This window comes from Rana temporaria, chromosome 11 (assembly GCF_905171775.1).
Source record: "Rana temporaria chromosome 11, aRanTem1.1, whole genome shotgun sequence".
In the NCBI taxonomy this organism is placed as follows: domain Eukaryota; kingdom Metazoa; phylum Chordata; class Amphibia; order Anura; family Ranidae; genus Rana; species Rana temporaria.
In genome coordinates this window covers 54,886,641-54,947,588 of record NC_053499.1, presented here as the reverse complement: position 1 = coordinate 54,947,588, position 60,948 = coordinate 54,886,641, and the positions used below count along the sequence as shown (strand labels likewise).

The 60,948-nt window shown below is 43.8% G+C and overlaps 1 protein-coding gene across 4 annotated transcripts; it reads right to left on the bottom strand.

Moving 5' to 3' along the window:
• Positions 1–2,242: 2,242 nt before the first annotated feature.
• On the bottom strand, positions 2,243–49,366 carry SYVN1 (synoviolin 1). 4 transcript variants are annotated; one of them, XM_040328542.1, is made up of 17 exons: positions 49,178–49,254; positions 45,622–45,774; positions 26,743–26,897; positions 24,456–24,548; positions 21,337–21,489; positions 18,747–18,795; positions 17,653–17,756; positions 15,102–15,228; positions 13,622–13,721; positions 8,938–9,003; positions 8,728–8,844; positions 6,625–6,797; positions 6,358–6,492; positions 5,117–5,239; positions 4,834–5,020; positions 2,937–3,070; positions 2,243–2,854 (listed from the first exon to the last, which is right to left on the bottom strand). In XM_040328542.1, exons 3-17 carry the CDS (start codon positions 26,884–26,886, stop codon positions 2,724–2,726), a joined length of 1,836 nt encoding a protein of 611 aa, XP_040184476.1. In that variant the 5' UTR covers positions 26,887–26,897; positions 45,622–45,774; positions 49,178–49,254; the 3' UTR covers positions 2,243–2,723. The 4 variants fall into 4 exon arrangements, with proteins under 4 accessions (XP_040184476.1, XP_040184477.1, XP_040184474.1 ...); XM_040328543.1 differs by lacking the exons at positions 45,622–45,774; positions 49,178–49,254 and adding an exon at positions 49,348–49,366; XM_040328540.1 differs by lacking the exon at positions 45,622–45,774 and having other exon boundaries at positions 49,178–49,278.
• Between the last annotated feature and the right edge of the window lie 11,582 nt (positions 49,367–60,948).

Genomic DNA, 60,948 nt, shown 5'->3' with positions numbered 1-60,948 from the left:
GCGGATATGAAGGCAGATATATAGCAGTCTGTCAATGCTGCACATGGATTTGCATGACCAGTCTTCCCCACACAGACATCGTTTAAAACACCTCTGCCACACAATGGAATGATGCTCAGTCTGTGATATAGATAGCTGCATACACTAAGTGGAGATAGGGGTGTCACTTAAATGACTAGGCTTGGCATCCTTACACTTTCAGAGTTCATTAGCCAAACTTTGGCCAACATGAGTAGAAAAGGCCCAGGCGTCAGTGCAAGAGAACAAGTGTGCCAGGCTTGGAGGTCAGTGGAAGAAAAAAAAAAAAAATTATTACCTCACATTATCATAATTACCTACCTGGTCAGCGGGAGCAGGAATATTGCCAAGTTTTTGGCATCAGTGGAAGGAAAAGTGCCCAAGCCAAGAGCTACATCCATCCTTTGTGCCACCAAGCAGCACCACAGTTTGGAGACCACCAGGCCAAGTAGTATGGTTGGGGTGTGTGTGTGAAACCAAACATCAGCTGAACAAAATGACCAATACTTTAACAGGCAAGGTATTCAACTGGGTATTTAGATCTGAACTTCGTTTGACTTAAATCTCACCTCAAGAATACTGCACTATTAAAACTGTAATGGCCTTATTCAATGAAAAGCACCAACTCATAAATCCATTTTTGATTCTGATGAGTCGATATGTCAGCAGAATAAATTGTCATTCATTACCCCTGAAGAAATTCCCAAGAGGGAAACGGCTGCCTTGACCCTACAACAATTAAAAAATTCCAAACGCAATATTCCACATACACATGTTCCTGAAAACAGCCGTTTAATAATGCTGAGGTGCTGTAATGACCACAGGCTGGAAACCGTAGACAATTGGAGTGAAGAAATGTCATCAGCACACCAAGGTCCAAAGCTGAACATATAGCAATATTTTGCAGCCATGCAGGGCCCCTTGGTCAGTCACTTGCCTGATGGAGGGGCCCTGCGTGGCTCCGAAACTTTGCCGTATGTGGACTTTCTGACCGTGAAAATAAAGCTTTGGACCCTTTTGTGGAATTCTTGGTGTGCTGATGACATTTCTTCACTCTCAGGCCCCGTACACACGGCCGAGGAACTCGACGTGCCAAACACGTCGAGTTCAGGGATGAAGCCGCCGAGGAGCTCGGCGGGCCGCCTTCTCCCATAGAACAACGAGAAAATAGAGAACATGTTCTCTATTTTCTCGGCGGCTCCATCGGGCCAAAAGTGTACAGACGACAGAGTTTCTCGGCAGAATTCGGGTTTGACCGAGTTTCTCGGTGAATTCTGCCGAGAAACTCTGTCGTGTGTACAAGGCCTCACTGCCACAATTAAAAGGTATCTGTACTGACAGACTAGCATTGCTAGTTGCCACAATGTCATTCCAGTACAGTGACATCAACACTTTTGAGGCACTAACCTTAAAACAACTATGACAATTATAAATTCCGACGTCACTCCTAATCTGTAAACTTCTTCTGGGTCAGTGCCTTAAAGTATCAGTGACAGCCAGGCAATGATTATGGTCAGTCCCTGCACTTTTCTCAATATAGGCTTTTATTCAAAGCAGCACCAAGAGCTCTAAAATAAATACTTAGCCGTTAACTGAAAAAGGCTCTTTATGGGTCTCACAGTGCACTGTGTCTAATTCCCTTCAGGGCAGCCAAGGACACGTTTTTTGGGAGGCAGAGGCACCGATTGGGTGCTCAGCATGGCTAGCAATAGGTACCCCTGCTTCAGAGAGAACTTGACTGTCAGCAGGCCCAGAAAAGGCCAGAAGCGGTGAACCTGGATGTACCACTCAGTTAGCAGGTCTTTGTTGGGGCTGGTAGCGCACATTTTAGTCAGTTAACACCAAGGGCGCTGGGAGGAGTAGTAGTACAACCACACCACATGTTTTTCAAGCTTTTTTGGTAAGCTTTAAAGTCAAACTCCAGAAACTAAAATAAATAAAAAATAAATACCCCTTTCAGCTGGAAGCCTTTGCATTAACAGTATTAAATGCTCATCAACCACCTGAGGACTTTGCCAATGGCCCTATCCTCTGCACTGGCTTTTGGTTCTGTAATATACACCTTAATCCTCATTTCCCCAAGTTTAAACAAGCATTTAACCCTTGCTGTACAGGAAGGACTCACTATATTTTTTTTTGCAATTTATGGAGTTAGGTTTTAAAAAATTTGAATCTCTTCATTGAATAAGGTCATATGACCAGGAAACGGTGATTTGCATTCCAATACTTTAGTGCAACGTCACAGATTTATTCTTGAATCTACGATCATTCATGTCACGTATAACTGGCCATCGCCTGTCAACTCAGTCACAAAGATAAATTCTTTCCATGCCAACATATACAACGGTGCTCCTAAAAATACATTCAGGTTGTGTATTTTCATTGTTATTTTTATGAAATGTCAATAGAAATGTGCTCATTGACAAAATAACTCTTGCAATTAAAATTATATTCCATCAACTAAAACAGACCAGTCCAAGGTTTAATTTTGCTGAAACAAGTCCAACGCAATTAATGAGGTCAACAAACTTTCCTCATTCAGCAAGCATTTGCCTGAAGAGCCCCTAACGTGTCCTTAAAAAATATATATATATTTATAGAAGTCCAGCTTAACTTATGTCAGGCTTTTATTTGAGTCCAGTAAAAGCTCCATGTTCCCTATGAACACATAACGGTGTGTGCAGTCCAGGTCAGATGAAGCTTCATTAAGATTCAGGGGAACCAGTTTCTAATTTCTGAAGTCTACGCCGGCGAAGTTCTGCTGCATCTGGTTCTTCTATCGATAAGCCACCTTCAGCGCCATTTGTTATCTCTTCGCTGGCAGATTCAGGGGTTACTGTAAAAAGTACAATTTACCATAAACTTCAAACCATCCCAAATCAAAGTAGTAAATACCTCAAAAAAATATTACTATATACCTGTCTCGTCAGATGGTCCAACATTGGTCACCTCTGATGGTGCATCTGAAGGAGTTTCTTCAGTGTGACTAGAAGAAGCAGTATCTGTAGGTGCTGGTGGAGACTGTGTAGAAGGGACTGGTGGACGAGGGGGGCTGTTCACAAGAAAAAAATAAATAAAAAAATGCCATTACAAAGTATGAATACTGTACTTAACTCCTTCTCTTATGGGAGATCTTAAAAGAAAAAAAAAAAGTTCCCTTTGGCCAACATTGACCAGGGCAGACCTAAACTATTGGCACCAACAATTATGTGGTTCGGATGGCATTGTTTATTGCTCATTGCAGTGATCTATGCGCTATATTTTAGATGCATGGATGGTTTGAACTGAGCCAAAAGGTCGGCCCCCTCCTTCTCCTGTAGTCTTCAGGAACATATCTCAGGTTCAAGAAGACTACAGGACCATTCACTAAGCTCAGCATGGGAATGCGCAGTAGGAAACCGTCAGTAAAGCCAAAAGGCTCAACTTCCTGTTTCCCTTACTTCAGATGCTGGCGCATGCACCTTGAGCCGATTGAAGAATCAGAATAAGTGAGGACATCTATGCATACAGGAGCAGGTAAAAATCATTATACTAAAAGTCAGCATCTACAGCAGGGGTGCCCAACCTTTTGAAGAGCAAGGGCCACAATGAGCAGAGTGGGCGGATGACAGGTCACGGCTACTCTATAGGCCCTCCGATCCGCCCAGATGAAAGGGGACGAATTCCCTTCTGTTTTTCGGATTGGAGGTAGGTGGGCGTAAACAAACATCTGTCGCTCTATAGGAGGTGAATTGAGGGTCCAATTTGGTCGGGCTGATCGTGTGAAAAGGGCCTAAGACTGCTGTGACACGGATGTGCTGCAGTTAACCCACACCGCGGGTGCAGCGTAGTGCACCCGTGTCTATCCTGCGGGTTAGCTGAACTTTGCCATAGACTCCACCTGTGGCAAAATCCAACGCTGTAGAGGAAGCATCGGCTTATGGGGCTGTGCTCCACAGCTGCTTTATTCCTCTACCACCAGCTTCATTCACAACACTGATGCTGTGGTATGGTGGGTCGGCAACCTGCGATCTGGGCTTGCCAACCCACCATTCGAGAGCAGGAGGTCACCCGCCACATCAGAGGGCTCCACGGGCCACTGGTTGGCCACCCCTGATCTATATCTATATCTATATGTAGCTGCAGACTTAATTTTGTGCTAGCTACACCACTGCCTGCAGATTACAATAAGTTTACTTCTAGAACACTTTTCATGGCAAACTTTGCCCTGCTTTTTTGCATTACCTGAAGGGCTAAATTACATTTTTTTTTTTTCCCCTTTACCACATTTAGGTATTCAGATTGGAGAAAATCTGCTGCCTAGTTCCACTAGAAGCTGGTGAGAAGGGTGAAATATAAAATCACAACTCCACACTTCATGTGATTGGATCAGGGATCTTCAAACTACGGCCCTCCAGCTGTTGCAGAGCTACACGTCCCATGAGGCATTGTAAAACTGACATTCACAGACACGACTAGGCATGATGGGAATTGTAGTTCCTGAACAACTGCAGGGCCATAGTTTGGAGACCCCTGGATTAGATGATTGGATGGGGGCTTCTTTTTAAATGGGAATGCCAATGAAGTCATGAGGAGTTGCTCTAGAAACTGCAAACTGAAATTAAATTAAACACTGGAAATTATACACAGAGTTTAGTCGCAGTTTGATCACAAGTGTTATCACAATTAATTCTGTCTACTCATGCCTATATAAATTTAAAAAACAACAGAATAGTAATATGTTCACATCACATGCGGCTATGTAACCTGAGGGGTGCTCTATCTTTACCAATTAGGAATATTTAAAATATAAGACTTTAACTTTCCACTGCTCACCCAATGTTTGCCAACACTGTTAAGTATTGGTTAATCTGTAGCATTGCAGCATCTAGAAGGGTATGGATGTTTTGCAGACACTGCAGTCTGGATTCCAGGTTTTGTCTCTCATGACCCTCCATTGCCCTCAGCTCGTCATCTGTTAAACCTGCAAAGCCTGCAGGAGGCATCGGCATAGGTGGAAGTCCTAAAAAATAAAAAAAAACACAGAAAGCGTCATTTTCAGCCACTGCCCAACTCTACCCTCTACAGCTGCTCAAATAAGCTGGGCACAGCAACTTACCAAATGGAGGGAAAATGGGCATTCCCAAAAACGGAGGAGGAAATGGAAATCCTGGCATAGATGCCCCCGCAGAGGAGTCAGAGCCACCCACAGTTGCACCTTCACTAGGTCTGCTAGCAGATGCTGTGAAGAAGGAAGATAAAAAACATTTGTGTTAAAGAAATAAATAAACAATACAGAGAAAGGTTTAGGGTGGAAATATGAACTCCACTGAGGATGTCAGAAAATACAGACAGGCCATTTAAAAACGTTAATCGATAGTCGTATTAAAAGAAAAAGTTCACCTTTTGAAAAGAAAAGTAAAATGTACATATTTTTGCAAGAAAATGTGCGTTTATTATTGTTTGCCCCAAGGAGCCTGGAAAGCATTGCACCCATGATCAGAGTTGCAATGGCAGACTCCTGAAGACCAGCCCTGAAGCTTTCAGCCCATACCTGCATACCAGCTGACTGTAACAAGCAGCAGGGCTTGTCAATGAACTATGAGGCTGCTCACCAGCGACCTCGCAGTCCATTTAGAGCCATCAGCTATCAGCTGCAAAGCATAAAAGAGCAAGTAAAGCCCCTTTCACATGTACGGATCCCGTGAGGATCCATACATGTCTCATCCGACTGCTGAGCGGGGATCGCTCCGTTGATCCCTGCTGAGCCAGCAGATGACAGGGGCCGCCCTGTCAGATCTCCGCTCTCCCCTATGGGGGGGGGATTGGATGAACTCAGACCATCTGCCCGTGTTAACCCGATCTGATGACAGGGACCGCCTTGTCAGATCTCCGCTCTCCCCTATGGTGGGGGATCGGATGAACACAGATCATATTTCCGTGTTCACCCGATCCGATGACAGATGAAAAAAGAAAAAAAAAAAAAAAAGAAAAAAAATTATAGGATTCTCCTCCATCTGCAGAATCAGAACATAGCGGACACCAATGAGATCGGGTGTCGGCAGATGTTCAGCCGCTGACACCCGCCATCTCATAGGGATACATGCATGTCCCTTTTTCATCTGTAAACGGATGGATGAAAAAAAACGGACATAAGGTCCGCTGGTGTGAAAGGGCCCCAATTCACAGGAAACTGAATGAACGATGCAGCCGTGTGGGGAGAAGAAAGCCAGCATTTCTCAAGTTGCAAGCAGAAAATGTGAGAGGGTCTGAGCTTGAAAGAACTCCTAGCCCTAGAACTTCTTATATACGTTTTTTTCATTGCAGAGAAGAACAAAATAAAAACAAAAAGTAGCTTACCAGTAGAAGTTCCTGCATTGGCTGCTTCTTCAGGGACATTGGCTCCGGGAGCTCCAGGAACTGGTGGAAATGGACCCAGTGGGGGCCAAAGAGGAAACATGCCAGGTGGAAAAGGAGGGAGCATCCCAGGGGGAACTACATGGAAATGGAAATTAGTCCAATTAAAAAAGGAACACAGTGACTAATATAGCAATAGTCAAATACATTGAACATAGTAAAACCTAAAGCAGGAATAGAGATGGTCTAGGGACATGTGGTTTGACTTACAGTTGGGCTGTGGAGGAATAATTGGTGTTTGTTGTGCAGGAGCCGCATGTGCCTGCTGGCCAGGATCAGGCTGGTCGGCAGGTGCTGGTGTCTGTGCAGGGAGGGAGGCTCTGAGAACATCCATGCGGCATGTAGGACACGTCTGCTGCCTCTGGAACCAGGAACGCAAGCAGCTGAAGGAAAAAGCACAGTTATTTAGATTAATAAAGCAGATTACAAAAAAAAAAACCCACACACAAACATTTATATAAAAACACTTCAGAGAAGTATAAAATAAAAATTTACCCTTTACTTGGCTATATTTCAAATGCAGATTTAATTAATTGGTACAACATGCAAGCTTGTTTAACAAAATCATGGTAAAGCGGACCACAGATGGACAGTTTTCTGCATCCACTTAATGCAACTTTTTTTGAAAACTGACAATTTATTAAATTTTCTATTTTTTTGGGGGGGGAAGAATGGCACAGACACACGTTATGTTAGAAGGTATACAGCAGGTGGATTATCAACATACGTCGCACGTGTGTGTCAATAACAAAATAAATAAAAAAAATAAAACATTGACAGTTGACACGGAGCTGGCGCTCCCGGAATGCGAGACTTGGGACCGGGTGGTCGTCCCCTTACCCTCTCCCCCCTCTAATCTCTGTTCTTTCCTGTATCCCCGCTCTCTAGCCTCCGGGTCTTTTGTGTGTGTATGTATGTATGTATGTATGTATGTATGTATGTATGTATGTATGTATGCATGTATATATATACATACACACACAGTACTTGGACACACCTTCTCATTCAAAGAGTTTTCTTTATTTTCATGACTATGAAAATTGTAGATTCACACTGAAGGCATTAAAACTATGAATTAACACATGTGGAATTATACATAACAAAATAGTGTGAAACAACCAAAAATAGATTTCATATTCTAGGTTCCTCAAAGTAGCCACATCTCTAGAACTGTTAAGAGGAGATTGTGTGAATCAGGCCTTCATGGTAGAATATCTGCTAGGAAACCACTGCTAAAGAAAGGCAACAAGCAGAAGAGACTTGTTTGGGCTAAAGAACACAAGGAATGGACATTAGACCAGTGGAAATCTGTGCTTTGGTCTGATGAGTCCAAACTTGGAGATCTTTGGTTCCAACCCCCGTGTCTTTGTGCGACGCAGAAAAGGTGAACGGATGGACTCTACATGCCTGGTTCCCACCGTGAAGCATGGAGGAGGAGGTGTGATGGTGTGGGGGTGCTTTGCTGGTGACACTGTTGGGGATTTAATCAAAATTGAAGGCATACTGAACCAGCATGGCTACCACAGCATCTTGCAGCGGCATGCTATTCCATCCGGTTTGCGTTTAGTCGGACCATCATTTATTTTTCAACAGGACAATGACCCCAAACACACCTCCAGGCTGTGTAAGGGCTATTTGACCAAGAAGGAGAGTGATGGGGTGCTGCACCAGGTGACTACCTCTTGAAGCTCATCAAGAGAATGCCAAGAGTGTGCCAAGCAGTAATCAAAGCAAAAGGTGGCTACTTTGAAGAACCTAGAATATGAAATATATTTTCGGTTGTTTCACACTTTTTTGTTATGTATAATTCAAGAACCTAAACCCTATTGAGCATTTGTGGGACATCGCCAAAACGGAAGATGGAGGAGCTCAAGGTCTCCAACATCCACCAGCTCTGATGTCATCATGGAGGAAACATCTTTTCCTGGGGGCACCTGTGGGATCGCTTCCGAGTCTGCTGCTGGGTCCATTGACAGACAGCTGGATTCGGCCCCCCTCCCCGGATTTGATTAACAGCAGCGGGAGGCAATCACTTCTGCTGCTAGAAATCTGTCCAGTGAGGAGAAAGGCACAGCAGCAGGAGCCTCTGCACATCGCTAGATCGGATAGGCTCAGGTAAAGAAAAAAAAGGGGGGCCTGGGGGGGAAGCAGCACAGAAGATTTTTCACCTTAATGCATAGAATTCTTTAAAGGTGAAAAAAGGCTTTAGAACCACTTTAAGTCCAGTGACAGCAGGGGCAAAACACTACTTTACTATGGAGGGTTTAAACCAAATATGGATTGGTTATTCAAAAATTTTTACACACATCCTACCTGGTGTGAAATATGTGGTTACATGGTAGTCTCTTTGCTCCCGTCAACATCTCCTCTCTGCAGATAATACACACATTATCCATCGCCTGGAGCTCCTCTGGAGTAGCATCAGGATACCTAAATATGACATGCAAGTCAGACAATTCACTTTCCACTAAACTACTAAGTGAATAATGTTTTAATCCTCGTCCCTGTCCTGTTATTACTTACAGTGTGTTCATATTGCGGATTGCTCTTCTTGACATGATGGCATCTGTCACAGCTTTCTTAAATTGCCTATATAGGTATTAAAACAAAAATTTGAAAAGGAACCAGTATACTTAGACTTTATAAAGCAGGCCAGAAAAAAAAAAAAAAAAAAAAACACCCACACACTGATCCAAAAAAATGGTATATACTTTAGACCATGTCCGATCCCATTCACACCTTTTTATTTCCATTTGCTGCTGTGTGTTTTTGATGCATTTTATATGTGATACACTTTCTGAAAACAGCACCAAAATATATATTAAAAAAAAAAAAAAAAAAAAAAACAAACACACACACACACACACACACACACACACACACACACACAAACTATGCTCTAAAGCTGGTAATATGGCACATCTTTTTTAATACCAACATGGACATAAGTCCATATTTGCTGCCTAAGGGCCAGTTCACACCATAGAAATGCAGTCTGGGTGGGTTTCTATGCGGTTTTAATGTAGTTCAGTGCATTTGCCTCCCTTTTCTTAAACTTAAATAAAAAGGAAATGTGTGTTCCAGTACAGGAAAAATGTTCTACTTTTTTTTTCCTGGAACTGCAAGCAGTGGTGTGAACTATGCCATTGAAAACCATATAATCTACTTTCCATGCGTTTGTTTTTTTTCTGCATCAAAAATGCACTGGACCACATGTGGTGTGAAATGGCCCTAAATATGTAAATGGTTGTTTCATAGTAAGTTTATATTAAATTTAATACATGGCAACATATTTCAACAAGTGTTAGCTGAATCAAGAGCACAGCTTGATTATCTTCAGGGTAAATATAAAACAATGAATATTTAAAAAAAAAAAGATAAAAAAAAAAAAAATCAGATTTTTTTGGATTAACCGGTTGCCGACTGCCGCATGTACATGTACGTCCACAGAATGGCACGTACAGGCATATGGGCGTACATGTATGTCCCTGCCTTTCCGCGGGTCGGGGGTCCGATCGGGACCTTACCCCGGGACGAGGGCGCGGCTATTCGTTTCTAGCCGCCCCCTCGCGATCGCTCCCCGGAGCTGAAGAACGGGGAGAGCCGTGTGTAAACACGGCTTCCCCGTGCTTCACTGTGGCGGCTGCATCGATCGAGTCATCCCTTTTATAGGGAGACTCGATCGATGACATCAGACCTACAGCCACACCCCCCTACAGTTGTAAACACACACTAGGTGAAGCCCAACTCCTTCAGCGCCCCCTGTGTTTAACTCCCAAACTGCAACTGTCATTTTCACAATAAAGAATGCAATTTAAATGCATTTTTTGCTGTGAAAATGACAATGGTCCCAAAAATGTGTCAAAATTGTCCGAAGTGTCCGCCATAATGTCGCAGTCACGAAAAAAAAAAAAAAAAAAAAATCGCTGATCTCTGCCAATAGTAGTAAAAAAAAAAAAAAAAAATAATAAAGAAAAAAAAGGCAATAAAACTATCCCCTATTTAGTAAACGCTATAAATTTTGCGCAAACCAATCGATAAACGCTTATTGCGATTTTTTATTACCAAAAATATGTAGAAGAATACGTATCGGACTAAACTGAGGAAAAAAAAAAAAAATTATATATGTTTTTGGGGGATATTTATTATAGCAAAAAGTAAAAAATATTGAATTTTTTTCAAAATTGTCGCTCTATTTTTGTTTATAGCGCAAAAAATAAAAAACCACAGGAGGTGATCAAATACCACCAAAAGAAAGCTCTATTTGTGGGGAAAAAAGGACGCCAATTTTGTTTGGGAGCCACGTCGCAAGACCGCGCAATTGTCTGGTAAAGCGACGCAGTGCCGAATCGCAAAACCTGGCTTGGGCATTTAGCTGCCTAAAGGTCCGGGGCTTAACCGGTTAAAACATATATTTTTTCTTATCATCAAATACAATTTTAATTAAATGCTTTAGGAGTAAACAAATTAAATCTAATCTAAATGATAGTTTTCCATTTAAGATACATTAATAATTTAGTTTATTCAGCACCAAATGGAGCTTAGTTATGTAGCATGAGGCTGTATTTTTTGCAAATAAACATTTTTGGTAAACTCATTCAATGAATCCAAGCTCTGCAAGCTAAGAGATAACATGCGCTGTATTGATGCATTTGCACAATTTCACAGTAACCATGAGATAAAACAAAGTTCAGGAATATTCCTTTATCCTATTGTTTTGAAAATCTATGTACACTTTAAACTGTATGATTGTAGGATTGCATCGGTTCCGTTATCGCAGTTTTACTAACCTGACAGCTTATTTTTCCAAATAGAATCTTTATTTGTAAACAAAATTAAGGTTTCCCAACTACCAGCAAGAATAAGTCCTTACATTTAAAGCACACCTGTCATTTCAGATGCATCACAGCAGTGCCCGTTAGCGGCCCACATCCCTCACCTTGCTGTGTCACTGCCGCATCACCAGCCGTCCCATTAAAGTGAATGGGACTGTCAGTGAATCAACAGCGGTTCAGAGGAGGAGCCACTGTTGGACAGAGATGACAGTTGCCCTTTAAAAATTATGATTCAACAGTTATTGCCAGAGCGTGGCGTCAACCTGTGATGCCCTCTCTGGCTGATTGGGCATGTGAAATGGACAGGATCGAACATATTGAAAGGAGGTTAGCGCGGGATACCGATAAGAGTGAGGACCACACTATTACGTGGACCGTTTGGTTACACTTCCGGTTCTCTGCTGACTTTGAATCTTTTATAGCAGATACAGCTCCTACTGCTTCCCCGATGCCCTCTCTTAGGCTCCATTCACACCTAGGCGTATTTACGCCCGACGCTCGATACGCTGGAGGGGAGAAATACCATTGCCCTCTATGGAGATGGTTCACATCTCTACGCCGAACCGCTGAACGCCTGAAGCTCAAAACAAGTCCCGGACCCTTTTTTCAGGCGGCTTCAGCGTTCGGCATAGGAGATGTGGACCTGGGGGTTAATAGGGGTTAAAATTGCGGCGTTTTGTCACCGCAAATCGCGGTACAAAACGCAGCGATTAGGTGTGAATGCAGCCTTACTTCTCCTCCTCCTCCTCCTCCTGTACCTTTATCAGTTTGTAGTAATCTTACCACTAGATTTCAGGCCACATGTGTTGAGCCTTGTTTTTTTTGGTCGTTTTCTACGCCATTGTTTACAGTGGTCTACTGGTTTGGTTTATTTCACTTATTTCTATGTTCATTAGGGTTATTTACCCGACTATGCATATGTGATACATGTTCTTTTGTGTGTCCTTCCGATCCTAATGTGGACTTGTACACTCATAGACAGATATTATTCCTGACCTTTGTTTAGTCGAAATGTTTTACAATTGCCTGCAACTCAATAAAACAGATTCAACATAAAAATTATGATTTGAATTAAGTTGATTTAAATCAAGCCTTTTTACTAGTGATTTAAAATCAACTTGACTTAAATCAAATCCACCTCGATTATCTCCTTTTCAACTGGAACATGTGGCTGAAATTTCTACTGATAAAAGGAGGAGTCACTAGTCCTATGACTACTTCAGCTTGATCCATTGATCTTTTTAAACATGCTTTTTACAGCAACATGGTTGAAAAACTGTATAGCATGAGAAAAGGAGTCCAGAACTCCTTCTGGTAACTGCATAAATGACTAGAAAAAATAAAAAATGGTAAGTTTTGAAATTGATGGCAGAAACATGTCTCAAAAAAGGTGGGACAGGGCCAAGTTTACAATGGTGTAGCATCCCATTTTTTAATAACATTTTGTAAATGTCTGGGAACTGAGAAGACCAGTTGCTGGAGTGAGTTTGTAAAAGTTGTCCCATTCTTGCCTGATATAGAATTCTGATTGCTCAACAGTCATTGGGTTTTCTGCTAGTGAAATGTCAGAACTGCAGGCAGGCCAGTTAAGCATTCAGACTTCTACTACAAAACTATACCATTGTCAGATGCAGTTTGGTATTGTATTGATGAAAAATGCAAGGCCTTCCCTGAAAAAGATGGGAGCATATGTTCCTCTAAAACCTGGATATGTATCCTTCAGTATTGATGGTGCCTTTCCAGATGTTCAAGTTTCCTTTCCATACACACCAATTCACCCCCCCCCCCCATGCCTTCAGAGATGCAGGCTTTTGAATGAGCACTGATAAGCCAGAAGGTCCCTCTCCTCTTTAGTCCAGAGGACATGGAGCTCATGGTTGCCAACAAATTTTGATTCGTCTTACCACAGAACAATTTTCCACTTTGCAACAGACCATTTTAAATGAGCTTTGGCCCAGAGAAGATGGCTGCATTTCTGGAACATGTTCAGATATGGCTTATTTGCATGACAAAGCTTTAATTTGCATTTCTGGATTGCACAGTGAACGGTGTTCATAGACAGTGATTTTTGGGAGTATTCCTGACCCCATGCAGTGAGGTCCATCACAGAATCATGCCTGTTTTTAATGCAGTGTTGTCTAAGGGCCTGAAGATTCATGGGCCGAATTTCAGCCTTGTCCCTTATGCACAGAGATTTCTCTAGATGCTGTGAATCATTTGATATTAGTGGATCTAAATCTTAGTTCATATATTCTAAAGTGCCTATTATAAGGCCTATGATAACTGGGCAGCTGTGGGTTGCCTCACCTAAAAAGGCATAATTTGGGGTGCAGCCTGAAAGTCCCTTTCAGAAGTTTTCTCCAATATCTTACCTCATTGCAAGATACATTGGGCGAATTGCAAACAAAGGAAACGTGTGGACTTTGACCATGATTGTCATGAAAGCCATGTACAGCAAAACTTTTATAAACCCTGCAATGAAGAAAGAAAAACCATATGATTTTTCTGCAGTTTCACTTGTCATCAATGTTACACAAAGATCATATATTTTTTTCTTACTGGCCTTTTGAAGGTTTTTCCAGTTATCAAGTAGTGATTAGCTTGCACATGCTTAGACTGGGACTTGAACCTGCTTGTGCGAATGCACCAGGAGGCCATCACCTGAACAGGACAGGCCAATCATCTGCAGCACAGGCATCCCGCAGCTTCAGGATGGGGGTTGCCCCAGATGCAGAGGATTGACTCATACAGGCAACATGTTCCTGGCACTTGTAAGAAAGAAGGTAGACATTGCAGTCCTCTGTCTTACATTTTATGAGGTAAAACAAGCTCCTTCTGCAAGAATACAGCAAGTTCTCTCTGTTGGCAACACACTGTGAATTTTGCTTTTCGAACATTTACTTCAGTCAAGTAACTAATTGTAAGGAACCCGCTTTGGTCCTTCCTCCTTTTCACTGAAATGGCTGAATAAAAAGGGCTTGGACCAATTGTACTATCCCACTGGTTATTGAAGGAGCAAAAAAGTTATAGCTGGGACCCCTGGATATCTACGGGACCAAAGACATCTGCCTAAAGACTGCCATACATGGATAGAAATTCAGCCGGTTCGAAAGCTGAATTTTGATCCATGTATTGGAAGGCTGGTTGTACAATCTACTGGTTGACTGTGTACAACAAGCCTGTTGGAAAATTTTCTCTCAACCAGCACCACCGAATATACCCATCTCCCCAGTGTCATAATACAAAGGCTCAGTAGGAGGGCTTCCCCCACCCGCAAAGTGTGTGTGGATGGGGGAAAGCAAGTAATTTTCCTTTCGTTTAACCTGCTAGCTAAATAATAAAAAAAGGCTCATGTATGACCAACCTAAGTCACCTGGTGGATAAACTGGCTCTGAGCACTATGTCCTTGGTTTACTACAGAAGCATGAAGGCTGTAGCGGGGCCCCCCTGGACATCCCCAGGGCCATAAAATCCTGCCTATCTTGCCTTGGGGATATTCCAGCCCTGCTCCAATTCCCGAATCTGTTCCCGTTTTGGTGTTGCTTCACATACTGTTAAAATCTCCCTGACTGAAAAAAAATAATAAAAAACAAGGAATGAAGGGCCCCTCAGAACAGCCACACCAAGTGTGCAAACCTAGGAATTCACGTGCCAATATTTCCACAGACATATATACATTTCTGGTTGAATGGCCCTTAACTGACATCTGTAGTTTAGTGAGGTTACTGCATAGTTAAACACAACTGTAATCTGATGGAATGAAAACAACTTCTCATATAATTCTTACTATACAACTCCATGCTAAAGGAGAATCAACTTTATCCATTGGAAAAGCAGAATGGCGCAACGTACCAGTCAGAAGTTCAGTGTATAACATGTAGACAGCTTTGTTATCCCATGGGTTCTCGCTCTGCAAGTCCACAGAGTGAAGGACATATTTTATGAACACGGTGAGGATCATGGTCATAAGTATGGCATACTGGTGAATAAAGAAGAAGAGGTAAAAAGAGAGCATGACAATTAAAATCACGATTTAGCGCAATATCAGACCTAGTCTGTATGTACATACTGTATATCAGACTCCCATGCACATTAATGTAAGCTTTTTGTACTCTGTGCTATTATATATATGTACAGTACCCAAGGTTATTCACTCTTAATTTTTCCCTTTATAGCATTAAATAGAATTTGTGTATAATTTATTGATATAAAATCGATTTGCACACAGCATTGTTGATACAAATACAAGATATACCGTATATTTTAGGGGCAATCGAGTTCAAGAAAAACGTTTCTGCAGAAAAATGTGATATACAGGCTCAAGTCAAACAATTGTTCAGATTTTGTATTTTTAATAAGGAGGTATTGTTTAGCATTTGGAGCTTCCTACTTATGAACATAAAAACTAGCCAGATAATTATTTTAGGCATACCGTTTGTAATTGTATTCATTGCCATACAAGCCTCAAGTTTGGAACTCCGTTAGACTAGAGCAGAGGCGGCTCTAGGCTTTGTAAAGCCTTAGGCAAAAACTTGACATGGGGCCCCACTCACACCCATGATGGGAAAAATTAAAAGGACAAGGGCCTCTTCCCCACAAATCTGGCTGCGGTTGTGGGGGTCTGCAGGCAGGGGGCTTAACGAAATCTGGAAGCCCCCTTTAACAAGGTGGCCCCAGATCCTGCTCTTTAATAACTAAGGGGCGGGGGCACCTGGTGATGTCACCTGGTGAACCTGCCCCCTTGTGATTGACGTCACAAGGAGTGGTGTCACCAATATTTACTGGTTAGGGACGCTGGTGGCCCCGCTCCTGAGTCAGAGCTCTTAACGCTGCCTGAGCACATCAGCGTTGAGGTCCCCTGTCCCTCAAAACTGTGGTAATGCATTGGGTAAGTTAGGCGACCACCTAATTTGCCCAATTAAAGAGCCGCCTCTGGACTAGAGGAAGGAACTGCACTTCACAGGGCCTTGGTAAGAGTGTGTGGCCTCCTATTTTTGCAAAGGTATGCAACAAAAACCTCAAAACAAATTGTTTAAGCAGTATAGATCGTTTTTTGTTTTTTTTTGCTGGCTAGCTGGTAAGATTTACAGGGAACATTTTTATTTTTTTTGTTCTGTGAACTGTCCTGTCCATGTTCACCTTACTTTAAAATGCTAGTAACACATTGATCAGAGCGGTTGTCATTTTTGTTTTGCTTGCTGGTTTTGATGCAGATACACACTAGGAGGTCTTCAGTTACCATTAAGCTTTGTTATGCTTCCGGTGTGTCCTGCACCTTTAAAAAAGGGATTGTAAAGTCAGAATTCTATGCATTTAGACCCCTTTCACACTGGGCTGGTTTTCAGGAGCTTTTGCGCTGGAAATGGCCTCTGCAAAGCGCCTGAAAACCGACATTACAGTGTGACTTCTCAAATTGAGGCAGTGCGCTTCCAGAACATTCCAATAAGTCCCACAAGCAGCATCCCAAAACGCCCTTCCCATTGGAATGAATGGGCAGTGCTTCCGAAGCTCCTGAAAAGCACTTCAGTGCAGCAACACAGGAATTTTAACCCCTTCTTTGGGGTTAAAAGCACAGCCCTCCCCAGTGGACGGAAAGCGCCACCAAGACGAGCGGCGCTTTAGCGCCAACACGGCTGCGGCCCCAGTGTGAAAGCAGTCGAAGATAAAAAGCCTTCTGTGTGCAACAGCCCCCCTCCGCCTCCCTAATACTTAACTGAGGTCACTCTGTCCAGCGATGCCCACAAGTGTCTCTGCCGTTCAAGATTCTCCCTCCCAATTGGCTGACAGAGCAGCGGCGCCACTGGCTCCCGCTGTTGTCAAATTCAGCTAGCCAATCAGGAGAGATTGGACCAGGTCGGAGCTGTGTTTGAATAGGCACAGTGAGCGGCGACTCAGCTTGTGTGCCCCCATAGCAAGCCGCTTGCTGTGGGGGCACTCAAGAGGGAGGGGCCAAGCTTACAGAAGCTATGTTGGTAGGGTAAGTGCCGGTTCACAGTCAAGTGGCTTCAAAGTGGTGCGACTTTGACAGCCAACATCCTGCATGACTTAATGAAGTCGCAAGCAAGCCGCAATGAACAGAAGTCAATGCAAGTTGGGATGAAGTCACCCCAAAGTAGTGCAGGACCCTTTTTCTGAGTCGCACCAATTAGAAAGGTTTCATTGTCATTATCTGTATGCAAGCATGCGAGGTAGGGACCTTAGATTGTAAGCTCCTTGAGGACAAAATGTAAAGCTCTGCATAAATTGCTTGCGCAATACAAAATACTTGCAATAGATAAAAAAATACATACATGGACATCACCTAAAATTAGCCAGGGCTATGGCTGAAGGATTGGTAAATCCAATCTTTATGTACCTGACCAACCCTACAGGTACCCTAGTCTGGGTATGATTATTTACTTACCTCAAAGCCAAAGACTAGCTGAACAGATGCCCCACGGGTGACCAGACTGTGATAAGCATGAGACACAAAAAGAACATCCAGAACACCCAGCAAAAGCATTAGTGCTGGAAGAGAAAAAGCGTGACAAGCACAGTAAGTACAAATAGTAAAAAAGAAAAATGGTAATGTTAATGATCATACTAATTTCAAACAAATACAAAGAGGAGAAGAGAAACAAGGCTTGTTAATACAATAACACTATTGAATACAGTGGCTGATGCAATACACATGCAAGGAATATTATGGAAAATAGAGCGTAGACACCACAATGGAGACTGGCAGCCTGGGAACAGTTTTGACTTTTAAAAGTTATTTATAGTAAATACAGCTGTATGCAAAACACATAACGGTCACGAAAGAAGAAGCGATACTGAACTGCTCTATCAGAGGTTTATGCCATAAGCGTTTAGGCTGCACTCACACTTCAGTGTTTTGAATCGCAGGCAGATTTGCTGTGAATCTGCCCGCGATTTGAAAGCGCTGACGTGTGAATGACAAATTGCAGGACTCGCATGCGAGATGCCATTCACTTGAATGCTACCTCAAAGCGTGGGGCGGCTCTGCTGCGATAAATCGTGCTGCAATCGCGGCAATACGCATTGCGGGAAGAAGCATGTCACCCAAAAAAAAAAAAAAAAGAGCTAATTTTGGGCGACAGGTTTCCCGCAAATTTATTGCGTGACAATCATTGAAATTTGAGCCGTCATTCATGGAGTCCTCATGTAATAAAGCATCAACTGTTATATGCAGGGCTGTCTTAATGAGAGGGCACACCTGCGCACTGCCCAGCGGCCCTTGCCCTTTCCCCAAAGCAGCTTGTCCTTGAGCCTGGTCTGCCCCTTTACATCGCAGATGTCCCCCTAGCACTCTGACCCCTCTTCACCCTAGATATCCCCTACCTACTTGATTTCTGTTAACCTGCACTGTCCCCATTGTAGGGGCCCCAGAGCATTACTTTGCCCAGGGGCCCATGATGCTATTAGGACGGCCCTGGTTATGTGTATGGAGACATTTAAAATGCATATTTCCACATGTAAATTAAAAATCTCACCTACCAAGAATACGGAAATGAAACAACCAGGAAATGTTTGGACTGCGTTCCATCTGTAATAAAGCAAGAATGCAATTATAAAGCAATCACAAAACCTGTAGCTACCCCACAGTCCCATCTGTTTACATGCACTCTGGCAAAATGTGTTACATGACATGGAACACTACAAATTTCTATACTGTCCTATGGAGGTTTACTCACATCCCCATTACAAATCAAAACATGCCATTTGATAATTGTTTTATGCATAACAGCGTTACTTTTAAAGTTTATTTTTATTAATCACATGGAATGTTCCACTTTGAATGGAAATCACCCAAAGGGATTTGACCCTTGGAGCTGCCCAGTGGAAGTGCAAAACTGCATTGAATTATTTTTTATTGTGCTTATAAAATCATTTCCACCCCAACAGTCATATTCTACAATTATATAACAAACAAAAGATACAACAAACTAAGGTTTTTTATGGGAATGATGGTGATGCGGGAGTAAGAATTACTTTCTGTTCCTACACAGAGAAAAACCCCAACTTTCCAAGCCTATAGCTCAGGGATATGCAATTAGCGGACCTCCAGCTGTTGCAAAACTACAAGTCCCATCATGCCTCTGCCTCTGGGTGTTATGCTTGTGGCTGTCAGAGTCTTGCTATGCCTCATGGGAATCGTAGTTCTGCAACAGCTGGAGGTCCGCTAATTGCATATCCCCGCAGCTGGTATCTCCCTTCTTATCCAATGGTGTGCCAGGGAATCATGCAGTGACTTTTGGAAAAAAAAAAAAACACCCCATTTAAATCTGTTAGGAGAGATATACTGTACAAAAGGCTACCAATTCTGCCACTGGCCTGGTATGCAGAACAGAATGTTGGAGAAAAGCCAAAATTCCTAATATGCATAATTTTTAGCAACTCCAAATATTGTAGTAAGTGGAGTCAGCATCATGGCCAGACAACTAGCACTTTGGAAAAAAAAAAAAAAAAACAGCAAACAAAGGCAGTCTCCTTCCTCCTCCCCCACAGCAGGTTTCCTATAAAAGGAAAGATCAGTACTCAATTGTCTTCTCCAGTCCATTGACATTCTGGGTCATGCACAACAAAAGGCGAATGGTGAACATGAAACCCTCTAATCTCCCAAACCACAATCCAGAATGTGAAATAAAACCAGGACCAAGGTCGACAGCAGGGGAGAATGGTACCTGCCATCAAAATTACTTACAAGGAGGCTTATAGATTACAATTAACACAAGCTCACCACTGTTATTGCAGCTGTAAACTTGCTTCAACCCTTTGACTACCATCACACCATCCTTGCATCACTGACCAGCCTAGCGATGAATGGCCATGATACTGAAGTGGAACTGAATGCATTTTACAACAGACTGAGTAGGCCATTACAGCAGAAGAAAGATGCAGTGTCTCTTCTGTGAGAAAATACACCTCCCTGCATGCAATCTTCTGCGTCACATAAATGGAGTTGTGCATGCACAGCTCAGCTTACATCAGCGCAGTCCCTGAGTGCCGGGATGACAGACTTCTGCGCAGGAGTTACATCATCCTACACTGGCCAATGGAGATGCCTGAAGACTGGCACCCAGACCATTAGAGCGGAGGCAAGTAAAGTGCCTTTAGTTGTGCTAGAAGTCTATATTATTTGGCATTACCGTTAATGCATGGTAGCCAGTCAAATATAATTTTCAGAAAGAAGTGAGCAGCTCAGGTCCCTACATTACTCTCATAACTGATTTCCTAAAAGGCAGCAATTTTATTGATACTTTTTTTTCCCCCATACCAGCAAAACATAACCAAGGAAACCCTTCACCCACCCTTTATCATGTTATGTAGGTCAGTGGTCCTCAAGCACTCCCAGCGGGCCATGTTTTGGGAACTTCCCCAAGACCCCTTTCACACTGGGTCGCTTTGCAGGCGATACAACGCTAAAAAAGCGCCTGCAAAGTGACCTGAAACAGCCGCTGCTGTGTCTCCAGTGTGAACGCCCCCAAGGCTTTCACACTGAAGCGGTGCGTTAGCAGGACGGTAAAAAAAAGTCCTGCTAGCCGCATCTTTGGAGCGGTGTGTATACTGCTCCTGCCCATTGAAATTAATGGGGCACCGCGGCTATACCGCTGGCAGAGGCGCTTTGTGGTGGTTTTAACCCTGTCTCGGCCGCTAGTGGGGGGTAAAAGCTCCCCACTAGTGGCCGAATAGAGCCGCGAAAATGACGATAAAGCTAAAAATAGTGGTGCTTTACCACACCGACGCTCCCGCCCCAGTGTGAAAGGGGCATTAGATAAAATTTCCCTTTTGAATACCATGTCAATGATATTGATTTAAAGCAGCTGTGCAAAGTAAAGGAAAAGCTGAAAACATGGCCTGTTGGGGGTACTTGAGGTCTGAGGTTGAGAACCACCAATGTAGGTCACTTACAATGCCAAAAGGAGTCCAAGAAGCATTCACTAAACATACAACACCATCACTTGATCGCTTTGTCATATTTTACAAAGTTTTTTAAAAAAAAAAGGTAAGCAGAGAGACCAAATGTATTTCATGTTACTGGTATGCAATATTAATAATAATAAAAAAAATAAAAAAACACACTTACAAAATCCACACGATCCTCGGCTAGCCAGTGGAAACATTTGAGGAACAGCAGAAGAGTGAAAAGTGCTACAAAACGAGGGCTGAAATCATCCCGGAACACTGTGAAAGCCAAACATGTTTCTGTAACAGCGTACCAGGAGCGCTCCAGAAGGTGCTGACACCAGAAAAGCACAGCAAAAAAAGAGAACAAAGATATGTTACTACACAGAGAATGTCAGATTGGATACATAAAGAACAAATGTTAACTGTTTTCTACTTGAGAGAATACATAACATTAACTTAATGTTAATAGATCTATGGTATTGTATTATATGCAATTTCTAGATTGCAGATTGGTGGGCAATCTACTGATTCTACCAAAAGTCCAGAATACAATACATATAATAAAATAAAGGCTAACAGTTACAGTCATTGTACAAAGATTTTTTTTTTTGATGATGAAAACGTAAAGCTGGAAATGGCCTTCTATGGAGCATGCAATTCCAAACCAAGGAATACTAGGTTTCCATAGTATACCTTCCCATGGGAGAAATGGGAGACTTTTCTAGAGAAGAATAGCAACACCTAGTTTTAATCAGAATACAGGTTTGACTTATCTGCAGTTTAATCTGCAGGGTGGTGCAGATCACAAGACACTGTAGAGAATTACCAATTGTTTCACAAGGTAATTTTAACCATGCAGCGGTTTGTCTGGAATTCAGTTTTAAAGTGATAGAGGCTTGTTGTTTTTTTTTTTTTGTAAACCAAACATGTTATACTTGCCTCCTCTTTGCAGTTGGGTTTGCACAGAGCTGCCCAGATCCTCCTTTTCTTGGGTCCCCCTTTGCTGCTCCTGCCCCCCCCCCCCTCCTATCAAGTGCCCTCACAGCAAACAGCTTGCTATGGGGCCACCCAAGCCAAGCCGCTGCTCCGTGTGTCTATTAAGACACAGAGCAGCAGCTCAGCCCCACCCCCTCTCTCCTCATTAACTCACTTACTTTCAATGACAGCAGCGAGAGCCAGTGGCGCACTGCTGCTGTCTCAGCCAATCAAGAGGGAGCCCTGGACAGATGAGCCTCATGCAACATCTCTGGATTGAGATGGGGCTCAAGTAAGTACTGCATTTATTGGCATATATAACGCTCACTTTTTTACCCTGAAGATAGAGGGTAAACTGTGCCTGCGTGTTATACGCAGGGGGCTGTGGAAAGTTTTTTCCCTGAAACTCCCCTCTTAAAGTTAGGGTGCGTGTTATACGCCTGTGCGTATTATACGCCGATAAATACAGTAAGTATTAGGTGGGTGCTGAACACATAGAATGCATTAAGATAAAAAACTTCTGCCTTTAGAACCACTTTAGAAATGTTCTCCCACCATGATAAAATATCAAACCAAAATAACCCTACAAATATACAGTGTGGTGCCATAACTTACCGTTCCCCGTCTGCCACCCCAATTCTGCTGCATGTTTAAAGGATAATATCAGTTTTGGAACATGTCACATCTGTATTTAGGGTGTAACATGTTCGGAAGCACCCCCATCTCCATTGCCAAGTCATTCACAAGGATCTGTGAATTAATAAACTACAAGTCCCATCTGCCACTCCGACAGACAGCTTGTTGTTCTTAATGGATGGTGATCAGCGCAATTTTAGTCCACTGACTCTTCCTCCAGCTTTATGGAGGTGCAGACACAAAGCTAGAGGGCATATCTGCAGGAGCCTGACATTGCACCCACAATCTGCTGATCGCAGGTGCAAATGCTTTGCAGGCTCTTGTGGAAAAAAAAAAAAATATATATATATATAAATATATATATATATATTTTTATTATTTATTTATTTTCTTAAAAAAGTGAACCTGGCCGTTAAAAGTTCCAGGCAAGAACAGACCAAACTATTATAGTCAGTACCTGTTCATACTAGACAAACACCTTCACCATGATCTGGTCTTGCAATTAACTGCACAGACACCAAGCACTGCATGGTTGGAAGGTAGGAGGCGTGTCTATTATTCTTCTATTATCAGATGTATCGGCAATTAAAGATGGCTGCAGTGAGTCAGGATAACAGAGGGGAGCAGAAAAGTTGACTACTATAAAAACAGAGACATTAGGGGATTATGGTTTGAACATGGATTTTCTTTACTCTTAGTAAAACTGGCCATACAGGGATCGAAATTTGGCCAGTTCTGCAGGGACTAGCTGGATTTTGGTCCATGTATGGGCAGGGAGGTTGAACAGAAGTCGATCTACTTGCTGTCTAGAGCTGGCAGTGCCGATTAGTGTATTCCGACGGTGAGGAGGAAGTCTCCGCATTGTCAGGATACAATAGCTGAGTAGGGAGCATTCCCCCATTCACATGGTGTGTGGATGGGGGAAGAGAGTCATTTTTTTCTGTTTATCCCACTGGTTGAATGATAAAAAAATACCCATCTATGGGCTGCTTAAAGCGGTAGTTCACCCTCACTGACATGATTTTTCCATCGAGACAGGCATTGTAGCGCGAGCTACAGTATGCCTGTCCCGATTTTTTTACCCCCGTACTCACTGTGTACTCGTACATTAAAGATTTCGGCTCCCGCGGGGAATGGGCGTGCCTATGGAGAGGGAGGATGATTGACGGCCGGCCCTGGCACGTCACTCTCCCCGAAGACAGCCGGAGTAGGTCTCGGCTCTTCACGGCGCCTGCGCACAGGCAATGCGCAGGCGCCGTGAAGAGCCAAGCCTATTTCGGCTATTTCCGGAGAAGCGTGACGCGCCAGAGCCGGCCGTCAATCATCCTCCGTCTCCATAGGCACGCCCATTCCCCGAGGGGAGTCGGTATCTTCGATGTACGAGTACAAGGTGAGTACGGGGATAAAAAAATCGGGACAGGCATACTGTAGCTCGCGCTACAATGCCTGATTTTGTGGTAGAAGAAAGAAACATTTTTTTTTTTGCGTTTATAGGGTGAACCCCCGCTTTAAGTGTTGCACTGGCAATTTCTACAAACCAATTACAGAGAAGATGTTGCCACACTCAAATGTTGGGTAATAACTGAACAACAGAAATCCAGCTTGAAATGATCATAGCCTGGGTCTTATTCAGCATACATACAAATTAGAGAACATACCAGACAACGTGCCAAATTATCAGCTTACCTCCATCTCAGCTGCTCTCAATTGACCAAAGAAAACCTTCCCCATAAACTTTCCTAACAGGAAGACCAGAACAAATGCTTGTATATAGAGAACCTAAAAGCAAAAACAGATTTTTTTGTTAGATGCACACTAGGTTTTAACATTTCCCTTATCAAGTATATATCAGGTATTGTCTGACAGTTCAGTGGCTCCATTCTGAATTTACACAAAAGGTGCTTTGTAGCCCCACCAGTGAGGTTGACTAAACCACCAAGAGAATTATACATTATGTATACAGGTGGTAAGAGAGCGCTCTCATGTGTGTCTCCTTGGAGTCAGTTATGCCTTTTTGTTAAAGGGTCACTCAAGGAAAAAAACATTTTTGCTGAAATGACTGTTTACAGGGTATAGAGACATAAAAGTTAACCGATTCCTTTAAAAAATGATTAAAAATAGATAAAAACCAATCATATAATGTACCTACAGTTTAGTTTTGTTTTTGCTGTTGTTTCCTGGTTCTCTGATGTACAGAGCCAGAGAGCCAATAGAGGGCAGTGAAGGTTTTGCAAAACGAAACTGGATTGGTGCTGACACACAGTAATCGCACCTCCTTGATTAGTCACCACAGTGAGAAATCTCCCAGTACTGTGGTGATCAGGAAACCGACAACCAGGAAGTGTCCAGAACAGAGAGGAATTACAGCAACATCAAAGCAAAAACGAACAATGAGGACATGAAACCAGGACTGCAGTAAGGTAAAGGAAGCTATTTAGCAAAAAAAAAAAAAAAAAATTCCTTTAGTGACCCTTTAATGACTTATTGTAATATCTTTGTTGGTTTTAAAATAAGTGCAGTATATTGATGAGTCTTTACTCCAGCCACTCCTAAGGGCCCTTTCACACGGGGTGGATCGGAGCGGGCTCTGCTTTTCTCAGTGAGGTTTGCTCCGTCGATCCCCGCTGAGCAGGCAGATGACAGGTCTGTCTCTTTACACTGTGCAGGCACTGACCTACCAGATCGACGCTCTCCCTTATGGGGGAATCGGATGACGACGGACCGTAGAGTCCGTTGTCACCCGATCTGCCAGACGGAAGGAAAAGTACAAGTACAAGTCCAAATCGGGGGAAAACTGCTGCGAGGGACGTCTACAAGTGGGGGAGTTTCTGCATGTCTATTCCAGCTGAAAAAAACTTCTTGTGGAGTAACAGCATCAGTGTGCAGACTTTGTGGAATATTCTTAGTGGTAGGCTGAGTGGAGGTGGGCTCTTTAGACCAGCACCGGACGTACCTTTGTCCGATGACAGCAATTAGGTTTGGAGCAGAGTTCTCCTGTTTGGACTTTATCGAACAGTCAGGAGGACAGCATTCACCAAGTATTCATGTGTACTGAACCATTGAGTTCTATATACATTTCTGGAAGCACTGCAAGAATGCGCATGCAAACAAAAGGTCCCCTTTGTAAAAACATATTGGTTATACAGTTAAACCTCGGATTGCGAGTAACGCGGTTAACAAGCTTTCCGCAATACAAGCAATTTAAAGAAAATCCTGACTCGGTTTGCGAGTGTGGTGTCACAAAACGAGCAAGATTCAAGCCTCTGCAGTGTGCAGTACCGCATTTGGCCAGAGGTGTGTGGGCGCTGGAGCCAATCGGAGCCGTTCGGAAAAACTCAGAGTCTTTCCGAATGCAGCTGAACGATCTCCGAGTATTTCCGAGTCTCTCTGGTGCCCCCCCACCTCTGGCTACATGCGGTATTGCATGCCATAGAAGTAAATGCAGAATTTTTTTTAAATTTCCTATTGACTTCTATGGGGAAACTCGCTTTGATAAGCCAGTGCTTTGGATTATAAGCATTCTCCTGGAATGGATTATGCTCATAATCCAAGGTTCCACTGTTCTACCTAAAGAGCATCAGGGTTTTTTTTCCCCCCCTTTCCTTTAACACACAAATGATAACACCTATGTTGTTTGATACCGATTCATGCATCCACACTTCATAGGAACTCAAAGTAAGGTTATGTGGTTTAACTTTTACAAGTTAAGAAGCTGTAGTGATTTTGCACTTCTGTCTTGCATCACTGGACTCCAGTTTATATGGATTGCCTCAGGATTTAAAAATGTTAAATTTTATACTATAAAACCATAGCTTCCCTTTAACAGTTTGATCCCACACGAGAGATCAGGGGCACAACTAGATCTAAAGATTTATGTGCTGCATTAGGAAATGGGACCCACTATAGGGAAAATAACCTCAAAATGTTTTGCATTGCTTTGTCATTCTGACTTTACTGGTCTCATTTTACTCACCGCCATGCTGGGGCTTGATTTGGTGAGGTACACAACTGTTGGGTAGAACTGGTGCTTGAGGTAATAAGCATGTGCCACCACTGCAGCTGTGAGTGCCAGACTGGCACTCGTCATCATTGCCGTCCTCATCATCACACGGAACATGGGGAAGCACCCTGTAGGAATCAGAAAGAGAAATGTTATGTGATCATTCTGAAGAGGACAGGACCTTCCGTAGTGCTTTATATTCTTACTTATTGAAATAAAAAAAAATAAAAACATAAAAACAGCCCATATACTACACTAGAGGAAACGTGAAGCTAAAGCACATTATTCGTTTTGTATGGAGAAGGAACTGTGATAACTTTTGTTAAGTTATTATTGTCGGCTGCATCCCTGTTGGGGGAGATTCACTCATTTGGTGACCATCATCACTGGGACAGATAGTGATGGGAAACCTGAAATTAGATGAGAGGAAATCTTCCAATAAGAAAACTTGCAAGGCCTTGTTCACATGGTCAGAGGGCCATATCTGTTGGTTACCTTTCTGCTGGGTGGGGCAAATCAGATAAGCATCTTCACATCGCTTGCGACACCATAACTATTACTTGTCAGAGATACGTGTAAAATTATCAGACAAAAATAGAATAATCTGCATTTTGCAGATCAAAAAAAAAGAGGGGGGGGGGAATTCATATTCATTTAAAATTAATGATATTAAAGGGGTTGTTAAGGCAGTGCACACAGCCACTGCCAGACCCTCTGCTAGGATTACATGTTTTATATACTAGATGCCATTTTCTAAAATTCCTCTTGCAAATACAGTTTTTCGTATCCCCTATGAGCGGTCATGCGACTGCCCTGGCGTGGTTTCTCTCCGATATTTGTATTACAGAGGGAGGGCCCAGATCTCCCTCTGATGTCTGCTGGGTGGTCACGTGATCTCCCTCTAAAATACAAACATCGGAGGAAGAGCCCACGCGGTCACATGACCCCCTGATCGGGGAGAATAAAAAAAAACTATTTATAAGAAGAAATTTAGAATAAATGGCATATAGAACATGTAATCCTAGCAGAGGAGCTGGCGCTCCAGTGATTGGGAGCAGTAATGTGTGCACTGCTCAGAACTGTGATAGAAAGGGAGGGGGGGCTCACACAAAGAGCTGACAGAGAGGGAGGGGGGAGAGGACACAGGTGAGGAGAGCAGATAGCAGGCTGCAGATGACACGTAAACAGACCACAGTGTCAGGGCTCAGCAGCCCTGATACACCGTGGTCAGTTTATAGAGGGGATGGCAGAAATAACCAGGTATTACAGAGGGCCCAATGACACAGCACAAGCACGGTGCTGTAGAAAAATACTTTAAAACAGGGTCAATATTTAGTTTTTTTGGGTTAAACGCTTTAATTTAAAAAAAGGCGAATACATAAATAAAATAAATAAAAATATGTGTCTATCATTTAAAGCAAATATACATTCATGGTTTATGTTGGAATTTGCAATTTACAAGGGAATAGATGGCAATCACCTGTAGCAAGTTTAAGTGAACTTATTTTGGCATATTTGAGTTTAGTATATGTTTTTGTCAAAGTGTCCAGCCGCAATTTATTTTTTATTTTATTTTTAAAGTCAGCAGCTACAAAAAAATGTAGCTGCTTTTAATAAGCCCACGATGTCTGCCCCCCCCCCCCCCAGTACAATGGATCGGGTTCAGCCGCCACCATTTTAACTAAGGGAACCGGCAATGGAGCCTGCAGGCTTCTCTGACAGTTTCCTAATGTGCGAGTCGCGCAGCGCTTCCCGAATGGCTTCTTCTGGGATACACACATATCCCAGTGGGTGAGCAGTAGGAAATGACACCATGGACCACAGTGATGCTGGGGCGGAAGTACACAAGGTACTTCAATAATATACAAAAAACGAGTGGTGGAGGTGTAGTCTTTGTTTTAAGATCTAGTTGAAAAAAGTGGGTGGAACTCAGCTTTAGCCCTGGTTCACACTGGGTACGATTTGGAACGATTTGAGATGCGATTTGACATGTCAAATCGCATCTCAAATCGGCGGCAATGGCACTGTCCTAATCAGTGCGACGCCGCATCTGCGATTTCAAAAAGTAGTTCCTGTACTACTTTTTGCGATTTCGGGCCACGATTTACATTAAATTGCGGCCGAAATCGCGGCAAAATCGCGGTAAAATCGTGCATTTTACCGCGATTTTGAATTCGCAGCAGTGTGAACCTAGGCTTAAGAGCGCAGCACCAACCCAACTATAGTTGAACTTTTTTACTATTTTCCACTTGGAAAAAGGAGGTGTACAGCAGCTTGCAGCACTCTACTTCGCACATTTCCAGAGGCGCACAGGTTTGTTGTATTATATATAGCAATAGCTACGCTCTCTGTAAATCAGCATCTTCTTGCCGGTTATGCACATATATGCGATCTCTTGGTGGGGGGAGCTTTAATGTGGAGAGGCCGCATATATGTAAACACAACACTGTGCTGAGAGCATGCTCCCAGCAAAGTTCCCAATGCACACTTGCGATGTGACCACTGTGACAGCCAATCACATGACCCCAATGCCTCCCAGCATCCAGAAGTTCTTAAAGGGCCAGGAGGCGGCTGCAAGAAGGGGTTAAAATAATAAATCCACAAGGTGGCATGCACCCCATTGGACTTAATCCCTAGTAATACAGAACATTTTCCAAAGAGGCTGAATTCCTGGCTTTAAGAGTTGACATCACATCTTTAGTCTTTTCAACGGAACTTGGTGGTCTTTAGAGTCTGTGATAGGAATCATAGCCCAACAGGCAGCTTGATCAACAACCAACACCCAAAATAGTCACAGGTATTGATGGTCCTTTAACGTATGAAGATACTTTAATACTTTCTATGTTCATCCTTAGTAGAATTTAAGCAAAACACTATTAAAAATGCATGATATTCATTTTCCTGCTAATTAGAATCCGGCTGCATTTACACCTGAGCGTAGCGCTTTTGAGCATTTTTTTCCAAGCATTGTATGCGTGCGTTTGAGCATTTGTGTACAGCATTTTGCTTTGGCATTTTAAAATTAGCCAATAGAGGAAAGGATAATCCGTTTCATCATATGTCACTATATTTTTCATCTTTTTCCGTGTATGTGTATGTATATATATATATATATATATATATATATATATATATATATATATATATATATATATATATATATATATATATATATATATATATATATTTTTTTACTTTTTTGTAAGGTGTTGGGGGTTTAATTATTTGCTTTATGGTAGGGGTTCATATTAGTATTAGGGTTATGTTTATTTATTTGTATTATTTTAATTTATCATAATTTAATTTTTGCATTTGAGCAGACAAACACTGGGTGACAAAATGCATGAAAACGCTGAGACCAAAGTGTGTCCATGAGTTTCTATATTAAAAAAAAAAAAAGGGGGGGGGGAGCACATGCAACGATCTGCCTGATTTGTGCTACAAAAATAAATAAATCTCCAGAACTTTTGAGTGGAGACGTGAACCAATAATTGATTTTTTTTCTCCTCCAGCTAGAAGTGTGAATGGGGCCTCAGAGCCAAGTCCTTGGTACACATAAAACAGAGATCATGGAATAAAGTGTGCACCAAGAACCATCTCCATAACTGCATAAATAGGGATCTAGGTTAGGTTCACAATTTTGTGTTTTTTAATGTACATTGACGCATGTCAACATTATGCATTTTCGTTTGCGGTCCTGCATATTTCATGTTGGCCAATAACAAACTATTTGGTCTGAAAGCATACATGCATTACCACTGAGTCCAATGGGCCTCCAGCCATTATGAAAAAAATAAAAAAAAAATGTGCTGCATTGCAGTGCACAGACACTTGTGCTTTCCAATGCACACGTGAATGGGAACTTACGGTCATAAGGATACATAAGACCTTCGTAACCATCTGAGGTGAGCGGTACCAATACATGGTTTGCAGCAACCCACAATGGAAAACAGACAACAGTGGCATTGTTCGTGTGAAGTCCTGCAATCCACATAGACATTCTTCGTATAGTTCTAAACAGATACCATGATCACAGGACAGCGGTGCACACCGGCACAACAAAGTAAAAAAGAAGAAGCATAGCAGGTCAGGGACTTTTAGGCCGGGTTCACACTGCGGCGCTCAGCAGGGGTCCGGTGCGTGCTGGTTCAGGTCCAATTTCAGTCCGGACCCGCTGCGGAGGTATGTGAACCGGCTCCATAGAGAGCCACATTCTCCCGCTATGCAAATTCAATGCGGAGAAAACCCGCATTCAATTCGCATAGGTGTGAACCCAGCCTCAAAAAGACAAAACATTGCTTTTTTGTTTGAATAAAAAAAATAAAAAATATGGAGAAGCTGCAGAAAAGCGTGCAGTGCGTTTTTGCCACAATTTGCATTTTCAGTTTTTTTAATCTGCCCAACAACAGACTGGCCCCCCCACCCCACCCCAAAAAAATAAAAAAATAAAAATAAAATCGTGGTAAAATAATGTGTGCAAAAAACGCAAAAGCACTGCAGAAATAGATCAAAAGCATAGGTGTGAACCAAGCCAGAGATTGTTCCCCTAGCCACAGATCTGTACAGAGGTATGGAACTTCAGGAGGCTGGAGGCAGTGAAAACCCATGTACTTAAAAAAAAAAAAAAAAAAAAAAAGTGTGGTGCTCCATTCAGATCAAGCAGACACTCTGCTAGGGTGGAAGATGGGACTTGTAGTCCTTCCATTCACTGATCCCTGTGAATAGATGATGCTGGTGAAGCCACACTAAAATCAAAACAAAAACAGGCTTGTGCATGGAGAAGCATAAAACGACCCACACTATGCAATATAAGTATCTAAACCAGGGGTGGGCAATTATTTTTTCGATGGGGCCACATGAGAAACTAAAAATATTTTGGAGGGCCGGGCCAAAAGGCTAAACTAAATACTGCATAAAATCAATTGTATTTCTTTATAAAAAGCAATAAATATCATTGTTGGACAACTGGTACGAGTACTTGTTATAGTTAAACAATGAAAAAGTGAGGTTGCCTTACAAGAATTTTTTTTTAATTTATTAAACAAAATTTCCCAAAACAATGAACATTTTTCACTATTTGTGACTCATATTAGTGAAAATTTCCAGAGAGGATCAGAGACTGCGGACATGATACCAGAGAGGATCAGAGACTGCGCACATGATACCAGAGAGGATCAGAGACTGCGCACATGATACCAGAGAGGATCAGAGACTGTGCACATGATACCAGAGAGGATCAGAGACTGCAGACATGATACTAGAGAGGATCAGAGACTGCAGACATTGTCCCCATAAAGTCCTGCCAAACGACAATGTATGCCGTGTCATAAATTATGGTTTATGTATGTCTTAGTGATTGATTCACATCACAACTTCATTGATAGCTTTTTTTTTGTATGATTTTTAGTTTTGCTCATTACTGCCACACATGTGCAATGCATGGCTGCATGTGTGTGGCAGTGATGAGCAAAAGCAAAAATCATACAAAAAATAAGGGTATCAATTTCAAATCAATGAAGTTGTGATGTTAATCAATCACTAAGACATACATAAACCAGTGTGCCATCAATTGCTGCCAGTGTGCCATCAATTGCTGTCAGTGTGCCACCAGTGTGCCATCAATTGCTGCCAGTGTGCCATCAATTGCTGCCAGTGTGCCATCAATTGCTGCCAGTGTGCCACCAGTGTGCCATCAATTGCTGCCAGTGTGCCATCAATTGCTGCCAGTGTGCCATCAATTGCTGCCAGTGTGCCATCAATTGCTGCCAGTGTGCCATCAATTGCCACCAGTGTGCCATCAATTGCTGCCAGTGTGCCATCAATTGCTGCCAGTGTGCCATCAATTGCTGCCAGTGTGCCACCAGTGTGCCATCAATTGCTGCCAGTGTGCCATCAATTGGTGCCAGTGTGCCATCAATTGCTGCCAGTGTGCCACCAGTGTGCCATCAATTGCTGCCAGTGTGCCATCAATTGCTGTCAGTGTGCCACCAGTGTGCCATCAATTGCTGCCAGTGTGCCATCAATTGCTGCCAGCATCCCCACAAGCAAGTACCTGATGATGATGATGATGATGAAATCTCTGTCCTGTCAGTGTTTTGCTGCCTGCAGTCCTCGGCCGTCTCAGGTCTCCTACAGCAGCCTGTGCAGTGTGCACAGTGTGAGATGAGGAGTCGGGACCGGGTCATTACTTGGCGGGAATTGGGGGACTTTTTTGAATTCGGGGACACTCACTCCACGTGGTGACGGGCGGCTGGGAATGCCGTCAGCGGGGGGCGGGGAAAGGAAGCGTGGCCAGCTCCAATGGCTTCTTCGGCTGAATCAGCAGGGGGCGGGAAAGGAGGCGCAGCTAACCCCCACGGGTTTCTTCGGCTGCACCAGCGGGGGGGGGGGGGCGGGAAATAGGTGCGGCTAATACCAGCAAATCTTTCGGCTGCAAATTCAGACTTCAAATTCAGATTTCTAGCGATCGGCCCGGGGGCCGGATTAAAAGGTCCGCCGGGCCGTATACGGCCCGCGGGCCGTAGTTTGCCCACCTCTGATCTAAACTATCCAATCATCTTGTATCCAAACAAGCAGGCCCTTGAACTACACAGCTGTTGATAGGCCAAAGCAGATTGTAGACAGGACTAGGGAGATTTACTAAAAAGAGTGCACACAGAATCTGGTGCAGCTGTGTATGATGCCAACCAGCTTCTAAATTCAGGTTGTTCAATTAAGCTTTGACAAGAAAAAAAAAACAAAAATAAAAACTGAAAGTAAATTGGTTTCTAGGCAGAGCTGCACCAGATTTTGTACTCTTCGGTTTTAGTAAATAACCCCACTGTGACAAGTGTTTAGCTTTGCTTCAAATATGCGACAAGACGTTACAAAAGAAAGGTGGGGGAGAATGAAACTACCTACCTGTTCACTATCTTCTTCAGCGCTCTTATCTGATCTGTCCAGCTCAGCATAGAGTACCAGGGCTGGTCCGAGTGCTGCTGTATCTAGTTCATGCGTAGAAGTGATGTCATTTCCTGCCAGCCAATGAAAAGGCCCAAAGACTCAGAAGATGCCGGTGAGGGATTATTGGGTAAGTATTTACCCTTTAGTTATGCTTTAACCAGTCAAAAAAACAACATGTGCCTTTTTTTTTACTGACATTTGTTGTTTACAAGTAAAAAAAAAATATGTATTTGTTGCTAGAAAACACATAATATTATATATCTCCTAGAGAATTAAATAGCGGCCGTTGCAATATTTATATACAAACGCAATTAAAAAAAAAAAAAAAAAAAAAAAAAAAACACACCCCACAATAAAGTTAGCCCAATTTTTTTACATTCTGCAAAAACATTACGTTATGCAGAGTAAATAGATACCAAACATGTCATGCTTTACAACTGCAAACGTTCGTGGAAGGACAACAAACTACGATACTTAAAGCGGTGGTTCACCCTCACTGACATGATTTTTCCATCGAGACAGGCATTGTAGCGCGAGCTACAGTATGCCTGTAGCGATTTTTTTACCCCCATACTCACTGTGTACTCGTACATTAAAGATTTCGGCTCCCGCGGGGAATGGGCGTGCCTATGGAGAGGGAGGATGATTGACGGCCGGCCCTGGCACGTCACTCTCCCCGAAGACAGCCGGAGTAGGTCTCGGCTCTTCACGGCGCCTGCGCACAGGCTATGCGCAGGCGCCGTGAAGAGCCAAGCCTATTTCGGCTATTTCCGGAGAAGCGTGACGCGCCAGAGCCGGCCGTCAATCATCCTCCGTCTCCATAGGCACGCCCATTCCCCGAGGGGAGTCGGTATCTTCGATGTACGAGTACAAGGTGAGTACGGGGATATAAAAAAAAAAAAAAAAAAAAATCGGGACAGGCATACTGTAGCTCGCGCTACAATGCCTGATTTTTATGGTAGAAGAGAAAAAAATTTTTTTTTTTGGGGTTTATAGGGTGAACCCCCGCTTTAAAGAGGAACTGCCTCGGCATTCTGAAGCTTCCCTCCAACACTTTACATATTTAATATATACTGTGATTCTGTATTTGCCAAATATGCTGCAGAAATATTCCTCCACCGAGTCTGGCTGCAATCATTTTAACTGTGGGCAGGTGAACCTGCTGTCTGTTCACTTCCTGGATTTACACAGGCAAACATCCAGATCTGCAGCGCTCATTGGCCCTCTTATGACTCATTCCCCCCTCACTAGAGAGCCGTGTATGATGTCATAAGCCTAGGCTCTTTTTTCCCCCCAGACAATGTGAAAACATACATACAACAACAAAATGTATTAGCCAACTATTAGGCTTGAAAATAAAGCAGGGGGCGCTAAACAAGTCTACAAGTGCATGCAACATATAATACTATATGACAATAATGAAATTAAATAAATAAATAATATAAATATATATATATATATATATATATATATATATATATATATATATATATATATATATATATATATATATATATATATATATATATATATATATATATATATATATATATATATATATATATATATATATATATATATATATATATATAAAATGTGCCAACAGTGCAGTGGCTATTCACCACCCAATTGAGTGAATGGTTGCCAATTCTGCATCAGAACATATCATGCATAGATCAAACACAAATAAGTCCGTTGCAATATAACAATGAGTTAATAAAGTGTCCATAAAAAGTGCATGAATGATATTGATAGTGCTCAGATTTCCTTCAATTCGCGTTGTGCAAAGAAAGAGAGGGTTTCCACCTTCACCAATTAAGGTGCATAAAAAGGATGGCACCTTACCAGATGTCGTTGACCTTTTTCGTTAGAAAAGGAGGTCAAATGGAGCTTTGTTGTCACAAAATGGACAAACTGTGGCAAATGTTCCCTTAGTTCCTTGAGTGCAGCTTAAAGCGGAAGTTCACCCAAAAATCAACTTTTTGACATTAGCTGTAGCATACTGCTAACATCTGCAGTATGCTGTTTTTTTTTTTTACTTGTACTTATCGTTATATGAGCCCTTGTTTTCCGGCTCCGAGCGGGGAATCCTGCGGGGAATGGGCGTTTCTAAGCGAAGAGGAGTTGATTGACGGCTGCTAAGGCGCATCTTGGCCTCTGTTTAATCTTCAACTGCCATGATGCTGCACATGTGATCAGTTATGACACCAGCCATTGGATGGTTTGACAGTTTGGTTGAGAGCACAACCAATGTGACAGTTAGCATTCCCGGCATGCCAGGAATGTAACTGCTTTTTCAAACTGTTAAATTGATGGGTTTACTTCCGCTTTAAGGATGCTGGAAAGTTCATTTTGAGGGTGAACCTCCGCTTTAACTTGGAGCGTCATTAAGCGAGGCAAAAAAGAAGGAGACCGCCATAGCATGATACCATTTATTAAAATATTTAATATAACACAGTGCTGAATGGCTCCTTACTTGGAAAAGTGCCCACGTCCCGGCACTGAGGCTGTACGGAAATAAAGATGCGTCCTCGCTGGGGAAGCTGGCGTGCGTTCCACCTCTGGCATCAGAGAACCAGCGGGACTGGAAGTTGATGCTGTGCGTGCCCAGGTACCACCTTGACATACGTTTCGTCTATAACTTCATCAGGAAGTGCTTCGGGAACACGACTCCTCATCCCAATGTACCTGGACAGCTCTGACCTCCTCCTGGGATCTCATTTCGTCATGTGTGGCCTTATAAAGACAAAGGCAAACCATAGTGCTTCAGCAGACCTAGTTTTTCAGCAGACCCGCTGAAGAAGCTCAAAGAGCGCACCGCCATTCAGTGCGTCTTTTCTCCGTTCACATCATAATGGATGCAGGTTTTTCACATTTTTAAGTGAGTATTTTTAATCCCCAAGTTAAGTTTTAAATAAATATTACTAGCAGAGAGTGCTATGGTTTGCCTTTATATGGCCACACATGATGGAATGAGGTCCCAGGAGGTCCGAGCTGTCTAGGTACATTGGGATGAGGAGTTGTGTTCCTGAGGCATCCTGAGAGATATTACACCAGACGTGTGTCTCTGTAGTGGGGCCTACATAGCGAGAACCCGGGAGAAGGTCTATCTTGCCCAGGAACATCAGGAGGAGTCGTTTCCCAGAGGTATTCTGAGAGATATTATTCCAGGCGTATGTAACTCTGTAGTGGGGTCAACTTTTGGAGGTGAGCAGGCATTCTAGCTAGAGGTGGTAGTCACTGGGTATTAATGAACGGTCACTGAAAGATGCACAATGGTGGAATTTGATATTATGTGGACTTAATTTATTGATTTTTGGCTGCGCTACACTATATTTTGTTTGTCATTTTCACCCCCAAACAGGAAGTGGGCTGTATAAGGTATTTGCCGGCAGAAAAAAAAAAAAACAACGTTTACTATCCAAAAGTTAACAGTAGAATATTTAAAAAAAACAAAAAAAAAACACCACACATTAAAAAAAGTCAGCAGCTACAAACACTGTAGCTGCTGACTTTTAATAAGGACACTTACCTTTCCAGGGTGCCCACGATGTCGGCAGCCGAAGCCGAGCAATCAATGTGAGGGAAATTAGGAAGTTAAGCGTTGCGGCTTCGCTGCCCAATTCCCTACTGCGCATGCCCGAGCCGTGCGGCGCTATGTGAATGGGTAGATGTCTCAAAGTTTAAGTGGTTAAACTTTCCTCATTTACACACCCAAGTCTATTCCTTTGATGTAAAGGACAAATTGTTACAATGTTTAGACTTAACATTCCACTGCTAAAGAACGCTGTGATACTTGTCAGACTGCCCGGATTTTTTCTTCCTTTCTTTTGAGCTGTTGGCTTCAGCAGAACAGAGAGAATTCTCTGCATAGAAAGATCGGGAAATACTTTGTCAAGATAGCAAGGGGAAAAATAAATAAATAACGATTCTGGTTGATTAATCATCCAGCTCTAGTCCACAGTAACCAATAATATTGTTACTTCCAACTTCTATGGAAAAAAATATGACAGTTGGAATCTGATTGCCTTGGACAACAAGAACAGCGTTTCCTTCCTGCAGTCTTTGGGGCCGATATACTAAAGGGAAATCCACTCTGCACTACAAGTGCAGTCGCTGTAGATCTGAGGGGAAGCTCTGAAATTAGGAGAAGATCTGCTAATTTTATCATCCAATCATGTGCAAGCAAAAATGATGTTTATTTTCCTTGCATGTCCCCCTCAGATCTACAGTGACTGCACTTTAAAGTAAATAACTCCCTTTGTGAAACTCCAGCAGTGTCTTAATCCCATTAACCCTCCTGGCGGTATTCCCGAATGTGGCTCGGGGTGAGATTTTTAAGCTACGATCGGTAACCCCGAGCCACACTCGGGCTTACCTCGCTGGATGCAGACAGAGGTTACTTACCTTTTCCCTGCGATCCAGCAATTGTTTTTCCACAGTGCATGGATGTCCGCCCGATGCACTGTGTTCCTCTGACTCCCTTCCCTGCGAGCGTCGCAAAACGGGGGGGGGGGGGGGGGGGGGGGGGGGGGGGGGCGGACGGCACGAAATTCAAACCAGTATAAGTAGAAACAAAATAAAAAAAAAAAAAACACACACCGATACAAAAATAATAGACAGTGACCTTTGATTGCCCCCCAGTGCCTTCTCCAGTGCCCTTGTCTGCAGATTTACTGTACCTGTGTCTGTAAACTGCACAGCGTTCATGGCAAAGCGCGCCTCTACCTCAAAATCGCTATGCGAACTGCTGCAAAACAGCGACACGGAACTTTTGCTGAGGAGCTGAGTGACAGCGACGCGTGGAAAAGTTTGTCATCAGACGCAGAAAGTGATATGAGCGACGATCCTGCGACTGTGCCCAGCGATGTGCGGAATTGATTGCGGTACGGAACATGCATCGCCCCCAAGATTTCCATTTACAGGAGCACCTGGGATAAAAGTGGTCGTTGAGGATGACAATCCCTTGGAATACCTCCAACTTTTTTTGACCACTGAAGTGATCGCCAAAATAGTTTTGGAGACAAATCGATACCAGGAAAAACAAGCTGCTACCCATCAGCGATTTTCAAGGTGCAGAAAATGGGAGCCTGTAACCAGCGACGACATCTGGAAGTTTCTTGGCCTCATCATTTTACAGGGAGTGGTGGGGAAACCCCTGCAAAAATGGTATTGGACAACCAATAAATTATTGGCCACACCTTTTTTTGGAACCGTCATGTCAGAGTACAGATTTTCATTGATAATGAAATATTTGCACTTTGAAAATAATGAGGACTTTGATGAGAGTTCTCATCCAGCTCCAAAGCTGAAAAAAAATTGGGATGTTTACCAGATTATTTTGCAGAATTTCCAGCGGACCTATATTTCTGAGAGAGACATTACCATCGATGAAAGTCTCATGGCCTACAAAAGGTAGGCTCAGCTGGATACAATTCATTGCATCAAAGCGCGCTCGCTTTGGCATAAAATAATTTATGCTGTGTGAAATAGACCAAATTCTGCCAGCGATTCAGCGGTTTTGGGATGGCAATCGCTTTGGTTCTTTCCTTGATAGAGCCCTTGCTAAACCAGGGCTACTGTGTCACCACAGACAATTTGTATACCTCCCCAGAACTGTACGAGTTCCTTATCCAAAATAAGACGGACGCTTATGGGACCGTGAGGCCTAACCGGCTTGACATGCCGTCAGCATTTTCCAACAAAAAGCTTGGGAAAGGAGAAGTAGCTGCATGGCAAAAAGGGAAAATGTTGGCACTGAAGTGGCGGGACAAAAAAGACGTGTCCCTTATGAGCACAGTCCATAACACCTCGACCGCCATGGTACATACCAAAGGTGGAAAGGATGTTATGAAGCCACAGGTTGTGTTGGACTACAACCACAGTATGGGAGGTGTGGACAGAGCTGACCAGGCCATAACCTTTTACCCAGCGATGAGGAAGCAGCAGAAAAAGTACTATAAAAAAAAAAATTGACATCTTTTGGAACAATGCCTTCATCCTGATGAAAAAAAATTGACTTTGTGTGGAAGGTGGCAGAACTAATCTTTCTGAAGCACCAAACGCCAACAGCGGTAAACCGATCTGGACGTCCGGCTGCTGGTGTTGTGAACCCTGAACGACTGACTGGTCATCATTTTTTTGGACCACATTCCACCCACTAGGATTTGTGTGGTTTGCTGCTCCAAACGTGATGACAACGGAAGAAAAATCCGTAAAGAAACGCGTTTCTATTGTCCCAACTGCGACGTTGGACTTTGCGCTGTACCTTGCTTTAAAATTTTTCATACCCAAGACGTTTAGTGAATAATGATTTTGTACCCTTGTTTGACACCCCCCCCCCCCAAAAAAAAAAAAATCAGAGTTTCTGAATATTATTTGTTGAGATTTATTGAATAAAAAGTATTGTTATTATTAAATTATTCTTTGTTATTATTTATTATATTATAATTTTGTGTTTCAAACTTTATCATAGTCTACTAGACTCTGGTTTGGACAGATTTAGGTGAGTTATTCCTAAGAATTACAGGCCTGCAATCTAAAACACCATATTTCCATGCAAAATAAGTGTACCGCTTTCGGCATCTAAAATCTAAAAGAATCATACCGCCAGGGAGGTTAAAGAGCTAAAACGTAATGGAATTGCAGTTTCCTTTAAATATACACAATTAAATTAGGCCATTTTGTTTCAATGGCAGATCTGATAAGCCTACCATGTACAATTTACACAGCTTAAAAGTAAACCAATGCAGTCTTTGCTAGCTGTGCAAACAAGAAAACGTCCATTGCCAACAACACACATTTATTGCTGGCCAGCTTTGTTACAGCAGACATGTTGGAAACAGGTAATACCACATAACAAAATGCTACAGACAATCCAGAATCTGCTCTGTAATAAAGAAACTAAAATATATGCATTTTTGTTGTGCATCTTTGCAAGCTATAAAATTGGTCAAAATTTATAAATAAAAATGTCAAAATGTGTGAGACTTGCCAAACCCACCATAATGCAAATCAAGAGAACATTTCCCAACCAGGGAGATGTCTACCAGTGTACAGCGGTCCTCTAATCCAAGGCATACATGCAGAATATATATATTTATACTACACCACACACACTTTGCAGGTAAAAAAAAAGAAAAAAAAAAAGAAGCATTTATTTTACATTGCAGCTTCATACTTCCCCAGTGTGTTCCCGCTGTGCTTTGGGCAAAGCTCAGCTAACCCACGCGTTTTATGCAAGTTAGCTGTGCTTTCCTATAGACTTCTATGATGTCCCGAGGTTTTGGTGCGGTTTCGGAAAGAGCAAAAAATAAAAAATAAACCGCAGGACCTCATGAAAGTTTGAGAAAGCACAGCTAACCCACACGAAAACTGTGGGTTAGCTGCACTTAAGTGGGACAGTGTGAAGCTGTCCTAAAGTATTAGGCCGGAATCACACTAGTGCGTTGCGTTTTGGAGCTGCGTTCTCGTTGCGAATTTCTCTAGAGGGTGTTCTGCAGATCAACTGCAGTTTAGCTGCAGATCAGGTGCGAATTTGGAGACCTGGGAGAAGTTCCGGGTGAGAGGAGAGTGGGGGAGAATTGTATTGAGCTGAATGAGAGAAATTCCTGCAGAGAACTGAACACATGAGCGAATTAGATGCGTTCCCATAGAAGATAATGGGACTGAATTCGCACCTGAGCCGCACCGCAAGACATAAAAACCGCATGCGGTTTGGAGGCAATACGCAGTGCGGATGCATCGCACATATGTGAACCAGCCTCATTGAAAACAATGTATTTTGAAATGTCCTGCGAATTAGATGCGGTTTAAACCGCACTCAATTCGCATAGGTGTGAACCTGGCCTGACAGATGCGATCAGCAGATCGTTGCCGAAATGTTAGGACCCTTCAAACAATCAGTACAGCCATCTGCCCATATGCAAGTGACACGGGGGAACATGTTACTATAAAGCATTTTACCGCGATTTTGCGGCTGCGGTTTTGCCGCGATTTAAGAGACATCTGTGCAGGGTTCAATGTAAATCGCGGCCCGAAATCGCAAAAAGTAGTACAGGAACTACTTTTTGAAATCGGTGCGGCGTCGCACCGATTAGGACGGTGCCATTGCCGACAAATGCCGCCGATTTCAGATGCGATTTGACATGTAAAATCGCATCTCAAAATCGTACCCAGTGTGAACCTGGGCTGAGAACTACAAAAGTCCAAAGCTAGAAAGATGATGCCTTACTCCAAGAGTGGCACTTAGCTAAACAGCACTCAACCACTCATGAATAGTAAAACGAATTCATTTTGTTGGGGATGAATTTACAATGTTGATGTAACATACAATAAGCAATGGTAACCACCAAAAGAAAGACGGGGCTATTGAGTGGGTATCCCTATAACTAGACAGAGGAAACAAACAGACTAGGAGTGCTGCTGTCAGCAAGAAGGGGCACTCAATCTGGGAAAACAAATACGTTTAAGTTGATTAAAAAGTGTATACTCCAAAGAAGGCGAGCCTGTTGTATCGACAAAGTCCCATACACATGCAACTGGATGGATGAGCTGCTATAGACACAGAGTCCGGATCGCGGTACCGCCGGCTAGCAGCTCATCCATCCAGCTGCATGTGTATGGGACTTTGACGATACAACAGGCTCATTTCCATTTGACATTTTTTGGAACTTGCTACACTAGAGTGGCTGCGCTGCCCCCCCCCCCCCACCTATTTATTGAGAACTACAAGCTGTCTGCTGCAGTGCCAGATGGTACTTGTAGTTTATTCATTCACAGAACCCTAAATATGGGGTTAACATGTTACAAAAGGCAAACTTATCCTTTAAAATACTTCCATCATTTTACAGGTGGATGGGGTTTAGAAGCATATGTACGTAAACTCATTCTACTGGCTTCATTATTCATTTATTCTGGCCACTGGAATTAAAGTGTTTGCAAAAAGTAATATATTTTATATACAGTATCTCACTAAAGTGAGTACACCCCTCACATTTTTATAAATATTTTATTATATATTTTCATGTGACAACACTGAAGAAATTACACTTTGCTACAAAGTAGTGAGTGTACAGCTTGTATAACAGTGTAAATTTGCTGTCCCCTCAAAATAACTCAACACACAGCCATTAATGTCCAAACCGCTGGCAACAACAGTGAGTACACCCTTAAGTGAAAATGTCCAAATTGGGCCCAGTTAACCATTTTCCCTCCCCAGGTGTCATGTGAATCATTAGTGTTACAAAGTCACAGGTGTGAATGGGGAGCTGGTGTGATAAATTTGGTGTTATCGCTCTCAGAGCCGGTTCACACTGGGGCGGCACGACTTTGGGGGCGACTCGGCAAGGCGTCCTGAAGACGACTTCAGAGGCGACTTGCAAAATTACTTCTGTATAGAAGTCAATGCAAGTCGCTCCGAGTCGCCCCCAAAGTCGTACAGGAACCTTTTTCTAAGTCGGAGCGTCTTGCGTCGCTCCTATTAGAATAGTTCTATTGAATAAAATGGGACACGACTTGTCAGGCGGCTGAGTCGCCTGACAAGTCGCCCCAGTGTGAACCGGCTATTACTCTCTCATACTGGTCACTGGAAGTTCAACATGGCAAAAAACTGAGGATCCAATAAATAAATAAATAAATAAATAAATATATATATATATATATATATATAAATAAAATGATGACATATGCTATAAGAAGATTGCCAGTACCCTGGAACTGCAGCATTGTGGCCAAGACCATACAGCGGTTTAAGAGGACAGGTTCCACTCAGAACAGGCCTTGCCATGGTCGACCAAAGACGTCAAATGCACATGATCAGCATGATATCCAGAGGTTGTCTTCGGGAAATAGATGTACGAGTGCTGCCAGCATTACTGCGGAGGTTGAAGGGGTGGGGGTGGGAAGTGGGGGTCCGCCTGTCAGTGCTCAGACCATAGCACTGGTAAACAGGCATTTGATGCCGCACACTGCAATAAATTGGTCTGCATGGCTGTCATCCCAGAAGGAAGCCTCTTCTAAAGATGATGCACAAGAAAGTCCACAAACAGTTAGCTGAAGACAAGCAGACTAAAGACATGGATTACTGGAACCTTGTCCTGTGGTCTGATGAGACCAAGATAAACTTGATCACCCAGGTATAAATACACAGCATAGTCATAAAGCTATAATAAAATGTACATTCACATTAAATACATCAACACTCCAGTCTGTATGTGGCAGCACAAAGCAACCAGAAGTAAACAAACAGTTGTTCAAATCACCATTTGCTACAGTGAGGGAAAAAGTATTTGATCCCCTGCTGATTTTGTATGAGGCTGGGTTCACACTATACTACACGACAGCAGTGCGACTTTCATCCTGCATTGGTCCTACATCCATCCAAATTTCATGAACAGGATACTACTTTAAATCCGACTTTGTGATAGTCTGACTTGTTCTTTGACCAATCAAAACAATCCCAGTGCGAGATAAATTCCTTTTACTGCTGCTGTAATCACCATGCCGGATGTCAAAAGTCAGAAGGCAAGGACAAGGATCCTACTTTGGTCCGACTTCAATGATATTCAATGGGCTGAAGTAGGACCAATGTCGGACCAAAGTAGTACAGGGAGCATTTTCAAAGTCGGACCGGCTTGTGTCGGACCAGTTAAGACAGCTCTCATAGGGAAACATTGATTTTCACACGTCATGCGACATGAGCTCCCAATGTCGGAGCGTTTGTCGGACAAGTGTGAACCCAGCCTGAGTACTTTTATACAGCTTATTACTTGTATAAAAGACACCTGTCCACATAAGCAATCAATCTATCAGATTCCAATCTCTCCACCATGACCAAAGAGCTGTCCAAGGACATAAGTAACAAGATTGTAGACCTACATAAGGCTGGAATGGGCTACAAGACCATCACCAAGCAACTTGGTGAGAGGGTGACAACAGTTTGTGCGATTTTTTGCAAATGGAAGAAACAAAGTAACTGTCAATCTCCCTCGGTCTGGGGCTCCATGCAAGATTCCTCCTGATTATCCAGAGCGCTGCAGGTGTAACTTACACTCTGCCATACAATTGAATGGTTGTATGCAGATGTGCGTTTGTAAATGCCAGTGCTCCTTACGTCCGATGCATTTCACAAACACAGAAGTTTAACGTCTAGAAACATGTGGACCGCACTGGTAGAGGCTGATGCCAGGAATCACCATATTTACAAGAGAACAGGCGCATTCCCTTGTATGGCAACTGTATGAAGCACCTGTGGTTCCTTGGGTGCAGGAAAGTGCTGCCTAATTTACATTATAAAATCCCCATAACCATCTGAATTCATCAACCCCAAGCGCACAACACCTCTGCTTAGTGCTCAGCATTTCTTTAACCAGATCATGTGATTCTCCGCACCTGCAGGAAGCATCTGTTAACAGGAAGCCAGCAATCATGTTTCTGAACAGGTTCTGACATCTATTAATACCGATATGAAAACGTCCTACAAAGAACATCCCACCTGCCTGTAACAGTCTCTTAAAGAGTAAAAGGAAGGGTGCAGGACCAACAGTTATCCCTATTTATGTAACATCACTTAAAGTGCATCTCTAGACAAATCCTCTATTTTTTCGTTTTGGAAAGAGTGGGGAAGTGTTAGACCCTCTGTCAAGTTGTTAAAGCTTCACCCTCTATCTGTACTGGTGACCATTGTTGCTGAGAATAGTAAAGGTAAAATGCAAACTGTCCTCAGTATTAGGTAATGGGGAAATATTCCAATGGGCACAATTCCCCTCACTTTGGTAGATTTCCACTAACTTCCTGTTACAACTTTGGGGCAGGGATGTCCCGCACTACACAAAGAGAAAAAAAAAAAAGAGTTTTGTCCATCCCTCTAAACCATTCTACCAAGTATCCCCCCCCCCCCCCCCCACTTACCTTGTGAAGCTAGATATACCCGTCTAAATCCCTTCTCCACGTCCTTTGCTGCCGTTACCAGGTTTTGTGAAAACTGATCCCCTTTACTCCCCGAAGCTGGTCCTTCTTTGGATTCTTAGAGATCCCCAGTCAGCTAACCACACCTTACAGCAACTAAAAAAAGCATTTAGATCTGGTTCACAACTATGCATTTTTTTTATGCGTTTTCAGTTTTGCAGAAACACACTACAGTCCATTTAACATGGTTTCCTATGGATGTAGTTTACATCTGTGCATTTTATGGAAAGGGCCAGGGACTTTTTTCTGGTTCCATAGATTTAAATGGATCAAAAACGTGTATTGAAAAAACACAAAATGCACCTGCAATATGCAAACTGCATAGGTGTGAATCAGGCCTTAGATTGGAATCTTTTTTTTGGATCCTTCAGCAAAAAGAATGATCAGGAGACAATGGCAGCACCCCTGACCAAGGGAATCACTTGTCACGCAAGTCTACCACATTGTGCTAATACTTTGTGCATACTAGCATATTATGGCTAAGGCCAGAAACACACTAGTGCGTTGCGTTTTGGAGCTCCGTTGTCTTTGCGAATTTCTCTATAAGGTGTTCTGCGGATCAACTGCGTTTTAGCTGCGGATCAGGTGCGAATTTGGAGACCTGGGAGAGGGGAGGGGGGGGGGGGGAAGTGTATTGAGCAGAATGAGACAAATACTGAAGAGAAATTAACACATCTGCGAATTCAGCTGCGTACCCATAGAAGATAATGGGCCTGAAATCGCACCTGAGCCGCACCGCAATGCCTAAAAGACGCACACGGTTTTGCGGCACTGCGAATGCATCGCACATATGTGAACCAGCCTCATTGAAAACAATGCATTTTGAAATGTTCTGCGAATTGGATGCGATTAAAGCCGCACTCAATTCGCATAGGTGTGAACCTGGCCTAAAAGTTTCTGGGGCATGATTTCAAACAATTGTTTTCCCAAAGGTTTACTTCTGCTTTAAATAGTTTGTCTGAAAATTCAAACTGTTACTTTTGCAGGACAGCTTGGTCTGTTAAAAGAAGGTGAAAATAGACCTACTGGCCAGAAAAATAAATAAGGGGAAAATAAATGCAGCCATTGCCTCCAAGAATTGGTAAGCTGCAATGTATTACTTTTTGTACCACCCAAAAATTGAACTTCAGCTTTTCAGAACCCTCCCTCCCTCCGGTGTCACATTTGGCACCTTTCAGGGGGGGGGGGGCTGCAGACAACTGTCTAAGACAGGGATTTGCACCCCACTTCCGGGCATAGACTCCTGCCATTCCCCCCCCTGCTGTCTTCTGGGAAACACACTGTTCCCAGGAGAGAGCGGGGACCAGTAACAATACACCGCGCATGCGCAGTAGGGAACTGGGCAGTGAAGCCGCAACGCTTCACTCCCTGATTCCCTCACTGAGGATGGCGGCGGCAGCATCCGAGGGATAAGCAATTGCTCGGCTGCTGACATTGCGGGTGCGCTGGACAGGTAAGTGTCCATTTTTTAAAAGTCAGCAGCTGCCCTATTAGTAGCTGTTGGCTTTAAATAAAAAATAAAAAAAATTGGGTGGACCTCCACTTTAAAGCAAGTACAAATATGGGACATTTCATTTTTTGGATCCATCGATCAGAAGTTTATCCTGGTGAGGGGTTTTGAAGTAGAAGTGGAAGTCGAATCGAACCCACCCTCTTTATTCCCATACCATCATCTTTACTTGGTCTTCTTCTAGGTTCAGGATCTTTGGCTATCTTGATTGGCTGGTGGGGAATGACCCAAGTCCTGTTCATGTGAACAGGAATGGATTCACCCAGAGGTGTGCTGAGGATGCTTTGCATATGCAGCATGGTGTACATCCTGCAGATGGTTGCAAAAAGGCAGACATTTTTTTTATCACAGAATAGACATTAAAATTCTTATCTGCAATAAAGAGCCCATCTGCATTTATTTTCAGGTAGTTCTGATTCAATCTTTCTCTAAAGAAAAAAAAAAAAAAGAAAAAAAAAAAAAAAGGGGGGTTTGTCTATACATACACACACTAATGTACACCTTAAAATGGGAGTAAACTCCCACCCGACTTGTACTTCTAGGAAAGCCTAAAATAAGGCTTACCTATAGGTACTGTAAATATCTCCTAAACTGGAATTGTTTAGGACAGGGGTCTCCGAACTTTCTAAACAAAGGCCAGTTCCTTGTCCTTCAGACTTTAGGGGGGCCGGACTGTTGCCAGTGAAGATTTTCCTGGCATCAGTGCAGTAAACATCGCCACATTTGGTTTCAATGGGAGTAATGGTGCCCCAAAATTGGTGTCAGTGGGAGGAATAGTGCCCCATTGTTGGTGTCAGTAGGAGAAATGGTGCCCCATAGTTGGTATCATTGGGAGGAAAAGTGCCCCATTGTTGGTGTCAGTAGGAGAAATGGTGCCCCATAGTTGATGTCAGCTGGCAGAATAGTGTCTCATATCAGTAGGAGGAATATTGCTCCAAGGGCAGGATAAAAGCCTGCAAGGGGCCACATCTGGCCCCCGGGCCGCAGTTTGGAGACCACTAGTTTAGGAGAGGTTTACTGTATATGCAGCCAATGATGTCACCTGCGCATGCACTCTGAAGTTTTACAGCACAGTCCTGTGCTGTAAAAAGCGGCGCCCACTTGCATGCGCGGGAGTGATCTCATCACGGCTCCAGCCAGTCACACAGCCGTAGTCCGCAGACCCAGAAGGTAGACCGAGCGAAGATGAAAGTGGCCTCCAGCGGTGATAGCGCTGCAAGGTTTCGTTTTAAGGCAAGTTTCAGTTGCGATGCATACTAGCACATTATGACCTTTCAGGTCACAAAAAAAAAAAAAACACCCAACGGTTTACTACTGCTTTAAAGCAAAAGGTCCCCCCCCCCCCCTTGGATACAATAAGCAATGGTTACCACCTCTGTCACTCTTAGGGATAACAGTAAACAGGACATATATAGGAGAGCGAGTCTCCCCAAGGGCTTTTTCACACTAGCATTTGGGGGTGGTAAAACCCCAAGGTTGAGATGCGCTTTTACCCCCCACACCCCTAACTATGGGGGGGGGTGTACACATGCTGCAGCCCCTTCACTATCAGTGGGCATAGTGCTCACTAAATAGGACTCATTTTAGTGAATGGAGCCACTCCACAAGTGCCACACATCCCCAATACAAATTGTGCAGATTGGTGATAAGAGGGAAGATGAATGCTGAGCCCCTGACACCCCAGACCTATGCCAGGTCATAGGAGAGGAAGAGGCAGGTCACAGCCACATTCTTATATCTTGAACATTTAAAGAATTTTAAAAATCTAATAAAACAGAAGTGAGAGATGAAGTAATGTACACCATGCAGATCTCTGCCCCTCCCCCTCCTGTATAATCTCTCTGTCAGGTGTGACCCCCCAGAAATAATGCATCCTCTGATCTCTCCCATCACCCAGCACTGTCCCCTTATTAGAAGCCCCGTTGTCTGCCCGCCCTCCACCCTGCACCCATCATGTCTCTGCCACTCACACATCACCATCAGCATTACCCCGGTGGCTCAGTCACAGCTCCGCTCACAGTCCCCGGTCCCTTCCCAGATGTTGCTGTCACTAACACCCCAAAACAGGAAGCGCCTAAATCAACAGACACCTCACTTCCGGTTGGACGATCCCAAACAACAGAGCCATAGGGGAGACACACCAACCCAACATCACACACCTCTGTGCTCAGCTCGTCTTCATCTGAAGACCTGACTTCACTCCCCACCACACGTCCTTCATATGCAGCAAAGACTTTGCAGGGTCTGTACCTTGCGAGTTCAGATAAAGATTTTTTTTGTATATTAAACACCCCTATTTTTTCCCCATGGCACCGTCCTGTCAGCCTCAGATAACGGAGAGGAATGTACCAAGTGTCGCACTTGTGGTGGGGTTTACCAGAAAATGTAAAGTGAATGGAATTTTATATTGGAACCCTAATTAGCTAGCATTATCATTCTACCTAAGTTTGTAATTTTTTTATTTATTTTTTATTCAGAGGTATTTTAGAAGAAAGAGTTCAGTGCATTCCATAAACTCATTGTCTGCCCAAGCTTGTATTAAGGCCGTGGCTGCACCCGATTGGTTGTTTCTATCGAAAGTTAACCAATCAGATAAATGAGTATGGGTAGAGGAGGTTGACGCGGCCCAGTCATAAAAAAAGGCGATTTACTTGTTGCTAGGTAGAAAGGAGTTACTTGTTAATTGTGGTACACTTGCTGCAAGCAGTCTAATAAAACAGATTACTGATGAGTTTACAGCTAGACACGTTTACATTGTATGCATAGCGAAAATGTTTTATTATTTACATTTTAGATTAGCATGGAATGGTTAAACCCACTAGCGGTATATGTTTAGCTCTCCCTGTAACATTGTGGAAATTTCCCTTCCACAAAGACACAACTAGGGTTACCACAGGTCCCGCATTTTGCAGGTCTGTCCTGGGTCCCAGGCCCCCTCATTCCGGGACAATACAGTTTCCTGAAATGAAACTGACACAGTCGCTGCAGCCATTCGCGATTCTGCATTGATTGCCGATTACGTCATCCAGACTCGCCGCCCTGCTTTTCCTGGAGAAACACAGCAAGGGGTGGATAAAGCCCCTCCCTATTCTAGTTGGGCGCTTTCACAAAGGAGGAGCCCTGGGCCAATAGGATCGCTTCTGCTTTCGGCCAATCAGGAAACGTGTCTCAGAAGAATCAGTGTGACAATAGCGAATATTCATTCGCTATTGTCACACAACTGGATGGGCTCAGGGCGCAGTGCTCTGTGCCCCAAGCCCACCCTTTCTTAAAGCCTATTAGAGCCTCAGGTTCTAATCATGTGCTTAAAAAAAAAAAAACTCCATTGTGATACATGCGTCTGGTGCTACGCATGTAGATTAGGGGGCCGGAAGCATGTAAAGAGGGGGTGGCGCCTGTGCGCCCCTAATGAATGGGCCGCCACTGGTATTTTTTTTTTTATATTTGCAAATTTAGTGCCTTAGATATAAAGAGCATTTGTTTAATGTATGTTAGCCTAACATTAAAAGAACAATTACACTCTTTTAGGTAGATTCACAAAGAGTTAGGCCGGCTTATCAGTAGATAAGCCGACCTAACTCTGAATCTACGCCGGCGTTTGTTTAAGTGTATTCTCAAACAGAGATACACTTAAACAAAGCTAAGATAGGCCGGCTTGCGCCGTTCTATCTTAGCTTGCAATGTTTCTGTTGTCCGCTAGATAGCGCTTCCATTGCGGCCGGCGTAGATTATGTAAATGAGGGGATATGCCGATTCACGAACGTACACCAGGCCTACACCGGCGCATTACGTCGTTTCCGTAAGGGATAGGCCGCCTAAAGTTATTCCACCTATGAGGTGGAATAACAATGTTAAGTATGGCCGCCCTTCCTGCCGCGAGGTTCGAATTTTTTACGTCGTTTGCGCAAGTCGGGAATTACGTCGTTTACGTACACGTCGAAATCAATAGGCCCGTACGGCCTACTTAGCCGCAATGCGCACTGGGAAATGTAGTCGCCCGGCGCATGCGCAGTGTCAAAAAACATCAAAAAACGTGAGGTCAAGCCTCATTTCCATACAACACGCCCCCCTCCAAGTCATTTGAATTAGGCGCCCTTACGCCCGCTCGTTTTAGGCTACACCGCCGTAGATTAGCAGGTAAGTGGTTTGTGAATCACTACTAGCCTATCTAATTTACGGCGGTGTAGCCTAAAAAGGCTAGGCTAGGCCGCCCTAAAGTTAGGCCAAAGTACGTGAATCTACCTATTTGAAACTAAGTGGCTGCCTGCAACTGCAATGTTAGGCTAACGTACATTAATCAAATGCTTTTTTTATCTAAGGCATTAACGTTGCATATAAACCCTGCTACGCTCTCGAGCCCGGCCACCCACTGACTGCATTGTAAGCCAACTGACATTTCTTAAATAGGTAAGGGGCAGTGGCACCACCACCTTGTGATGTCACTGACCGGTGCATGCTGGGGGTGGGATACCCCTGAATGGCAGTTTGGAAATGTGGTCACCCTAGACACAACAGGAAGTTAGAACAAATTTCCCAATGTGAGGGGAACGCCCCTCTTAGAGAGTTGTCCCCAGAAGAGGTGACCCATGTGAAAGGTTTCCCCTTGCCTCTTGTTCTTTGGACAACTCTTTGTCACATTTAGATTTTCTCCTCACTTTCTTTCTCTATGACAATGGGCAGTGAATGAATCTTCCCAATAGGCCGTAGACAGCAATTAAGATACACTTTAATTAAAGTGGTTCTAAGCCCCCGTTCACACTGAATCCGAATTTGAATTCGCACAAAAGCCACAGGTCGGTGCGACTTCATGCACAGATTTCTATGCAAGTCCCACCTAAAATCGCAAAAAATAGTGCAGGAACCATTTCTTCAAACCAGTGCGGCACTGTAAAGGCGGCACCACAAAGTCGTCGTCGCACCGATTTGAACAGTTCCATTGCTGACAATAGAGTGCACCTTTCCTGCACTGCAATCACAGTGATCAGCAACTTATAGCGGGACTGTGATAGTATGGTGGGCAGACTGACATTTTGTGGGAACCAGTCACACTAATGCATGATCAGTGCTAATAATATACACTGACACTGTACTAATAACACTGGCTGGGAAGAGGTTAACATCTGGGGGTTCAAAGGGTTAAATGTGTGCCTAAGGCTGCATTCACACCTAGGCGTACAAAATCGTGGCGTTTTGTCCCGCAAATTGCGTGACAAATTGCGGCGTTTTGTACCGCGAATGTGAATGCAGCCTCACCCCCTCTATGGAGATGGTTCACATCTCCTATGCCGAAAGCCGCCTGAAAAAAAGGTCCGGGACTTTTTTTCAGGCGGCAGGCGTACGGCGTTCGGCGTGGAGATGTGAACCATCTCCATAGAGGGCAATGTGTTTTCATCCCTCCAGCGTCTCGGGGCTGCTGCGGCGTCACACTACAGGCGACAAAACGCCTAGGTGTGAATGGGGGCTAAGAGTGCTTGGTGCAGTCACTGTGAGGTTCTTTTACTAAGGCATGTGCCGGTCTTACATTCACAGAGCTCTGTCCTGCCAGTCCCTCACTGATCAAAGGGTGCCAGTGGTCAATCATTGGCCAGGACCCACTGATCGGCTTGTTCTGTGACTAATCACAGCACAGCCGGTGCAGGACTGTGTGTGGCCCCTAACTATAAGTGTTTGATCACGTATCTAGTACATGATCAAGCACAGGAGAGCCGCTTTGCTGCTCTACCCTTACTTGAGGCGGTCAGCAATCGTTTTTTATGGTGATATTTGGCAGTATGTTTTTTCAGGGCTCAAAATTTAAATTCCTGAGCTACTAGCCAGGCCTTAAGGGTTACTCGCCACCAGTTGACCCAACCGATCCCTACCTTGCACCGGCCCTAATTTGGCCCCTATATACGCCCTCATAAATTATCTGAAATGAAATGAAATGACACTTAAATGTTTTAGAACAAAATAATCTCCTGCGCTCCAGTGTTTTGCTAGATACAGGGGGATAGATTCAGGTACGAGATACGACCGCGTATCTCCAGATATGCCGTCGTATCTCTGAGTTGCGGCGTCGTGTCTATGCGACTGATTCATAGAATCAGTTACGCATAGATTTCCCTAAGGTCCGACCGGCGTAAGTGTCTTACACCGTCGTATCTTAGGCTGCATATTTACGCTGGCCGCTAGGTGGCGCTTCCGTATATTTATAATAATATGCTAATTAGGTAGTTACGCCGATTCAGAAACGTACGTCCGCCCGGCGCATTTTTTTACATCATTTACGTTAGGCTTTTTCCGGCGTAAAGTTACCCCTGCTATATGAGGGGTATCCTATGTTGAGTATGGACGTCGTTCCCGCGTCGAATTTTGAAAATTTTATGTCGTTTGCGTAAGTCGTTCACGAATAGGGCTGGACGTAATTTACGTTCACGTCGAAAGCAATGACGATTTGCGGTGGAATTTCGAGCATGCGCACTGGGATTCTTTCACGAACGGCGCATGCGCCGTTCGTAAAAAATGTAAAATGCGCGGGGTCACCATTCATTTAAATAAAACACGCCCACATCATCCCCATTTGAATTAGGTGGGCTTACGCCGGCCCACATATGTGACGCGGCCGTAACTTAGGGCGCAAGTTCTTTCTGAATACGGAATTTGCGCCCTAATTTACGGCGGCGTAACGTATCTGAGAGGCTTATCTTTCTGAATCTAACCCAGGAAGTGTAATCCAGTCTTTGATTTGAGGCAAAGTCTAGAGTCTTGCAGCCCTCCTCAGAACAATGAGTGTTTTTTTTAAAACTAAAAAGAAAAGAAGGAGGGCACACCAACCTAGTGCATTACCGCTAGGGTTGCCACCTGTCCGGGATTCACCCGGACAGTCCAGGTTTTGAAACATGTGTCCGGGTTTCAGGCGGACTGAAACCCGGACACATTATTCAGATTGGGCTGTAACTCCTCAAGTAACCGGCTTGACAGGTCCTCTTTACGAAGAGATATTGGGTCAAAAAGACCCTAAATCTTCTCCTTACATTTTAAAAGCAAAAGATCAAAAAAAAGAAAAAAGAAATAAAACATTTTTTCCAGCCTGGGCTAGGGTTGCCACGTCCAGGATTCACCCGGACAGTCTGAATTTTGAATAATGTGTCCGGGTTTCAGGCGGGCTGTGGCTCCCCAAGTAACCAAGATAGTCGCACACAAATCTGTTGCCGCCCGGGAGCTGTGGGCGGCTGTCTGAGGGCAGGTTCGGCATCACTAAGGGGCAGGGTGATGATGTCAACAAGACACGCCCACATTTTTCCATGGCACGGTATGCGCACCGTATTACTACCCTCCTTGGGGCACACAAAGGTGTCCCGGACCACTAAAGTGTTCGGGTTTGGCTTGAAGAAAAGGTGGCAACCCTAACTGTATTGTCCCAGAGTGAAGGTGCCCGGGACAGACCTGCAGAATGCGGGACTGTCCCGGGCAATCCGGGACACGTGGTCACCCTACCCTAGTGCTGTGCTGATAATCAATGTCCTGATAATCTACACAGACCCCCCCCCCCCCCCCCCCCCCCCAACAGGGAGAGCCGCAGATCAGCTCTCCCTGTCAGCGTAAACAGAGGAAAGCCGGTAACTGGCACTTCCTGGTTCACACGATGATCAGCTGTGATTGGTCACAGCTGATCATGTGGTAAGAAGCCTCTGTCAGAGGCTCCATACCACGATTGGAGTAACACACCGCACCTCCGATCACGCCCTCGCCGTCTCTGTTATCCTGATCACGTCATATGACGTCTGGTCAGGATAATACAACCACTTTGCCGCTGTCATTTTGCTATACGGCGGGCGGCAAGTGGTTAACCACTTAAGCCCCGGACCATTTTGTTGCTAAATGCCCAGGCCAGGTTTTGCGATTCGGCACTGCGTCGCTTTAACAGACAATTGCGCGGTCATACGACATGGCTCGCAAACAAAATTGGCGTCCTTTTTTCCCCACAAATATAGCTTTCTTTTGGTGGTATTTTATCACCTCTGCGTTTTTTATTTTTTGCGCAATAAACAAAAATAGAGCGACAATTTTGAAAAAAATTCAATATTTTTTACTTTTTGCTATAATAAATATCCCCCAAAAACATATCTAAAAAAAACATTTTTCGTCAGTTTAGGCCGATACGTATTTTTCTACCTGTTTTTGGTAAAAAAAATCGCAATAAGCGTTTATTGATCGGTTTTTCGTGACTGCGACATTATGGCGGACACTTCGGACAATTTTGACAGCAAAAAATGCATTTAAATTGCATTGTTTATTGTGAAAATGACAGTTGCAGTTTGGGAGTTAACCACAGGGGGTGCTGTAGGAGTTAGGGTTCACCTAGTGTGTGTTTACAACTGTAGGGGGGTGTGGCTGTAGGACTGACGTCATCGATCGAGTCACCCTATAAAAGGGATCACTCGATCGATGCAGCCGCCACAGTGAAGCACGGGGAAGCCGTGTTTACATACGGCTCTCCCCGTTCTTCAGCTCCAGGGAGCGATCGCGACGGGGCGGCTATAAACGAATAGCTGCACCGTCGTCCCGGATCGCTCCCCGCGGGTTACCGACCGCCGCTTGTACCGGGGGGGGGTCCCGATCGGACCCCCGACCCGCGGAAAGGCGGGGACGTACATGTACGCCCATATGCCTGTACGTGCCATTCTGTGGACGTACATGTACGTGCGGCGGTCGGCAACCGGTTAAAGCAGAACTTTACCCATAACAACTTATTATTATCATTATACAGGATTTATATAGCGCCAACAGTTTGCGCATTGCTTTACAATATAAAGGGAGAGACGATACAGAAACAATACAATTCAATACAAGAGGTTTAGGAGGGCCCTACTCCTGGGAGCTTACAATCTAATAGGGAGGGACTGATGAAACAAAAGGTAGTAACTGAGGGATGAACTGATGTGAGAAATAGAAGATTCTGTTATTAGCTGAAGGCAGGATAGGCCTCCCTGAAGAGATGAGTTTTCAGGGATCGCCTAAAAGTGGAGAGAGTAGGAGATGGCTGGACAGATTGGGGTAGGGAGTTCCAGAGGATGGGAGAGGCTATGGAGAAGTCCTGGAGGCAAGCATGGGAGGAGAAGACAAGGGAGCTAGAGAGCTGGAGGTCTTGGGAGGAGCAAAGAGGTGTGGATGATATTTCGAGACAAGATTGGTCATATAGCTCAGGGAAGAGTTGTAAAGGGCTTTGTATGTTATTGTTAGAGAGCAATGGGGAGACACTGAACGCTAAGGTACATGAATCTGGCAGCAGCTTTCATGATTGGCTGAAGAGGAGATCGAGAGGAAGGCCAATGACGACCGAGTTACAGTAGTCAAGGCCAGAGAAGAGATGACATAGATGATATATCTATATGGCTATATATAGATAAAACAGACTCGCGCTAGAATAACATGTCATAATTACCCGGAGCACTATCATTGCTTTGGAGAGGTTATGGTTCTGCGGTATGGTGCCTGCCCTTCATGCGCAAGGCTCTGGGTTCAACCCCCAGAAGGTCCATGTAGTCGGCGTCACCTGATGTGGCCATCTCTCCCTTTTTTTTTTTTCTTTTTAAACCTAACGTTTACCCTTTTTTGACCCCCCCCCCCCCAGAAGGTCCCGGGCAATCCGGGACACGTGGTCACCCTACCCTAGTGCTGTGCTGATAATCAATGTCCTGATAATCTACACAGACCCCCCCCCCCCCAACAGGGAGAGCCGCAGATCAGCTCTCCCTGTCAGCGTAAACAGAGGAAAGCCGGTAACTGGCACTTCCTGGTTCACACGATGATCAGCTGTGATTGGTCACAGCTGATCATGTGGTAAGAAGCCTCTGTCAGAGGCTCCATACCACGATTGGAGTAACACACCGCACCTCCGATCACGCCCTCGCCGTCTCTGTTATCCTGATCACGTCATATGACGTCTGGTCAGGATAATACAACCACTTTGCCGCTGTAATTTAGCTATACGGCGGGCGGCAAGTGGTTAACCACTTAAGCCCCGGACCATTTTGTTGCTAAATGCCCCGGCCAGGTTTTGCGATTCGGCACTGCGTCGCTTTAACAGACAATTGCGCGGTCGTGCAACGTGGCTCGCAAACAAAATTGGCGTCCTTTTTTCCCCCACAAATAGAGCTTTCTTTTGGTGGTATTTGATCACCTCTGCGGTTTTTATTTTTTTGCGCAATAAACAAAAATAGAGCGACAAATTTGAAAAAAATTCAATATTTTTTACTTTTTGCTATAATAAATATCCCCCAAAAACATATCTAAAATTTTTTTTTTTCCTCAGTTTAGGCCGATACGTATTCTTCTACCTATTTTTGGTAAAACAAATCGCAATAAGTGTTTATCGATTGGTTTGCGCAAAATTTATAGTGTTTACAAAATAGGGGATAGTTTTATTGCATTTTTATAAATTTTTTTTTTTTTTACTACTAATGGCGACGATCAGTGATTCTTTTCGTTACGGCTACATTATGGCGGACACTTCGGACAATTTTGACACATTTTTGGGACCATTGTCATTTTCACAGCAAAAAATGCATTTAAATTGCATTGTTTATTGTGAAAATGACAGTTGCAGTTTGGGAGTTAAAGCGGTGGTTCCCCCTTAAAAACAACTTTTTTTTATTCCACTGCCACCCCACATTCCATCACGATTAAGGCTCTTATTATTTTTTTCCTGCTGTACATATCTTAGTACAGCATATTCACCAGTGCATCGGGGTTGCGAGTGCCGTGGGAGTGGGCGTTCCTCACATGCTGTTGATTGACGTTTTGCCCAAAAATGAGCTCTCCCCTGTCGCGTAAGCTGCGTCACGGTTGGCGAAAGGAGCCGAACGGCAAGTCGGCGCTATACTGCGCATGCGCATCGCCGTTCGGCTCCTTTCGGCAATCGTGACGCGGCTTACGCGACGGGGGGAGAGCTCGTTTTTGGGCAAAACGTCAATCAACAGCATGTGAGGAACGCCCACTCCCGCGGGACTCGCAACCCGGATGCACGGGTGAATATGCTGTACTAAGGTATGTACAGCAGGAAAAAAATAATAAGAGCCTTAATCGTGATGGAATGTGGGGGGGCAGTGGAATAAGAAAAAGTCGTTTTTAAGGGGGAACCACCGCTTTAACCACAGGGGGCGCCTAGGCGAGTTAGGGTTCACCTAGTGTGTGTTTACAACTGTAGGGGGGTGTGGCTGTAGGACTGATGTCACAGATCGAGTCTCCCTATAAAAGGGATCACTCGATCGATGCAGCCGCCACAGTGAAGCACGGGGAAGCCGTGTTTACATACGGCTCTCCCCGTTCTTCAGCTCCAGGGAGCGATCGCGACGGGGCGGCTATAAACGAATAGCTGCGCCGTCGTCCCGGATCGCTCCCCGCGGGTTACCGACCGCCGCTTGTACCAGGGGTGGGGTCCCGATCGGACCCCCGACCCGCGGAAAGGCGGGGACGTACATGTACGCCCATATGCCTGTACGTGCCATTCTGTGGACGTACATGTACATGCGGCGGTCGGCAACCGGTTAAAGCAGAACTTTACCCATAACAACTTATTATTATCATTATACAGGATTTATATAGCGCCAACAGTTTGCACATCGCTTTACAATATAAAGGGAGACGATACAGAAACAATACAATTCAATACAAGAGGTTTAGGAGGGCCCTACTCCTGGGAGCTTACAATCTAATAGGTAGGGACTGGTGGAACAAAAGGTAGTAACTGAGGGATGAACTGATGGGAGAAATAGAAGATTCAGTTATTAGCTGAAGGCAGGATAGGCCTCCCTGAAGAGATGAGTTTTCAGGGATCGCCTAAAAGTGGAGAGAGTAGGAGATGGCTGGACAGATTGGGGTAGGGTGTTCCAGAGGATGGGAGAGGCTATGGAGAAGTCCTGGAGGCAAGCATGGGAGGAGAAGACAAGGGAGCTAGAGAGCGGGAGGTCTTGGGGGGAGCAAAAAGGTTTGGATGATATTTCGAGACAAGATTGGTGATATAGCTCAGGGAAGAGTTGTAAAGGGCTTTGTATGTTATTGTTAAAGTGGTTGTAAACCCACTATTTGGACTTTTACCTACAGGTAAGCCTATAACAAGGCTTACCTGTAGGTAAGGAGAATATCTCCTAAACCTGCACGGTTTAGGAGATATTCCCCCCGCAATGCGGGCGGCGCATGCGCAGGGGGGAATCCACGGCTGAAGGACCGGCATACTAGCCTATTATGCCTTTTGCATTGCAGGTTTGGGGAAAAAAAAAAAAAAGTTTATGCGGTTTACAACCGCTTTAAGGTTTTGAATTGTATTTGTTGGGCAATGGGAAGCAAGTGGAGTGATTGGCAGAGAGCAATGGGGAGACACTGAACGCTAAGGTACATGAATCTGGCAGCATCTTTCATGATTGGCTGAAGAGGGGATAGCCTATCGAGAGGAAGGCCAATGACGACCGAGTTACAGTAGTCAAGGCTAGAGATGACACATAGATGATATATCTATATGGCTATATATAGATAAAACAGACTCGCGCTAGAATAACATGTCATAATTACCCGGAGCACTGCCATTGCTTTGGAGAGGTTATGGTTCTGCGGTATGGTGCCTGCCCTTCATGCGCAAGGCTCTGGGTTCAACCCCCAGAAGGTCCATGTAGTCGGCGTCACCTGATGTGGCCATCTTTCCCTTTTTTATTTTTTAAACCTAACATTTACCATTTTTTGCCCCCCAGAAGGTCCATGTAGTCGGCGTCACTTGACGTGGCCATCTCTCCCTTTTTTTTTTAAACCTAACGTTTACCCTTTTTTGCCCAAATTCAGACTAGTTCCACAAAATTACACAAAATACAACAAAATCACACCTTTTCACACCAAAAATACGCACAATAACAATTGCGCGCTCGTGCCACGTGGCTCCCAAACAAAATTCACCTCCTTTTTTTACACCCAAATAGACCTTTCTTTTAGTGCTATTGGATGATTTCTTGCGCTATAAACAAAAATACAGCCACAATTTTGAAAATAATATCAATAATTTAAGTTTTTTCTTTTTGCTACAACAAATGTCCCCCCAAAAAATCGATAACAATTTTTTTTTTTAATACACAGTTTAGGCCGATAGGTATTCTGCTACATACTTTTGGTAAAAAAAAAATCGCAATAAGCGTATATTGATTGGTTTGCGCAAAAGTTATAGCGTCTACAAAATAGGGGATAGATTTATTGAATTTGTTTTTTTTTACTAGTAATGGCGGCCATCTGCAATTTTTATTGTGACCGTGACATTGCGGCGGACATATCGGACACTTTTGACACATTTTTAGGACATTTCACATCTGTACAGCGATTAGTGCTATAAAATTGCACTGACTACTGTGTAAATGTGACTGGCAGGGAAGGGGTTAACACCAGGGGGTTAAATATGTTCCCTAGTGACTGATTTTAACTGTAGGGGGAGGGGACTCACAAGGGGAGGAGACCGATGTGTGTTCCTCTGTACTAGGAACACGCATCGGCCTCCTCACCTGACAGGACCGTTTACACACACAGATCCACTGTCCTGCCGTGATCGTGGGCAATCGCGGGTTCCCGGCGGACATCGCGGCCACCAGACACCGGGTCCCGAACGATGCGGCCCCCCCCAGGCGGCCGGGAAGCCCAGGATGGGAGATCCCATCTGTGGATGTCATATGACAATGGGCGGGTATGGAAGTGCCTAAAAGATGTGGTGACATGTCGACAAAAAAAATAAGGGGGGGGGGGGCATA

Bases quoted from the DNA above. Each gene is read 5' to 3' on its own strand.
- SYVN1 (XM_040328539.1), bottom strand. The intron at 13,722-15,101 runs GTACGTTGCGCC...TCTTCATTGCAG, and splicing joins ATACACTGAACTTCTGACTG to GGTTTATAAAAGTTTTGCTG. The intron at 9,004-13,621 runs GTAAGATATTGG...ATACCTATATAG, and splicing joins CCAATGTATCTTGCAATGAG to GCAATTTAAGAAAGCTGTGA.